Below are 72,089 nucleotides of genomic sequence, written 5' to 3' on the forward strand. Positions count from 1 at the left end.
AAATCTTTTTTAAGTGATTGATAACCTATTGCAAGTCACTACACAATACAGACATAAGTATTTAGCCCAACTGCCCAACATTTGTGGGATCTGCACACTTGAAAATCCACAAAGACTTGACTCAAGCAAATACAATACACTACAACCATAGGCGGAATAGGACCATGCATCAGCTCTTAAAAGTAACTGAAACAAACAATCTCAAAAAGTAGTTAAACTAATCAACTAATGTGTGGGCAAGTCCAATTGAGGGTCAAATATTCATTGATCATAAAGTCCAAAGGTGAGTAGTGACCGCAATTTAAAGGTGTAGAACATGGAGTAACTCAAGGATAAAAATAACTACAAAATGAACAAATAATAGGTACGTACTTGACCTTCTAGAGTGGAGTGACAACATTTTTTTTGAGTGACAAAAATAAGATTAGTAAAGGGACAAAATAAGCGAGTAATGTAAACTCTGAAGGACTTGTTTTTAAAAAATATATAAAAATGACAGGGAAAAAGAGGATTAATATTAATAATTAATAAAAGAAAAAAATGGTGTCGTGCATGTGAAAAAAACGGTTACAATACCTTAAGGATGGAAGGCAAGTAAATATGTATACGCGCAGGGCCGGCTCAACCCAAAGCAAGGCCTTAGGCGGAAGCTCTAACTTGAGGTTTTTTTCAAACAAATATTTTAATAGAGGTCACGTAAATGTAGAAAAAACAATACTGCCTGAACTAAATTAGATTATGTAATTAGAGCATGTCGAATGATGTATGCAACAATATGATTGTCTAGAGTAGTTATGAGGTAAGTCGGATATGAGCTAGAGGACTTCCTTTTCTTTTGTTCCAGTGGATACATAACTAAATCAACACAATGGGTAGTTTTAGAAGGCCACCAAGTAGTAATGCATATGCGAGTTATAAGAAGGTCATTCCTTCATTTCCAATTCAAAATATACTGGCATCAAATGAGTCACATAAAATCTTACCTCCTTCGTGAGTGTTATTGTTGTCTCCATGTTGAATCCATCATTCATTCACAGTAGCTGCTAAACAAAACCATAAGCTTAGTAAATAGTGGTAAAAAAGAATTACAGTTCAGTAAACCATATAAATATCAAAATCACACATAATCAATTGTCAATGTAATGTGAAACTTACGAAAAATAAGCTAAGGCTCAATATTCAAAATGTCTCACCAACTTTGAGTAATGTGAAACTTAGATACTGTCTACTTGTCGGATCAATAAGCCAAATACTCCATTCAATCTCTTTTTGCAGGATCTAAATGCCTCTGAACTATGTAGAAGAATTGTAAGCATCACTATTATAGTTGGAAAAAACATTTATTGTTAACTCTAACAGAACTCTATTGCATGAACTTCCGATTCTTAACAATGTATAGTATCAACTTTAGTAGAAATAATAAATCATTGACTTTTGGGAATCGGTATAGGGCATTTCTCAACCTTTTGTAGCAACAACGTTGTAAACTTTTGACCAATTCATATTTCATAATATTGCCCGTTGCTTACTTTTTGGTTTTGGACTCATGTCTGCACCCACTTAAATATATGAGTTTTATGATAGTGCGTGGCAAAATGTCAAACTATGAATACATCCATTTTTTCTGTTAAAACAAAAGTTTTAGTAGGCTGTTATCTACTTCCTAATAATTGCTCATCGGTAAAAGGTGTAAGAACTAAGGACAATATATCCCCATTCATTTAACACACTTTCTTAACCAATTTCTAGCATTATATACTCAATTATACATAATTCCAGACCCATTATATATAGCAAATGAAATGGAAGAAGTTCAAGAGTTAGAAAGGAAAAGGCAAATCCTTAGGGTAAACAATGATATCAAATTATAAAACGCCGTTCTGTATAATATACTACTTCACATGTTTTCCATTTCAAGTTGCTAGAAATTTCCCTGTGAGGTTAGCTTCCTACCTGAAATTTCAAATAAGCAAGAACTCCAGGGAAAACAAAAACTTACTATATTTTATTCTAATGCTTGAAAAATTAAGTGTACTTCTAAGGCTAAAGGCACTGTGGTTGGTGATATTTCAAAGCTCAATTTGCACCTGTGTTTTGACCTGCCTCTGACGTTACGTCACAATTTCCATTATCTGCTCTATAGACTTTCCCATGGCATCAAGATTAATTACAATATATATCAAGCCAACAACAAAATTCACAGCACACAAACTAAAACCAAACAAATAACATAGATAATCATCCATCTAAATGAGGTAGTGAATTCATCGAAGAATAAATAAATGAGGTAATGATGGTTTCTAAGCTTGACAACATGACTCCCACTATGAACAACAAAATCCCAGTAATATGTCTCATGTACCCAGTCTTCTGACACTGACACCGCCCAACTCTCCGGTGGAGAACAAAAAATGTTAACCTATACATGGCTTCATTTTTTTAAGCTCTCTTAACAAATTCCGATATTAGGTAAGAACAACCCTTTTGGTTAGCCTTAGTTTCATACATCACCACAATTTTGTACGTGCACACCATTAATACAATAAGATGCAATTATAACCTCAAACTATGAGCATAGTTTAATAGGATGGCCTGAATATTTATCATTTTCCAAAAGCTAGGCAAGATTTCTTATGGTTCACACATATTTAAGATTAAAAACTCTCAACCAATTAAACTATGACGTTGCCTTCTGAAATGAGAAAGCAACTCACTTAAGGGATAACCAAAAAAAAAAGGGCTCCAAATAAAAGAGAGTTGTTACGTTGATCAAATATACTGGAAACTTTTACTCAGTCCTGGTTATACAAACCCAATAGAAACACTTCCCTTAAGACAAAAAATCAATTTTCTATTCAAAATATGCCTTCTTGCTTCGTATTATTTTCTTCTCCGTGAGCACATGCCTAAGAAGAGGAGTAATATTGATATTCCAACCTCGTCTTAGTACCACAGCCAAGCGTTAACAATAGAATTCCTCAAGCAGATACATTAGACATGGACAACAACGAGCATGTTCAAATACGTGACTTGTTAAAAGCAAAATCAATAAGCCAATGTTATAATTCAAACTCTATTAATAGCTTGGATGATCAAATAATATAGGTCAAGGCATTACACAATAAAGCATAAAATTAATATTTAAGTTTGATAAATTAGTAGCTCACCTTGGCCAAATATCGCAGTACTCATTCCTGCTGAAGCTTCTACAGTGGCCAACTGATCCACCAAGTTCTCTTTGAAGATCCATTTGACACAACATGAGTTATAAACAAAATGGCTTAAAAAATACTTCAATTCTACAAAAATAAAAAAAGCTTCACCTGATGCCAAGTCTAAGACTAAATCAATTTACTTTACGTGAAAAAGATTCTACTAGTCATAGTTCACTATCCCCATTACCTTATATATATACTAATTCAATGAAATATCTGCGCACATAGATAGTAAAACATCATTTGAACCTATTAATCATTGCTTAGTAGAATTAATAGTTTCTCAAAGAATCAAACATGCAACAAATTAAATCAATTAGGTGGAACAAAAAATTTTAGAACTTTAAAATATATACAAATTCATAACTGAAGTAAGTTAAGTGAACGAATACACAAAGCCAAGAAATTCCAATTAAAAAACATACCAATTATTTTTCAATGGAAAGTGAAATATATTGACTTGAGCGGATACCGAATATGCACCGAATATGCAGGATGGCTAGATAGAATTTCGCAAGGCATTAAAAAAGGGCTATGGAGAATGGAGAGAGAGTGATTGAACAGAAAGGGGTTGGCGGGTTTTGGTTGAAGATGAAACGATTGTTGGATTAAGGTCAGTTTCTTTTTTTGGAAATAAGGAGTCGTCAAGAGAATCTTTTATTTTATGTCCACCGTAATAGCGCCCTTAAGATTTTATTTCCTACTTGAATTTGAATTGAAGAGCCTATAGGAGTATCTTTCCTTTTTTGTCTCCTATTTTCTCGTAATTAGTAATGACACGTGAACACTACAATCGAATTAGCATACCTATTTTGTCGGTATAATTTCCTAAACTTTGGCCTGTATTTTCGCAAGTCGTAATTAGCTTTGGTTCCCTTTTCTATCGTAATTACTTATGGACACGTGGACACTCTCAAAACTCTCCCTCAATTGATGAGGGGAGAGCTATAATATATACTAGCTTGTAGGCCCGTGCATACGTACCTGCTCTTTTGAAAACATTTAGATTTTTTTTAGAAAATTGGGACTACTGTTTTAGTCGTTAACCCATTTTAATTTTCTAACAAATTATTTTTAATGAAGTTTTAATTAAGTTTTAAAAACTCATTTTTTCAATTGGGAGAGACATTCTGTTTTAATAGGAGAAGAATTCCCATTTTAATTAAAATTGCTAGAATTTGTTTTAATAGGAGAATAATTCCCGTTATAATATAAGAGTAATTCTCATTGTTAAAAAAGATTTCCGTTTTCAAATAGAAGAGAAATTTATGTTTTAATAGGAGATGACGTGGAATTTTAATAGATCTTGAAAAATACCCCTTGTGAAAGTTTTAATATTAAGATATAGATATAAAGATTAGATTTTGGACTCGGGCATACGCCCGGGATCTATTAAATATTTTGTGTGCTGAAAAGGCTTTACAAAATGTCTCACACAAATTTTCGAGTAAGAATATATTTTATTGAAAATAAACCGAAATACGTTAATGACCAGCAATTATGGTGCATAAGTACTTGGAAACTAAGGGATCAAATTGAGATAGCCTATTCACTTTCCAAGTATTTATGCACTATAATCGCTTCTCATTAATGCATTTCGGTTTATTTTCAATAAAAATATATTATGATTCAAAAATTTGCCGCCGTAATTTTCAAATAGAATTATCTTAAACTCGATCTAGCTTGTATAATAGTTTTATTAGTTTTATAGTGATTTAGCGGTAAATTTTCGAATCAGAATATATTTTTATTGAAAATAAACCGAAATGCGTTAATGAGCAGCGATTATGGTGCATAAGTACTTGGAAACTAAGGGATCAAATTGAGATAGTCTCTTCACTTTGTGGTTTAGAATATTAATCTGTAATTTTCAAATGAAATTATCTTAAACTCGATCTAGCTTGTATAATAGTTTTATTAGATTTATGGTGATTTAGTGGTAAATCATCACCGTTCGGTTTACGTACTAATATGTACAAATCACTAAAACAGATTGATTGTTTCCATATCCTCAAAGAATATAGTACTCCCACTTGAAAAGATTTATCACATAAACGTGTCCTACGAATGGGTGCCGTTATATTAAATTATTCTAAAAAATATTAGCAACTATGCATAGCTATGAGATATGAAAATTATATTAATTACTCATTTAAATTTCTTGCACCACTCTCTATAAAAATGAAGCATCAAACCTTGATAAAACTCATCGACTTCTTTTTATTGTTAGGTTTAATAATAGAAGTTTGATTGAAGTTTTGTGAGAATGCCCAATTTGGCAAAGATAATATTGAAGCTACTTGAATAGCAAGGCATTCCCAATCACAATAAAAGAATTATAATAAACACTACTTGAAATGCAAAACTATATTTGTCGAGATATTTATTCCCACTATATATAATACAAATATGTTTTAGGGTTATTAGTTCAATGCATTTGCATCAAGTTTCTGATTTTTCATTAATTATTCTTTGAGGTTAGTTTAATGTATTACGTTGTATCCAGTTTCCAATTTCTCATTAATTATTCTTTGAGGTTAGTTCAATGCAGTTTCATTAAGTTTCCGATTTTCTATTAATTATCATTTGAGGTTAATTCAGTGTAATTGCATCCACTTTATGATTTCCCGTTAGTTATTCATTAAAAGGTTAATTCTGTATAGTTGCATCTAGTTTTCGATGTTTTGTTAATTAGTGTTCGAGATTAGTTCATTGCATTTGCATCCAGGTTCCAATCTCTCGTTAATTACTCTTTGAGGTTAGTTCAATATATTTGCATCCAGTTTCTGATTTCCCATTAATTGTTTTTCTAAGTTAGTTCGATAGTTTACAATTTCTATACAGTTTGCATACATATAAGAGTCTGTTTTTATAAACTCACTTTTGTTTTGGGTTCCTAATTACTCGTAATTACTCATGTGAGGAGGCTAAAAAAGTGAATATTTATGCTTTGAGGTCAGTGCGATGCAGTTACATCCGACTTCCGATTTCTAGTTAACTATTTTTTGAGGTTATTTCAATGCATTTGCATCCAATTTTGGATTTCCCGTTAGTTAATCTCTGATTTTAGTTTAACGCAGTTGCATCCAATTTTTAGTTTTCCGTTAATTATTCTTTGAGGTTAGTTCAATACAGTTGCATCCAATTTTCGATTTTATGTTAATTGTTCTTTGAGGTTAGTTCAATGTATTTGCATCAAGTTTCCGATTTCCCGTTAATTATTTTTTGAGGTTAGTTCAATGCAGTTACATCAAATTTATAATTTCCCATTAATTATTCATTTAGGTTAGTTCAGTATAGTTTCATCCATTTTTTTAATGTTTCGTTAATTAGTCTATGAGATTAGTTTATTGCATTTGGATCCAGTTTCCGATTTCCCATTAATAACTCTTTAAGGTTAGTTCAATACATCTGCATCTAGTTTTTAATTATTTATGCTTTTAGGTTAGTTCAATACAATTATATCCGGTTTCTGATTTCCCGTTAACTATTTTTTGAGGTTTTTTCAATGCATTTGCATTTAGTTTCCGATTTCCCACCAATTATTCTATGAGGTTAGTTCAATGCAGTTGCATTCAGTTTTTGATTTTCTGTTAATTATTTTTTGAGTTAAGTTCAATGCATTTGCATCCAGTTTCTGGTTTCCCATTAATTATTATTTGAGATTTCTTTGATGTATTTGCATATCGTTTCCGATTTTCCATTAAATATTTTTCAAGGATTTGCATCTAATTTCTAATTTTCCGTTAGTTACTCTCTGTCGTTAGTTTAATGCAATTTGCATAAAGTTTCTAATTTCCCGTTAATTACTCTTTGAGCTTAGTTATGTATTTGAATCCAGTTTCCGATTTCCTTATAATTATCCAATGTGGTGTATAATATCAACTTCTACTGATCCATCTGTAATGTCCTTGCAAACAGGACATAAAAAGTAAATTATGCTTAATTTACTATGTGCATGGGATCATCGAAGATTATCCAGTTCCTGATTTCCCATTAATTATTATTTAAATTATGCATGACTCACTATGTGGAATCTTCAAAGATTATCTACGAACGGGTGTTGTTATATTAATTATTCTGAAAAATATTTGCAAATATGCAGAACTATTATATATTAATATTATGTTAATCACTCAACCAAATTTCTTATAACGTGAAAACCTCACTCTCAATTAAAAAAAAAACTCACCTCTGATAAAACCCTTCAACTTTATTTTGTTGTTTAATAATATAAGTTTGATTGAAGTTTTGTGAGATTGCTTAATAAAGCGAAATTCATATATATTGAAGCTACTTGAATAGTAAGGAGTTCCCAATCATACGGAAAGAGATAAGATAAATACCATTTTAAATACAAAACTATACTTATCGAGATATTTCTACAACATATAATCCAACTATGTTTTGAGGTTAGTTCAATGCATTTGCATTCAGTTTCTGATTTGATGTTATTTATATTTTGAGGTTAGTTCAATGCAGTTGCATCCAATTTCCAATTCCCGTTATTTATTTTTTGAGATCAGTTCAATGCAGTTGCATCTAGTTTCTGATTTCTCGTTAATTATTTTTTTCGGTTAGTTTAATACATTTGCATCCAATTTCCAATTTCTTGTTGTTAATTGTTATATTATTTGAGGTCATTTCAATGCATTTGCATCCAGTTTCTGATTTCCCGTTAATTATTCTATGAGATTAGTTTAATGCATTTGCATCCAGTTTTTGATTTCCCATTTATTATTTAATAACGTTGCATTTTCATCTAGTTTTCGATTTCCCGTTAATTATTGTTTGAGGTTAGTTCAATGAGTTTGCATTCAGTTTCCGATTTCCCGTTAATTATTTCTTGAGGTTTTACATCCAGTTTATTTTTTTAGATTAGTTCAGTGCAGTTGCATCTGGTTTTCGATTTCCCGATTTCCCGTTAATTATTTTTTAAGATTAGTTCCACGCATTTGTATTATATTTCCAATTTATAATTAATTTTTCTTTGAAGTTAGTTCAATGTAGCTGCATCTAGTTTCTGATTTTTCGTTAATTTAATCTTTGAGGGTTAGCCTAATGCATTTGCATCCAGTTTCTGATTTTCCGACAATTATTTTTTGATGTTAGTTTGATATATTTGCATCCAAGTTTTAATTTTCTGTTAATTATTCTTTGAAGTTAGTTTAATGCAGTTCTATCCATATTCCAATTTTCTATTAATTACTTTTTAAGATTAGTTTAATACTTGCATTTGCATCCAGTTTCCGATTTCCCGTTAAATATTATTTGAGGTTAGTTTGATGCATTTGCATCCAGTTTTCAGTTCCCCATTAATTGTTTTTTTTACATTAGTTTCAATCAATATTATATATATTTTAAAATATTTGTCATTATTGCTTTGCTGTTATTTTTTTTTTTAATTTTCTATTATATATTTTGTGATGTTATTTTTGTATAATTGTTTTTAACTATATTTTGAAGTAGTGTTAAGGATATATTAGAAATAAGTAGGTGTTTTATCATAGACACTAAAATTGTATGATTTGTAATAGGGAATTAGTTTCTACAAATCACCTATTTTTTTGCAATTTTTTTTAATTTGATCAAATATATAAAATTGGAACACTAAAAGTGTTTGAATCGTAATAGGAAATTACTTTCTACAAATCACCTATTTTTTTAGCAATTTTTTTTATTTGATTAAATATATAAGAATTGGAAATACACTCAAACTTTTTAAAGACAAGAACTAGAAATACACTCAAACTGTCCAAAGAGGTTCAATATACGTGGGATTATAGGCTATTAAAAAAATACTATATTTCATATTAAAGTGCCACATAGGATAGGGAAAAAGCTAACTCTCATATTAGAGTGCCACATAGGAGAGAGAAAATCCTCCTTTAAAGGTCTCTGCTTTAGTATATAGATAGTATATTACACACAGATGACTACACATGGTTGATGACATCACTTTATTATTTTCCCTTCTTCTATTTCCCAAGAGGATTAAGTAAAGTTTTGCCATTGTACTTTTAGTCAATTTTCAGTCACCTCCTTTGAACTAAATTATCGTCCATAAAAACTTGGTACCTTAAGTCTACTTTCAATTTACGTATTTTCCGACAATTCTAATCACCCAAGTCTTAAATTGTTCAACTTCCAAATCTCAAATTGTCCAATTTCCGTACCTCTCATCTATAATTTGTAATTCCGTCAGGCGGGAGGGGGATGCAGCCTTCCCTAGATTTTGTCAAAAAAAAAATATATATATAGTCTATGAACTTTCTACTTGCTGATGCTCTAAATAGTATACTGTCATATAGCTATAGGCTAGCTAATCTCTCTCTTTTTTTGCTCATATTTGATTATTTAATTACTAGTATGACCTCCCTCTTAACTCTCATGACATTTGTAATAATGAGAACAAAACAGAATTTTTAAGCTCTAAATCCAAGGAGGCAACACATTGTCCAAAGTCTAAAGGGTCCGGTTCTAGGGACTTAAGTTTTTTTGACTCAAAGTTTTCTCAATTTTTTGACCGCCAGATTAACATCATCTAATCTAATCCGGTTCTAGGGACTTAAGTTTTTTTGACTCAAAGTTTTCTCAATTTTTTGACCGCCAGATTAACATCATCTAATCTAATCTAATGGTTCTCAATTGCACAAGTAAAACAATTCTATTCCCTCTCTTGTGATGTCATTCGGGACTCACTCAATTTACTTCGTTCGCCAAACAGAGTTCTCCACTTTTTCTTCTCCTTCTCTCTTTTGCTCACTCCGCTCCCATTACAGCACCATGCAACCAACCAACCACTCTCACTATTCTTTCTCTCACAACACCTTACTATCACTCTTTACTGACTTCCAAATCATTACCCATAATGATGGTTATATTTTAATTTTAAAGATGTTATGGTTTCAACGAAATTAAATATATTGTGGGAAATGATAATAAGTCACAATTAGTTGTCAATTGAAGAAAATGAGCTTCATTGTTTCAATGATTTTCTTCCTCTTAAGTCTTAAGTGATAACAACAAAAAAACAATATAAGAATTGCAAAAGTTGTTGAGTTTTTGTACAAGAGAGATAATGGTAATGACCTTTTAATTGGTTTCATGAAAATGAATCAGCTTTAATTTTCAACTATTCTCTGTAAAAAATCGAAGCGTTACATTATTGGGAACCAAGTAGCAACAATGGTGATTGGTGAGGGGGTGTTGTGGAGCGGATGGGAGAGAAAGAAGAAAGGGGTGAAGAACATGATTACTGGAACAAGTCGGACAAACAAGAAAAACTGAAGTAAAATTGGTGAGTCCCACATGACGTCAACAAATAGAGTTTAATAAGGAACCGTTAGATGATGTTAATTTGGGCAGTCAAAAATTTGAGTAAACTTTGAGTCAAAAACACTTGAGTCCCTAGAACCGGACCCAAGTCTAAATGCACATACAGTGGGCTAGCTTTAGATTGCAATCATGTAGTCATGTAGTGATTAATTTGAAATGCTCAAGTAAATAAGTTTTTCACCAATTAATTAAATAATTATACCAATTTAAATACTTAAACGGTTGAAGTTCACTGAATTATGAAAAACACGACCATGCAAGTTGAGATTTTAAAGCTGAAATGTTATGACATGTGCACAACATGTTAGTAAATTGACTATATAGATATATCCCAATGTAATGTCACACTATCATATGAATTTTCGTTGGCACTAGGTTATGCATGCCAAATTTAAAGATTACGATGTTTTTTTTAATATACGTAGTACCTCCCCTCTCGTCTAAATGCACAAATTGTGGGCTAGCTTTAGGTTGTAGTCATGTAGTCAAGCAGTGATTAATTTGAAATGCTCAAGTAAATAAGTTTCTCACCAACTAATTAAATAATTAATTATACCAATTTAAATACTTAAACTATTGAAGTTCACTGAATTATGAAAAACACGACCATGCAAGTTGAGATTTTAAAGCTGAAATATTATGACATGTGCACAATGTGTTAGTAAATTGACCATATAGATATATCCCAATGTAATGTCACACTATCTGTAAGTACCCTTCGTTCTCAAGCATATCACTACAACACACGTGTCCACAATCCAGGTCGTATCTTCACAGCTCGTACATCACCAGCTCATACCACGCCACCATGAGGTAACAACGACCCAGATTCAAGTTGTCCCAATCATCGGTTACAACCATATATGGAAGCAAATGATCTAGCGCGATCTTGGAGCTCTGTCAACGCACCAATCAAGAAGACATTTACTTTGTAACATCAAGAGTAATGACGAATCATCAAGATAGCACAAAATATGGATCTACACTTGACAATGGCCTGGAGCAAATAAGGAAGGTTAGCTCAAACATCTATAAGCAGAGATAGATGAACTACGTAAGGCTTGATTCAAGTTTGACCCTAGGAACTTAATATGTAGGCAACTCTTATCCCAAGAAAGAGTGTAGCCATTCCTAACCATCCACAACATCAGGTCGTAAACCCAAAATACCACTCCTCTACATTGGCGCCGTCTACCGGTTCGTTCCCTTGAGAAAAAGCTCACACACTATCTTCTCAAGCCCATGAAGCTGGTTAGAAAACCACCATGGAAGCACAACTACAAGCTCTAGTAGATCAAGTCAAGTTCCTCCACGAGTCATTCACCACACTCCAGCAAGAGAACCAAATCATGCGCGAGCAAACCACTTCCAACACCAACAATGTGACTCTAGACGCCATCGACCACAATGCGGTCACAACCCTCACAATAACCACTAATCAACGCCTCTATGACCTGACCCAACGACTTGACAAAATAGGTGAAAAAGCCATCGCAGCCTAGATCGTTCAAAAGATGTTACAGTCATACAAAACATCACCATTCACCACCAAAATCAGGGACAAGCAGCCTCCCTCAGAGTTTATACAATCAAAGTTCCTGTTGTACGACAGTAACTCATGTCCAGGCCAGCACATAGCTTGCTTCAGCTAGATCCTTGCACTCTACAGCACTCCAGACTATGACTACCTGAAGTGCAAACTCTTTCCAGCCAGCTTGAAAGATGGAGCATTAGACTGGTTCTACATGCTCACTCCTGATTCAATCAACAACTTCAACAAGCTGGTCGAAACCTTCGTAGCAGAGTTCGTCTACAATAGGAAGAAACAGGCCGACTTGGACTCCTTGTTCCAACTGAAGCAAGCACACGGCGAGAGGATTCATGTTTTCCTAGGACATTTCAAGAAGGAACTCCTATCAATGGAACCAGGCCTCAAGGACAGCTTCGCAACTTCTGCGTTCACCAACACACTCCTAGACGACTCCAATCTAGTCGGGTCTCTCATGTGCAACAAGCCAGAACGCCTAGACGACTTGTACCACAGAGTCGACAAGTACATAAAGTACGAAGAATGGATGGCCCAGCGTAAAGGCAAAGAAGTCATCGTAGTAAGCGACAAGCGGGGACCCAAAAAAAGCAATTAGTACTCACGCAACAATAACAAGGGCAACAACTCCCACAAGCCCTCATGCACCAAAAGAAAATTCTCCAACTTCTCCAGGACACCAAGTAATATCCTGGAGAAGATATATACAACACCTTACTTTAAGCCAAACATCAACAAGGTGATATCAATACCAGGACGTCCATACTGCCACTTCCACAAACTCCACCACCATGACACAGATGAGTGTTGGAGTCTTAAACAATACCTCCAAGACTTAGTCGAAGAGGGAAAGCTAAAAGAGTTGCTTCCAGAAAGCGACCTCAAGCATAAACTGAATGCCAACTGATAACCCATAAAAAGATGTAGTTTACCTACGAAATGAACGATGAACTCAAAACGTAAGTAAACTAAACTAATTTTACGGGAAGCTATCAAGTTTTCTACTCTCAAATCTATTGAAATAGAGTGGAGTAACAAGTTCGTTCCACTCCTAGTTCTTTAGCATGTGATGTTTTCTAGTTAACTAATCGGTCTTAAGTCTAATGAGAGTTTTACGAGGGGGAATTATACTACGATGCAACTACCCACAAGATACAAACTATAATTGATTCAACTACGGAAATACTACATTGATTCTATAATAAGGAATTAGGGGGGATTGATTCCACCTTAACCCAACTTAACTCACTAACGACGAATCATCGTAATCCGAATTGAACTGCTACGCAGAACAATTGGTTCTTCCTAATCCCTAATTACACATGACATTTCTACCAATTCATAACTAGCATGTGAACGATTAAACCCATTCTCATGGCGAATTAATCGTTTCTAGAGTGGAATAGAAATTACGACGACTCTACGATAATCGAAATCAAGCTTTCATCAAGGCTTCTCAACCCCCTCTAATGGAGGTTTAGCCGAGAATCATTCTGCAATCATTTCCATGTGAATCTAACCTAAACATAATATCAAGATTCGAAATTTACTAATCTAAATTAAACAATAATTAAAATCTAATTAAGAACTATGAAATGGTAACCAACAATAATTAAAACTAGATCTAATAGATTGAAATAACAAAAATCGAAATGACAAGAATAATAACTATTTTATTTATCTAATGAATGATATTCAATGATTTAAGAAATTAATCTAAAACAAGAAATGAAATTCTAAAACTAAGTTCTAAAACTCATTAATGGAGGGTAACTAATCTAATTCTAATTTAGGTCTAACTATCTACCATTAACAAAGAGCTAAGCTTTTGTTTTTATACTTTCATATCCAAAAATCGTGCATGGGCTTGGAGCCATGTTTTGGGCCAGAGAATCAGGCCCAAAACCAAATTTCTTTAGTCCAAAATGGGCTCTTCAGCTGCAGTTGGCTTTGACAGTTGTTTTGTCTACTTCTGCTCCTCTGATTGGGTCAAGGCTTAGACCATTGGAAAGCTCTTTCCGAGCCGGTCGTTTTGACATAAGGTAGGCCCAATTCCGAGGTCTGAGTCCAAAGATATGGTCTTCGGAAGTTCTGCTGACTTTGTGTGTTGTTTCTGCCCGCGTTGACTTTGACTTTTCAGCTTTGACCGGGCTTTAGAAAGGCTTTGTCTTCTTGAATCTTGGCCTTTAATCACAGAACCCCTTAGCAACCAACCATTGCTCTTTTATCTCGCTAAAGTGGCACATTTCTGCACATAATGAACTTTGAAGCCTGGAATGCATAAAAACACGTAATCAGTATTAACTCTTACTTATTATTCACATAATTGGTCTAAAAGTATGATTATTAAGGGGTTAAAACTGCAGTTTTGGGCTCTTATCACCAACCGTAACAGAAGCAAGAGCCAGAGCCATGAACGACCTGCTCACACAAGGAGCAGAAGCAGAACAGCCCAACGATCTAAATCTCCAGGTCGGTCGAGGCACAACAGAAGACAACACTCCTCCAATCACGACGAGGAAAAAGTAATCCACATGATTACAGACACCCCCAACAACAAAACCTCAGGTCGTGAGAAACGCAAGCGTGTAGGAGTGCTGCAAGAAATCTACTACCTCTCCCACAAAGTTGAAGTAATCACTCCTACCAGCTCTCAATCTACGACCTCCATATCATTTACTGAAGGATACCTTGACAAGGTGTGCCTACCCCACAATGATGCCCTGGTAGTGCACGTCAAGATCAACGGATGGACAGTCAAATGGGTCCTAATCGATCCAGGCAACTCCTATGACATCCTCTTCTACCAAACATACAAGAATATGTACCTGCAAAACTCGGTGATGATAGAGTTAAATGGACCACTCTACGGGTTCAACGGAGACCGCACAAATGCCATTGGAGACGTCATCTTACTAGTCTCCATTAGAGAAAAAGAGGACATGGTCAAGACCTCCACACGCTTCAGTGTGATTGATGTCAAGTCGTCCTACACTGCCATCTGAGAACGCAGGTAGATTCACAAGATCCAAGCAGTTCCATCAACCTTGCACCAAGTCCTGCGGCCGAGGCATTATGGAGCATAGAAGCAACCAACTAGAAGCTCATCTATGCAATCAAGTCACCGTAACAACCATGGCCAAAACTCAGGTCGTCCAAACAAAAGAAATCCCAAAGCCACAAGATCATCAAACTTCCAGCACTCCAACATCAATAACAGACAAGCTCAAAGATAAACAAGCACAAATCGAACCAGGAGAAAAAGTCAATTTGGGCACAAATGATGACCCAATTTTTTTTTTATGTAGGGGCTGATTTAGACCCCAAGTTCAAGGAGCAACTTGTCAAATTTCTATCTCTCAATAAAGATGTTTTTGCTTGGTCATATATCGATATGCTAGGAATCGACCCTCAAGTTGTTTGCCACAAATTAAATGTAGATCCAACTGTAAAGCCTATCAAAGAACGACCTAGGAAACTAGCACTCAAATTTCAAAAAGCCATCAATGAAGAGATATCAAAGCTAAAAAATGTAGGATTCATCAGGGAGGCCGAGTACCCAACCTGGTTAGCAAACATTGTAGCCGTTCCTAAGAAAAATAGCTAGGTATGACTCTGCATAGACTTCACCAACGTCAACAAGCATTGCCTAAAGGATAGCTTCCCCCTACCAAGGATTGACATACTGGTAGATCAAACTTGCAGACATGAACTTCTATCATTTATGGACGCATATAGTGGATACAATTAGATACCACTTGCAGGGGAAGACCAAGAGAAGACGTCCTTAATAACCGAACAAGGAACATTATGCTATAATGTCCTACCATTCGTCTTGAAGAACGCCGGTGCGACCTACCAAAAACTTGTCACAAAGATGTTCAAAGACTTGCTGGGCGACACACTATGGAAGTCTACATAGACAACATGGTAATCAAAAGCGAAAAGGCTGGCAATCACATTTCTCACCTGCAAGAAGCCTTCGAAAGATTACACCAAAACAAGATGAAGCTCAACCTTGCAAAATGCGTATTTGGGGTAGCCTCAGAGAAATTTCTAGGATACCTCGTGTCACAAAGACGCATTGAAGAAAACCCAGAGCAAATATGAGCTCTCCTTGAGATGCCAGAACCAACTACCAAACCATAAATTCATAAGCTATCTGGCATGGTTTCAGCCCTCAACAGATTCATCTCACATGCATCTAACAAATGCAGACCGTTCCTGGAAATACTCAAGAAAGGCGCAACATTCACATAGACAAACAAATGCCACAAAGCATTCAACGACCTGAAGGCTTACCTATCAACTCCGCCCGTCCTGTCCAAACCAAATGAAGGAGAAACACTGGGGCTTTACCTTGCAACTACCGACTTTGCCATCAGCTAGGTCCTCTTTCGCGAAAGTAAGGGAATCGAAAAGCCAATCTACTTCACCAGCAAAACTTTAGCAGATGCAGAGTAACATTACTCTCTAATTGAGAAAATAGTGTTATCTCTGTTATACTCTGCTTGCAAGTTTTGACCTTACTTCCAAGCTCACAGCATTAAGGTCATAACAGATATACCCATCAAGCAGGTTTTAAGTTCTAACAACAAAATAGCCCGCATGGCCAAATGGGCTGAAGAACTCGGCGAGCATCATATCGACTTTGTTCCCAGAACGTCTCGCAAAGGTCAGGTCGTTATTGATTTCCTTGCCGACTTCCCCGTCGAAGATGTCAACTGGGAACCCAAGCCCATCATTTCACTCCATCAACCAATCACCCCAGACATATGGCACCTCTACATAGATGGAGCTTGCAACAACAGTGGTACAACAGTGGTAGTGGACTGGGGGATGTGTTAACTTCACCAGAAGGAACCCAGGTACAAAAGTCAATCAAGATCGATTTCGCAACATCCAATAACAAAGCGGAATATGAAGCGTTAATCACAGGCCTCTGCATGGCACCACAACTACAAGTCCAAAAGCTCAAAGCTTACAGTGACTCACAACTAATCGTCAAGTAGATCACCAAAGAGTATGTCACAAATGGAGCAAACCTAGCCAAGTACGCTCAAGTCATGAATGACATCATCAGCTCATTCAAAACATTCTCTTTGGAACACATTCCCCGAGAGGATAACAGACATGCAGACAACCTGACTTTTTTAGCCTAAAAACCCAAGAGGCATGTCCCAGCACAGTCTACATCAACATCCTGGAGAGGCCCGCCTACCAACAAGAAAGTGTCAACAGCCTCACGGACTTCCAGCCCTCATCCAATGAAGACATCAATCAATTTTGGATAGGCCCATTTCTGAAATTTATCTTACATGGCGAACTGCCAGCAGAGGCAAAGAAAGCTCATGCCATACGATTTCGAGCTCCCAAATACACCGTGATCAATGGACGATTGTTTTATAAATCTACAGGAGGACCTCACCTAAGGTGCATAACTCCACGCGAAAGCCAACTCATCTTTGACGAAATTCACAAAGGCGAATGCGGCAACCATGCAGAAGCAAGATCTCTGGCTCATAAAGCAATCGCCCAAGGGTATTACTGGCCAGGCATGCACATCGAGGCAAAGAAGTATGTTCTTAAATGCCACCAATGTCAAACATTTGGCCACAACCATCTAAGTCCAGTACGAGAATTGATCAACATAGCTAGCCCATGGCTTTTTCATATGTAGGGGCTAGACATCATGGGACCATTCATCCCACAAAAGAAAACGGGACTCAAATACGTCCTGACAGCCACAGATTACTTCACCAAATGGGTTGAGGCAATCCCACTTGTTCAAGTCATCAACTTCATATGGACCAATATTATCACAACATTTGGTCTACCCCACACCCTCGTCATGGACAACAAAACCTAATTTGTTGGCACACAAGTCAAGGCATTCCTGCAAAAATGGCGCATCACTCAAGCATTTTCTACACTTAGATATGCATAAAGCAATGGCCAAGCAGAGGCTATAAACAAATCCATCAAAGAAAATCTCCAAAAGAAGTTAGAGAGCAAGAAAAACCAATGGCCAGAACAACTCGAGAACATCTTATAGGCATACAGAACAACAAATCAAGCCAGTACCAACGAGTTTCCTTTCATACTTTGCTTCGAAATAGAAGCAGTCATTCCATCAGAACTTACAATCACAACCACACATTCTGACATCATCGAATAAGGAGAAACTGACAACATCTTAGCCAAAGAAGTCGACCTCCCAGAGGAGCGAAAGGAAATAGCTGCAATATCCCTAGGTTGGTACCACCAAACAATCCAACGATCTTACAAAAAGAAGGTCGTCCCAAGATCTTTCCATGCTGGCGACCTAGTCCACAAAAGAACCTTAGCACCGGCCAAGCTTGACCTAACTTGGGAAGGACCATACATAGTTCACAAAGTCATTGGAAATGGAGATTACTAGATCAAAACTTAGCTAGGTGATATGCTTCCCCGACCTTGGAATACAGCTCTATTCAAGCATTTTTACCAATAATATATCTCCAGTTGTATCAATCAATTGAATGAAATTTCATCAACATTTTGCGGATAAATGTTATCCTTGCATTACATAAATATCACGCATCTTGCACTCACTAACCGAACTGAGACATCAAAGTATCAGGTCGTACACCAACGCCAGGGTTAAGCACGACTCAACTACAACTACCATGCAGTGGTCAATTATCAATCAAATCCAATCCACGGTCCCCAAAAGGACCACACATCAACTTAACACCAATGCCAGGGTTAAGCTTGATTCAACTGTAATTGTCAAGCAAAGGCCAATTGTAAGTCAAACAAAATTCCAGGGACCCCTAAAAGGACCCCAAGTCAACTTAATGCCTTTGAAAACGTTAAGTTTGGCTCAACTATAATTGCCACTCAATGACTAATTATCTATAAAAAAATCAATAAGAAGTTTCCCTTAAAGAAACGACTCAATCAATACACATACCTAAGGACACGAGAAAACCTAGGTGCCAACTACGCGCATCTATCAGGTTATACACAAACACTTATGACCTACAAGCATAAGACGATCTAGCAAGGCGTCATATGACCTACAACCATTTACTACTATGCAGCACAGGTCTTCAAATAATAAATCACAAAGCAGGAGAAGCAATCACATTCATACAACATTCAAATGCAATCTCAATTCAAGACAAGTAAGTAATTTAAATATTTTTACTTAATACAAATTATGTTAGATACTAGAGGCCCCCAGATTATCCTGGGAAAATGACCTCAGCATCCCCATAAAAATATGAGTTATCAGTATCAGAAGGAAATATAGTTAAAAAATTCATCAATCATCATTCAAAATCACAAGAATACATAATCAAGCGACACAGGGAAGATTCTCCACATTCAAAGGGTCCAGTGGGCAGCCCTCTTCACCAACAGGGCCACTAGTTGGATTACCACTCGCATTCAGTATATCTGTGGTAGTATCTTTAATGGACTGAGCAGCCAGAGCAGCACCCAGGTCAGATGGTAGATCAGGTCGTCTACAAGCATCTACAACAACACTTGTATATGAAAATTTTAGAAACTAGTAAGGATCTCTGACAGGATTTAATTGAAAGTTTGAATCTCTGATAAAATGTGAAAGAATTAAGCATTACTTGATACCAAATGTAGGATCCAATTACAGGTACAAAAATCACAAAACCCTGCCATGCAACTTGCGACATTATTGCAATAATTCCCATCAGTTGTATAATTGAGAAAGCAATGGAACCTTTTTGGCTGGGAATGTTCAAATCCAGTACACTTTATGATCTATGGAATCCTGATGGAGGGATAATATATTAGCTCTTGAAATCCTCAAACATGAATCAATAGGAACTATAACAAGGAAACCATTAAAGAGAAATAACAGACAATAAGACAATAAGAATCCATCTGCTTGGGGTAGCATAACATATAATAAGACTACACACCTTTAGTACGAGATTCCCAACGTTCAATGGCAAAACAGTCCAAGGCACCACCATCCTCCCTCCTCCTTTATCCGGGCTTGGGACCGGCAGTGCAAACCAATTATATTGATTTGCACAGGCAGAGTTAAAAATGGGTTAGTATGTTCTTCAACCTGCTAAGCAAACAAGCACACATATACTGCAATCAAAATTATTAAATATATAAATAAAGTATTTCATAAACACCATCCACATATTAAAGTTATTAATCAATCTCCGAAAGAGTATGAACATAGAAAAGTCACTATGACATCCATATTAAACAAAAGGCATTCAAGAAGGGATGCATAAACAGATACAGAGAGAAAAACAACAAAGACATATACTCAAACAGCTGATGGGTTTTATAACTTAGTTAAACTACTCAAGACCACACAAAATTCAGGAATGGGGATCAGACAAATTCATAATCTGAAAATAAAAGTAAAATAAAATAAAAGGTAAAACTAAAAAATAAATAACGTGCACAACTACAAGTTAGAAATCTACCCATTTGCAAAAAAGACCACCAAATCACTATATTTAATTGAGATAGCACGAGTGAAGACTGAAAAATAATCCCCAAACCAGGAAAAGAACATATACAAAACCATATCATTACTAAAATCATGAATTCCAACACTCACCAGACTTACAGAACACTCGATATATGAAAATAAAAAACAAATTTTTCCATAGAAGAGTACGTACAAGATATCAAAATATCAAGATATATAAAAATCATACATTTGGTTATAACTGAAGCAACTAGCACCGAAATTAGTGTTAGTTATGCATTAAACACCTAGCAGTGTGAAAAAGCGAAAAAGTATAAACTAGATTATGAAAATTATCAAACCCTAAAAGGAAAAGGAGAAGGAAGGGAAAACTACAGGATAGAGGTGGCATGGCGGCAGAAGTGTTGATTAGGTTTAGAGAGAGAAAGGGGATGAAAAGTATAAAAGAGACCCAGAAAGGGGAAAAGAGAGAAGAGCGCGATTCTTTTATTTTTTTCCCCTCTGGCCCAAAAGTATAATTTGGCCTCTCAAAATACTAATTTTGGTAAGTATTTTTTAATTCACTAATTATTATCTTAACCTTCACGATTTTCTGTCAAAACAAAACTTTAAAAATACGTTACAAATTAATTCTCGATTCAGGGATAATTAACATAACACTTTATAGACAATTTTAACACCCAGAAAAAGTCAATAATGTAGTTACACCGAATAAACGTTAGAAACAAAAAAAAAATGTGTGTTACAAATATCCTGTTTTGGTGTAGTGCCAATTGTATCAATCAATTGAATGAAATTTCATCAACATTTTGCGTATAAATGTTATCCTTGCATTGCATAAATACCACGCATCTTGCACGCGCTAGCCGAACTAAGACATCAAAGTATCAGGTCGTACACCAACGCCAGGGTTAAGCACGACTCAACTACAACTACCACGGAGTGGTCAATTATCAATCAAATCCAATCCACGGTCCCCCAAAAGGACCACACATCAACTTAACACCAATGACAGGGTTAAGCTTGATTCACTATAATTGCCAAGCAAAGGCCAATTATTAGTCAAATACAATTCCAGGGACCCCCAAAAGGACCCCAAGTCAACTTAATGCCTTTGAAAAGGTTAAGTTTGGCTCAACTATAATTGCCACTCAACGACTAATTATCTGTCAAAAATCAATAAGGAGTTTTCCCAAAAGAAATGACTCAATTGATACACATACCTAAGAACGCGAGAAAACCTAGGTGCCAACTACGCATCTATCAGGTCGTACACAAACACTTACGACCTACAAGCATAAGAAAATCTAGCAAGGCATCATATGACCTACAACCATCTACTACTATGCAGCACAGGTCATCAAATAATAAATCACAAAGCACGAGAAGCAATCACATTCACACAACATTCAAACACAATCTCAATTCAAGACAAGTAAGTAATTTAAATATTTTTACTTAATACAAATTCGGTTAGATACTAGAGGCCCCCAGATTATCCTGGGAAAATGACCTCAGCATCCCCATAAAAAATATGAGTTATCAGTATCAGAAGGAAATATAGTTAAAAAATTCATCCATCATCATTCAAAATCACAAGAATACATAATCAGGCGACACAGGGAAGATTCTCCACATTCAAAGGGTCCAGTAGGCAGCCCTCTCCACCAACAGGGCCACTAGTTGGATCACCACTCGCATTCAGCACATCTGTGGTAGTATCTTCAGTGGGCTGAGCAGCCAGAGCAGCACCTAGGTTAGATGGTAGATCAGGTCATCTACTAGCATCTACAACAGCACTTTCCACAGCTACTGTTGTAGCCCCACTTTCTACCGACCTCTTGAAGGTTTTGTACTTACGTTCTAGTTCCATATAATCATCCACTAGAACATAGACATCCCCACTCTCTACTAAATTGACCAGGTCGTTATATTTAGCTTGAGCTCATTCAACAACGTCCTGCGCTCATTTGCTCTCAGCAATCCATTGCTGAACCTCCACTCTTGAAGCATCAAGTGATGGTTGCAACAAGGCCACCTTCCTAGCCAAATCCCCGACCTGCAACCTCAGCCCCGACACTTCAGCCCTTTCCACCTCTTGCACAGCCAGCAGCTTGTCATAGGCATCCTTGGCAGCATCTAGCTCCTTCTTGTACAGGTTGGAGATAGTTGCCATCTCCCTCAGCTTCCTGTACATGGCCAAGACCTGACAACCAACAAAGAAAAGTAAAAAAAAGTAATAAGTCAAAGCACAACTCAAAAGTTCAGATCGGAAGGACACTTACAAAGCAGATGGATCAATCTATATCTTTCAGGTTCGCCTCCAAATCCTTCCCAGTCTCCAGCTGGTGCCTATCTCCATCCAAGGCAATACTCTCCAGCAGCCCCCCAGCAACTAGTAAAGACTTAAAACTGTAGTCCCTATTCTTCACTAGCTTTGTCAACCCACTCACTGGGTTGTAGTAGGTGACCATCCTATCCAGGACGACAGACTCATCAGCCTTATCACTTGGGGACACACTCCTCAACCCCTTACATTTTTGGGCTACTAGCTCAGCCTCTCCAGCCTTTTTCTTACCTCGGACATCAGCCACACCCACATCAACAACCAACTCCTTCAGATTCCCCCATACCAATTCATTCCTCGAACTCAGTTTAGGTCATCTTCGCCCCCTCCGACTCAATCACCTTAGAGCGCCTATTCAGATTAGGCCTCCTAAACTAAGCGGGAGCATCACCACCTCCACCAGCACTCCCACATGAGCTGCCTTATCAACTTCACCTCCCTCTGGTCGTCTAGAAGCAGAATGACTACCAGAATCTCCTCCAGCCGTTCTCACTCTAGAAATAGGTGCTCGCTTCTGACTCTCCCTTTCCATCTCAATATCCGAACTGGAATTAGAGATATCAAGTACAAGCTTGTGAGCTCTCTTTTTCTACTCATCTTTCTTCTTGTTGATCTTCGCACCACCTCGTCTTTTGAAAGTAATGTGCAATCTCCTCCAACAAGGACGATTTCTCTTCCCAGCTCAGCCTCGCAAACTTTTCAATAGCCCCTGTTGCCGTACGACCCCAAATTACGACCTCTGAAAAACAAACAAATATCAGAAAGTCATCATATCAAACTCATAAACAAAACAAACGACCTACGCAAATAGATAACCTACAACTTGAAAACGATCCACATCAAATAATGACTGACCATCAGTCCTCACACTACGGTTCTCCACCTCACAACCAGGAGGACAATAACTCCCATCAATCAACAAAGGCCTACACCACCACTCCTCCTTACTCACACTAACTATCACCGGTGATTTACCCCTCATCTCTTGGAAACCAAACTTCATAGCAGAGGATATTTTCACAGTAAAGTGTTCCAACACGTCAGACAAACAAATATTGTAACCCCTCTGTCTCAACAGATCCAGAACATGCAACACCCTCTAACTATTTCCCACAAATTGCAAAAGTGCCTTTCTACAATAGTTCAAAACGTCCAAGGTCAGACGTGAGAATGGCAACCTCAACCCTGCCTTCAGTTGGCCATACGTAATTACAACCCCACCATCCCGAGGCACATAATCTGAACCAAAAACGTTCTGCTCACCACTCAGGTGGTATATCATCAGATAAGAGCTATCAATCCCAAACTCCCTTCTCAAGTCCCCAAAGTTATCTAACACCGACCTAGACACCACCACCTCAGTCATTGCCTCCAATGAAGAGGACGATGACACTTCACCTCCAATACGTGCCCTAACACCCTCATCTCTACTCACCCTTCTCTCTCTCCACTATTCAAACTCCACTTTACCACTCAAACTATCATTAGTAATCGACATTACAAAAGCAAAAGAAGCAAAAGATCAAAATTTTGAAGTTAAAAAAAATAGACACACCTGAGGACGAAAGGTTGGAGAAGTTTTTTTTTCTTTTTTCTTTCACTCTGTTTTTCTTCCTTTGTTGATAGAGTGAAGAAATAAAGAAACTTCACACTCAAAAACCCTTTAGCTACACAAATCTCAAAACTAGACAAAACATTTTGCCTTCCCCAAAATGTAATCATAACCTCGCCCACAAACCGCCGCGATTTTGGGCCCATGGATCAGCCCAAAAGTTCCCACACATTTTCCAAACCTTTCAAACCAAACCAACTGTACGACACGTATTAAAAGCTTTATTCCATTTTTGTCTTTTCACACCACAGCTATCCAAGAAATAAATAAAATAAAGGGGGATGTGTAAGTACCCTCCGTTCTCAAGCATATCACTATAACACACGTGTCCGAAATCCAGGTCATATCTTCACAGCTCTTACATCACCAGCTCGTACCACGCCACCATGAGGTAACAACGACCCAGACTCAGGTCGTCCTAATTATCAATTGCAACCATATATGGAAGCAAATGATCTAGCGCGATCCTGGAACTCAGTTAATGCACCAATAAAGGAGACATTTACTTTGTAGCATCAAGAGTAATGACGAATCATCAAGATAACACAAAATATGGATCTACACTTGACAACGGCCTGGAGCAAATAAGAAAGGTCAACTCAAACATCTATAAGTAGAGAGAGATAAACTACGTAAGGCTTCATTCAAGTTTGACCCTAGGAACTTAATACCTAGGCAACTCTTATCCCAAGAATGAGTGCAACCATTCCCAACCATTCACAACATCAGGTCGTAGACCCAAAATACCACTCCTTTACACTATCATATGAATTGTCGCTTGCACTAGGTTATGCATGCCAAATTTAAAGATCATGATTTTTTTTTAATATACATAGTACCCCCCCCCCCCCCACCGTTTTGAATTTGTAGATCCGCCCCTACCCAAATTAAAGATAATTTGTTTAGAGTACATGAATATACATGCCTAATGATCATGATTTCCTAACTACCTTACAGTAATGATGCTTTGATTGGACTACACATAGATGACTACAGATGGTTGATAGCACCACTTTATTTTCTTTTCTTCTATTTCTCAGGAGGATTAAGTAAACATTTTGCCCATTGTACTTTTTGTCAATTTTCTCTAACCTCCATTGTACTAAATTATCAACCATGAAAACCTTGTATCTTAAGTTTACTTTCAATTTACCCATTTTTCATTGACTTCGACATAATTCTATCACCTAAGTATTAAAGTGTTCAATTTCCAAATCTCAAATTATGGGCATATGCATATAGTATATTACCTATGCCCCTTTGTACTTGTTGATGCTCTAAATAGTATAAGTTAGGTAATCTATCCTTTTGTTTGACCATATTTGATTTTTTAATTACTAGTAGGATCTCCCCCTCAACTCTCATGACATTTGTAATTTGTAATGAGAACAAAACCAATTGTGCTCTTGGGGTAATCTCAGCAAGTGCCGCCTTAATGCCTCCCCAAATAGAAGACATTTTATAGTACTCGATGAAATCATCACGCTTGTTTATGTATTTATTCTACATAAATGTTGCAAAATCATCAGACTCACTCAGGAACTTTCAAGCAAGTTTTATCAACATTGCCTTATTGATGTCTTTCAATCTCCTAATTCCAAGTCCACCTTCAGAAAAGGGCTTGCAGACTTTGTCCCAGCTGACAGTTGCTGCTCACTTTTTGGATGCATCACCAGTTCAAAGAAAATTCCTGATACATGTCTCGGCTTCTTTGATCATAAGGGATGGCCATTTGTATATGTCCATATTATATGTGGGAATGTTATTGATAATAGACTTGACCAAAATGCATCGTCCTTGAAAGGACATCATACGACCTTTCCAGCTAGACAACTTTTTCTTTATCTTATCCAAAACATGATAAATAATAGACTTCGTAACTTTTCCTTGGTTCAAAGGGACACCAAGATATTTTTCTGGTAAGAGGCTTTCAGAAATATTTAGTTCTTGAAGCGTTCTAACCTTTTTGAGATGAGAGAAGGCACCAAAGAAAATCTTGAATTTTACTTTGTTCATGAATTGACCTGAGGAAGCTTGATACCTCTCGAGGAGTGAATTAAGGTGACATATACCTCTAATATGGTCATTTGCAAAAATGATAATGTCATCCACAAAGAGCAAGTGACTAGGTGCAGGACATCCTCTCGGAAACACCATAGGTTTTAAAATGTTATTTACAGTAAGGTTGGTTAAGCCTCTGCTCAGAACATCTTCAGTTATTGCAAACTAGAGAGGAGAAAGTGGGTCGCCCTATTTCAAACCTTTCTCCATGTTGAAAAAACCCACATGCCTTCCATTTACCATAATTGAAATCTGTGCCGAGTGAAAGATAGAGTGAAGACACTGCATCCATCCTTGTGAGAAACCTAGGGCAGATAAAACTTTGAAGAGAAAGTCCCAAGACATGGTGTCATAGGCTTGAGAGACATCGATCTTCATAGCAACATTACCTCCATATCTTTTGAATTAAAGATCATTCAAAGTGGGTCACCCTGTGATAAGAGCCCAAAATTGTAGTTTTAACCACTTAATAATATTACATTTAGACCAATTATGTTTATAATAAATAAGAGTTAGTACTGTTTACGTACTTTTATATATTTCAAGTCTTAAAGTCAACTATGTGAAGAAATATGTCACTTTTGCAAGAGAAAGGAGCAAAAATCGGCTGCTAAGAAGTTTTATGGTTAAAGCCCAAGTTTCAAGGAGAAAAAGCCTTTTTAAAGCCTAATTAAAGCTGAAAAGTCAAAGTCAACGCGGGTAGAAATAGAGCATAAAAGTCAACAGAACTTCCACAGACGATATCTTTAGACTAAGACCTCAGAATTGGGCCTATTATATGTCAAAACGACCTTCTAGGAAAGAGCTTTCTAATAGTTTAGGCATTGATCCAATAGGAGTAGTAAAAGTGGACGAGAAGGTTATTGCAATAATTTCCAGTAGAAAAATCCTTTTTGGACTTAAGTAATTAGGTTTTGGGCTTGATTTACTGGCCCAAAACATAGCTCCAAAGCCCATGCACAAAATTGTAAACCTAGCCCTCTCCTATATAAAGAGGACTAAGGCAAAACCCTAACTTTCTCCTACCTCTTCTCTTTAGTCTAATCTAGTTTATATTTTATTAGCGTAGCCACCATTAATATAATTTAAGTTATTTTTAATACAAGTATTCATTTAATTATGTCTTCTTCTTCTCATTATTTATTCCATGGTAGTCTAATGAACCATAGCTAAATCTCTATTAGAGGGGTTTGATTGAAGCTTTGATTAAGACTTGATGTGTTAGTATAGAATAGTTGTATTTAAGAAAATAAACCTAGACTAGAGGGTAGTTCATTCACCATGAGAATAGGTTTCAACTTCCTCTCATGCTAATTATTAGATGGCTAGAGATACCATAAATAATAAGGGATAAAAAGACCTAACCTTTATGTTGAACCTCGTGTGAAAATATAAAAATTAGGGTTGCAACAAACTCTATATTAACATGTTAGAGAATAATCAAGGTGGATTTCAAATCTCCCTAATTCCTTCTTTATATTCACAACTTAGTATTTAATTTCCATAGTTTAATTTAGAATATATTTAATATTAGTTCTCACCATATTAGTTCTATTTTAAATCATTACTCTCATGATGTTTAATTGTTCATCATTAGTGGAATTAGTTATTATCTAAGCAATTAGGAGTGGAACGAATTCTTACTCTAGTTTTATTACATGATAATTGAGAGTAGAACTTTGATATAAAAAGACATACAAATTATAGTTTACTTCTTCCTAGTATAATTAGCTAAGTAGGAGTAAAAGTGTAATTTTCATTCTATCACCCTGTTTCAAACCTCTCTCCATATTGAAAAAACTCACAGGCTCTCCATTTATCATAATTGAAATTTGTGCTGAGTGAAAGATAGAGCGAAGACACTACTATACATCCATCCTTATGAGAAACCCAGGGCAGATAAGACTTTGAAGAGAAAGTCCCAAGACATGGTGTCATAGGCTTGAGAGATATCGATCAACATAGAAACATTACCTCCATATCTTTTGAATTCAAGCTCATTCATTCATTACCTCCAAATCTCAAATTGTCTAATTTCCCAATTTCTCTCTTCAATAAATTGCAGCCCACCCCGGACTCTGTAATATATATATATATCCTTGTATATTGCCATAGGGCTATAGGCTAGCTAATTTCTCTTTTTTTTTCCCCATATTTGTTTCTTTAATCACTAGTAGGACCTCCCTCTCAACTCTCATGACATCTTTAATGAGAGCAAAACATAATTTTTAGGCTAGAAAGCCCAAGCCCAAAGAGGCAACACATTGTCCAAAGTTTAAAAGCACACATGGTAAGGTGGCTTTAGCTTGTAGTCATGCAGTGATTAATTTGAAATGCTCAAGAAAATAAGTTTCTCACCAACTAATTAAATAATTATATTTTATAAATAGTTAAATTGTTGCACCCATACACTACTTCACTAGTAAGTAATAATTTATCTCTCTTGAATCAATTCCATATCATAGTTTACAAAAGAATGGGTTCAAAGTTCACTGAATTACGAAAAACATGAGTAGGTTAAGATTTTAAAGCTGAAATATTATGACACGTACACATCATGTTGCTATATTAACTATATAGACATCCTAATGTAATGTGACACTGTCGTATGAATTGCTGGTGGAACTAGGTTATGTGATAAATGTACTTTTGCACACGTAAAAAACCGGTTCTCACACACACTTAAGTACACTCGTTCAAACACCTCGCTCACGTACACGTTGCAATTTATTTCGAGCAAGGGTTTCGTTCCAAACCAAAATGGCTAAAACTCTAGTTAACAACCAACTGGAAATTTCTCATCAAGGGAATCATGTGAGCAGGATTTTTACTTTTGATTTAAACTACTTTCCTAAGTGACTTGATATGCAAGTTAATAAAAGCTAAAAATATAACTAATTACTTGATTTTATGGCAAAAGAGAGAGATAGCTAGAAAGATAAGTGGAGAATTAATCTACTCATGTTCCTAATCAAGAAATTTAATGGAGATTTATATGAAGTAGCAAAAAAGAAGTAGAATTCTAATTTATACTTAGAAAAGATTTTTATTTTCATCTTAGATTTGAAAACATATTACAAGCTTAAGAAAAACATGGAAACTTTTTACTCCGGAACTAAACTAACTAATGGAGCAAAAGTTATTTCTTGTTACTGAAGCCTCTCTTTTAAAAAGCAAGAGATTGCTCTCATTTTCTTTACATCCACATGAATTTCTACCATCCAACTGCATCCTTAAATGAGACACCTTGATTTTTTATGTCACCACATATTTTGCCATGCAACCAAATAAGACTTTGTTTGCCAAAGCTTAATCATTTTTCACCTAATCAAGCAAGACTTTGTGCCAAAGCTTAATTTGCATCCACCTAATCAAGAATTTCATGCTACCAATTCAAGACTTTGATGCCACCTCATCGTGCCACCAATTAGGACTTTTATACATCTAATTAATTTTGTGCCACCTAATCCCATTTGATGACGTTGTGCCAAAGTTATGCACAAAAGTCTTTGATTCATTTCAATGTAGCTTGAGTTATGCTGAAGCTTGACGTGGTAGCTTGATCACCAGATTCTTTGGGTCCGCATAGTGGGTCCCTCATGCTCCGACCAGTGGCGGGTCCAAAAGTTGACTTTTTACAAAGTCCCACCTATGTGTAGAGCTCGTCGCACTGATCATTCTGATGGTTCACTTGTTTCCATTGGAGTCCAGGTTCAGAAGAAATGGGCTTCTGGAGTTTGATACTTTTCGGCACGTTCATCCTTTTTGCTTCCCTGGGCTTTAGTTGGGCTTAACGTGGGCTAAATTTTAAACTTCGTGTAGACACCCTATTCCATGCTTAAATATTGCCTTTTATTCTCATTTTTACATTGATTGCTCAAACCTGCAAAAGCACAAAAATACGATTATTAAACACATAATTAACCAAAATGTTATGTCTCTACGGGGTTTATATTACAATTTTGGGTGCTTATCATTATGCATGAAAAATTTAAAGATCGTGAAAAACATTTTTTTTTCCAATATACATAGTGTACAACACGACCACCTCCCACAACCCCTCGCCATTTTGAATTCCTGGATCAGCCCCTTTCCAAATTCAAGATATTTTGTTCATAGTACATGACTAATGATCATGATTATCTTACTATACCTTACGGTAATGATTCATTGATTAGACTACACAGGGTTGATGACACCACTTTATTTTATTTTCTTCTATTCCCAAGAGGATTAGGAAAAGTTTTGCCCATTGTACTTTTAGTCAATTTCCAATCACCTCCCTTGTACTAAATTATCGAGTATAAAAGTCTTGTACCTTAAGTCTACTTTCAATTTACCTATTTTCGATTGATTCTGGCACAATTCTATCACCCAAGTCTTAAATTGTTCAATTTCTAAATTTGAAATTGTCCAATTTCCCAGTTTATGTATTCTATTCCGCCCTAGATTTTGTCAATATATATGGGGAGGGATAAAACCACTCCAGAGCCACTCTATCGACTTAAAAATTGAATTAAGACCACATTTTTTGTGGATATGATCTTCTCACAATGGATAACATGCCCACAAATTTTCATTCTATTTGGATATGTCCAACTTTGCAAAAACTAATGTTCAATTTTGAACATTTATCTAACGGTTCAGAATTTTCAGATTTCATAATAATATTTGATTAGGTTAGACATATTTGAATGAGCTGAAATTTGGTGGGCATGTTATTCATGGTGGGGAGATCATATCTACAAAATATCAGCCCTTAATTCTGCTTGTAGGATGAGATATGGCTTTGTATATCTTGGGAGTGGCTCTATCCCTCCCCTATATTTACCAGGATTCCAATCCATGAAATAATTTGATATATGGACAACGTCATCATGGTAAAGGTCGTAATGGCAGAGGAATCATTATCACAAGGCGTAGAGGGGCAGGTCATAAGCGTCTATACTGTAAAATTGATTTTCGATAGAATGAAAAAGACATATCTGGTAGAATCATAACCATAGAATACGACCCTAATCGAAATGCATATATTTGTCTCATACACTATGGGGATGGTGAGAAGAGATATATTTTACTTCCAAAAGGGGCTATAATTGGAGATACCATTGTTTTTGGACAAAATTGAAGTTCCTATCTCAGTGGGAAATGCCCTACCTTTGAGTGTGGTTTGAACTAGTGATTTACGGAATTGGAAGTAACCAATTAGGTTTACTACGACACCTATAAATCGATCACTGATCCAATTTAAGTACCTCTACGGGATAGACCTCAATAAAAAATTGAAGAGTAACGACATCAAGTGATTGAGTTAAGTAGTTCCTCATATAAAATTATTGACTTTAGAGATATAGTAATATGGAGAAGACAAAATTGTTTGAAGCACAGATAGAGCCGGAAGTGCTGTTTGTTTCAAAAAGGGGAGGACGGATTATTCACATTTCATTTGATGGTCAGAGGCGAATTGAAATTAAAGTTAAGTAGTGCTAATTCAAGCCTAGGATGTAGAAGATCATAACATGAGTGATTCGGCAGCTTTGGATTCCTATATATCCACTCATGTGGTACTTCATCATACGATTCATATGAGATCCATATATCTAGATATCATAATATACATCTAGAAAGTCGTATGCTTTGGAAGGAGCATGTGTAAAGTTTGGGAAGGGGTTTTGATTGATCAAAAAGAATAATCTACTTCAACCTATATGCCCTTAGGCACGGTCATACATAACATATTTAATAAAATAATATTTAAATAAATATATGATGATATGATAGGCAAACGGCAAGAATTGAACCCGCGCATGGTGGATTCACAATCCACTACCTTGATCCACTTGGCTACATCCACCTTTCTATTTTATATTGTCTTTATTAAAAATAAAAAGTATTAAGAACATATTTAGATTGTATTATATATTATTTTGTAAGAAAATAATACATAACATATGATAATCAAGAATTTACCAAAGATCTATTCTATTTTCTTATTTTTACTAAAAAAATAAAAATGCAGGAGTAATATCCAAATTCTTAACAAAACAAAAATTTGGGTATTACTCTTGCAACTTCAACAACTCATATACACTAAAACTTGTGTACACTAAGACCTAACTCTTAGCCATTTGTGGATGGAACTTCAACAACAGCTAAGTCTATAGGGAAGTTGTGAGCATTACGTTCATGCACAACTTCCATACCAAGGTTAGCGCGGTTGATGATATTTTCCCAAGTGTTAATTGCACGACCATGACTATCAACAACATATTGGTTGAATTTAAAACCATTTAGGTTGAAAGCCATGGTGCTTTGACTGCTGATACCTAAAGTAGTAAACCAAATACCTACTACATGCCAAGTAGGTAAGAAGTGTAAAGAATGAGAATTGTTGAAACTAGCATATTGGAAGATCAATCGGCCAAAATAACCATGAGAAGCTACAATATTATAAGTTTCTTCCTCTTGACTGAATCTGTAACCTTCATTAGCATATTCATTTTCTGTGGTTTCCCTAATCAAACTAGAGGTTACCAAGGAACCATGCATATCACTGAATATATAGGGAGCTGCCGAATACACCAGCTACGCCTAACATTTGAAATGGGTGCATAAAGATGTTGTGCTCAGCCTGGAATACAATCATGAAATTGAAAGTACCAGAGATTCCTATAGGCATACCATCAGAGAAGCTTCCTTGACCAATTAGGTAGATCAAGAAAATAGTGGTAGTAGCTGCCACAGGTGAATATGCAACAACAATCCAAGTGGGCATACCTAAACAAAAACTAAGTTCCCACTCACGACCCATGCATGTAACAAGCTACACCAAGTAAGAAGTGTAGAAGAATCAATTCATAAGGACCGCCATTATATAACCATTCATCAACGGATGTTGCCTCCCATATTAGATAAAAGTGCAACCCTATAGCTGTAGAAGTAGGAATAATAGCACCATAAATGATATTGTTTCCATAAAGTAGAGATCCAGAAATGGGTTCACGAATACCATCAATATCTACTGGAGGAGCAACAATGAAGGAAATAATAAATACATAAGTTGTGGTCAATAAAGTTGGGATCATCAAAACACTGAACCATCCAATGTAAAGACGATTTTGAATGCTTGTTACCCAGTTACAAAAGCGACCCCATAGGCTTTGGCTTTCGCGTCTCTCTAAAATTGCAGTCATGGTAAAATCTTGGTTTATTCAATCATTCGGGACTCCCAAACACACAAATTATCTACAAATGTAAATAGATAATTGAAGGCTTGTTAGTCAAAAGTATAACACAACTTATATGCTTGTGTCAACCAATATCATATCAACACCAATATATATAGGGAACACAATTTTCCACGTCTCTTTTTGCCACTTCCCAGGATTGTTATGTCATCTGACCCAAATGCTCCTATCCTTTAAACTCACTAAAACCAATTGTCTATTCCACCAACTTTTGCCTCTTTGTGGGGTTGAAAAGGTAACGTTATACCCCCTTTCCAAGACCATCTACTGGTAGGAAAAGAAAAACTAACAAAAGAGAGAGCTTTATGAAAGATCTCCTCAAGAAGTGGCTGGTTTCGCACCCTATGAGAAGAGGATTACTGAACTTCGAAGAAACAAGGTCTCTCTTGGGAATTCGTTTGAAAAGTTCATATGGCTCTTCAATCCCATCATTTTGAACATAACCAATCAGTAGAGAATTCCAAGAAACTACATCCTTTTCATTCATCATATCAAAAATCTTTCTTGCATAATCTATTGAACCAACTCAATTGGCAGTACATGGTGATCATAAAATTGCTTAAGACCGACTAATACTGATAAGTATTTCTTTAATAATGGATTGATGAATAGTAAATTAGAGTTGCTTGAATAGTAGAGAAAGAACTGAAAAATAGTAGATAAATACTCTCTAAATCATGTGAGAAAAAGGAGAGTAGTCGTGTTCGCCAAACTCTAATTCGTACACTACTTGGATGCGAATCTAGATTGCAAATATATTTCACTAATAAGAGTCAGAACAGTAGATATGAGGTGAAAACAGTAGATTTAAAGAATGAATAAAGGAATTAGAAGGGGTTTAATCCACCATGCGATTTGATTAACTATTAGTTTGTATCAAATTGCTTGTATTGATCCCTAGTGAAGACCAAGTCCTCTCAGATTGAGGTTTCTCTAGAAAGAGAGTATAGCTCCACCACAAATCTCTTTGGTGGTGGCTCTATGCTATAATTCTCCATTATGAGCTTTATCTCTAGTTACTCATAATGAAGAACTTGAAGTTCTTAATTGCAAAACAATAAATCATAAAGATTAATCATCCTCACATGGCTTCATAAACCTCCTCTAATGGAGGTTTAGCCTAGTGTCATAGGAATCATGCTATTTAAATAATAATAATAATACATAATGTACGGAGAATTGAATTAAATATTAAATAACTAAGTTTTTTATTCATAGGTTCTAATGGAGGCTACAATGCTAACCCTTCATAAAAGTAAAACTAAATAAAACTAAACCAAAATAATTATTAACTAAAGAGGGGAAGGATTTTTAATGTTTAACCTTAACCCTCTTTATATAGGAGAGGGTTAGGGTTATATTTTCGTGTATGGGCAAAAAATGGGGACTTATGGCCTTTAAAGTGAGTCCAAAGTCCATTAGGTTAAGTCTAAAAAGGCCACAACTATTAGAATTTACTTTTGTACCCTTTTTGTCTACTTTTATAGCTCTAATCGGGGCAAGGATGGGTCTATTGGAAAGCTGATTCCGATTTGGTCATTTTAACATAAATTAGGCCCAATTCCTAGGCCCGAGTCCAAAGATATTACCTGTTAAAGTTATATTGACTTTTCTGTCCTTTTTGTACCCGGATTGACTTTGACTTCCCAGCTTTGACTGGGCTTGAAAAAGGCTTTTCTCCATGATTCTTGGGCATTAAATGTAGAACTTCCTTGACAATCATCTTTACTAATTTACCATGCAAAAGTGGTACTTTTAGTCACCTAATCAACTTCAAGTCTTGAAATACACAAAAATACGTAAACATTATTAACTATTATTTATTATAAACATAATTGGCCTAAATAGAGTACTATTAAGGGGTTTACGCTACATTTTTAGGTGCTTATCAAATACCACCAATCCATGAACTTGAATCCCATCTCTAAGCTTACTCAACTTAGTACACGCTTCACATCCAAGGTTGTAGAATTAACTTTAACACTTTTTTCTCTTCTCAAATCAATAAATAATCGAAATCATCTTCCCATTCCCTTGATTTCAAAATTCCAATCATGAGCATTTCACAGTACAATTTCTCAACCTCATATAACATTCTCATGGCCGCCCGAACAAAATTAGTAATCACGGAAACATAAGATACAACATTCCATGTAGGCATTTGCAAAAAACAAGTCATAAGCTTCTAAAACTCAAGAATCACTCCAAATATAACCATTAACCATTGTAATTAGATTTCTCTAACTTATTCTTACGTTATCAATTATTTATTTCTTACTCTCACATGTATATTCATGCAATATATAGAGTACGGAATCGTTTCACTCTTATCTCTATAAACTTAAACGAATTCAACTAATCAAATACAAGGAAACAATGGTGAGAGCAATATTTATGGATGTGAATTTATACTACGAAACTAAATATATGAATTTAACTTATAATAATTTAATTAAAACAATTGAATATGACTTAAATAAAATATGGAGAAGAATAGAGAGAGATTGAAATCCACTTTTTAACTTCTTAACATGCTAGTATAGATTTGTATAGAAAATCCTAGTCTAGATATTCTCACACAAGGTTAAAATATAAATACTAGACCTTTAATGATCCCTAATTACTTTATACTATCTCTATGCATAAATTAATTAGCATGAGAGAAAGATTGTTCCTATTCTCATGGCAAACTCACTATTCTCTTTTTTTTTTTAAAAAATTAAGTTAGGATTAGGCAGGCCCCCACCTATATTGATTCAACTATTTCATACATAAATTTGTCCACTTTCATCATCATTTACAATATATTGTAATCTATGATCTAATGGAGGGACAAACTGTACAACAAAATTAGATGCGTCATGAAGTGAAGCTAGATAGTCCGCAACTCGGTTCACTTCTCTATAGGTATGAGAGAAGGAGATGAAAGTGAACTTAGACCTTTTCATGTCTATATCTTTAATCACATCAAGGCAGAACCAAAGAGGTTTCTCCACCTTGTTGATGGCATTCATAGCTCGCAATGAGTCAGACTCAACCTCCACTTCCTTGTATCCCTCTTCTATACATCTGTGTAAGCATATGTATATAGCTTTGATTTCCTGAAAAAGCACAGAAGCCATGCCGCCACTGCCACTAAATCCAGCTAGCACCTGTTCATCTTTGTCTCTTATTACCCCGCCTTGACCACCTTCAGTACTGGCTTTAACTCGATTACCAATTGGAGGGATCCAAACACATTCTATTTGCCTTTGCATCTTGTATCTGGCATCAATATTAAGTCTATGAAAAAGATTTCTAGCTCTAGCCAAATCATTGAATTGACTTCCGATTTTAAGACTTGCAAATAGTTCCTTGTATCCCTTACCATTTTCTCAAAAATCCTATGTGTTTGACTTATTGATTTTTTGGAATCTATGAGCATTCCTTTCCTTCCAGATGTAGGCAACTGATGCACGGGAAAACACCTTGTATACCTCTTCCACATCTACCTCTTGGCATATACGAAGGATCAATGGCCACTCTCTATTTGCTGTTCCATTATCTTTGATAATGTCGAGAAGGTGCTTGACTCGAGAGATGACTTCCTTGGAATACGAGCATTCAAAAAATAGGTGTCTTGAAAATTCTTGGCTGTTGTTTCATAAGCAGCAAAATGAATAATGTAGAATTTTCCTTTTCACAAGTCTGTCTTGGGTAGGGAGACTGTGTGAGAACAGTTGTCATGTCGTGAAGGAGTGTCTAGGTAAAACCCACTTACCCAAGACCAACTGTTGCCATTTTTTCCTTTCCTTCGCTGGTGTAAGAGCCTCATATGCACTGTGTGAAGTAAACTGCTCCCTCGGATGAGGAGTCCACACTACTTGATCTTGTGTGAGGTGTTTATTGATATCCACTGTTCTAATAGCCTCCTTTAAGGTTTGTGATTGCAACAGGTTCACTTCGTCATTCCACTCCCCATTGGAAATTATTTCACATACCTTTGCATTCAGCTGAAAATCCCATTCTGCCTTTGCTTCAGCGTCTTCAATCAGTGGTGATCTTGAGCACCATATGTCATGCCATAACAGCGTTTCTTCCCCTTTAGCAATGGAGTATTTGATAAATTTCTTGGCTGTGGTTCTATTGTTCAAAATACTTCTCCACGTCCAGGAACAGTCTCTTGGTACTTTCATAGTCCAAAAGTAGTTGGTTTTGATGTGTTGTTTCCAAATCCAATCTACCTAGATGGTATCTTCTTTAGTGACTAATTAGAAAATCAGCCCACAATGTGCACAAACATTCCATCTGTGAACATTCATGACTCCCAACCCACCTTCTTCCTTTAGTTGGCAGACTGTACTCCAGCTCGCCTGATGAAGCCCTTTTCTAGTATTTGTACATGTCCATAGGAATTGTACACAAATCCTTTCCACTTGCTCTAGCTTTCTTGGGAAGAATGAAGGTTCTTGCCCAATATGTGTGGAAAGATAACAGGATAGACTTTATTAACTGTAATCTACCCGCATGAGATAATAGTCTTGATTTCCAGTTGGTAATCTTGTGAGTGACCTTTTCTACCAAAGGTTGACATTCCTTGATACCCAGTTAAGCAGAGATGAGAGGAAGTCCTAGATATTTCATTGGAGGTTTAATCCGGTTAACCTCTAATATGGTGGCCAAAGCATTTGCTTCTTGATCATTTAGTCCCCCCACTAGAAGAGATGTCTTGTGTTTGTTGACCTGTAACCCAGTGGCACTTCCAAAGATATCCAGACATTCTTTCATAGCTTGTATAGATGCAGTCTCTCCCTTGCAGTATTTAAGAACATCATCAGCAAAAGCAAGATAAGATAGCTTCACCTTCTTACATTTGGAATGATACTGAATAGATCTATCATTGAGTTTTTGCTTGATCACACAACTGAGAATCTCCATTACAAGAACAAAGAGATATGGAGATAAAGGATCTCATTGTCTGACTCCTCTACCTCCATTAAAATATCCTTCCGGTGCACCATTAATCATGACAGAATAAAAAGGAGATGAAATGCACATGTCAATCCACTGATACATATTATCTGGAAATCCGAAAGTCCTAATCATTGCCTTGATAGACTCCCAACTGACTATATCATATGACTTCCGGATGTCCAACTTAATGGTACCTCTAGGTGTGCCATGCTTCTTGTCATATCCTTGGAGAAGCTCATGAGATAGAAGAATATTGTCTTGAATGGATCTACCAGGGATGAAAGCAGATTGATTAGTCTACACTAAATCATCAATAACTAACTTAATCCTATTTGCAATAACCTTAGAAATACATTTGTAGATGGTATTACACAAGGCTATTGGTCTAAAGTCTTCAACTTTTGTGGGGTTGTTGACTTTAGGAATAAGACATAAGAAAGTAGCATTAACTCCTCTAAGGAATTTGCAGTATTTGAAAGCATTAAGAATAGTAAGAGAGAAGTCATGACCAACTACTGCCCAACATTTCTTAAAAAGAAATAGGGTAAACCCATCTAGCCCTAGAGCTGTGTTTTCTTTCATCTCAAAGAGAGCATTTTTGACTTCATCTACAGTAACCTCCTCTTCCAGAATAGTCTTCATATAGCCAGATATGCTATTTTGGACTTGCAACTGGTTGAAAAAATCCTCGCCACTTATCTCCTCTGCTTCAGAGCCCAGAATAGCAGTGTAATAATCGATGATAGTTTTGTTCACCTCTGCTTGTCCTGTGATAGCATTCCCTTGAGGATTCTGGATAGCCCATACCACTGTTCTGGCCTTCTTTTCTTTTAAAGATTTAAAAAAGAAAGTTGTACACATATCACCTTCTAACATCCATTCATTGTCTTGCTTTCTTTTGATTTCAGAGATTTCAATACTTGCAAGTTCACCATACCTCTGGAGAGCTTCATATTCCTTCTGTCCTAGGTAAGGATCCAATAGATTTGATTGAATCTGTCTTTGTATGTCATATATAGTCTCTCTGGCCTGTTGGACTCTTCCATGGATGTCTGAGAAATTATTCCTTGCCCACGACTTTATTCTCTCCTTCAGCAGCTTTAGTTTTTGCATTAGAACATACATAGGATTGGAGAGAATATTAATCTTCCACACTTCCTGAAAGATGGCATGAAATTGCGGCTGTTCAAGCCAAAAGTTCTTGAATCTAAAAGGTGTCGCCTTCCTCTCTAAGTCATTCCAAAAGAGTAGAATAGGCGAGTGGTGAGAGACTCCATGGGGCAAAAATTTTGCCTTGGAGTTTGCATATTTATCTTCCCAAAGACTATTAACCATACATCTATCAATTTTGGTCATGATTCTACCTTTGACCTCCACCTTGTTGCTCTAGGTATAAAAAAACCCATTGAACCTCAGGCCGGATAATTCTATTTTGTGCAGACATTCCAAAAATTCCTCTACTTCTCTTGGGTGCATAGGCCTCCCACCCATTCTTTCTTCAGCTTTTGTGATGTTGTTAAAGTCTCCTGTTGTACACCAAGGTAAGTTCACTAAACTTTTTATGTTGATTAAGTCTCTCCATAAGTTCAGTCTGAGATTTTTGGTATTTCTGGCATACACTGCTGTTCAAAGGAACTCTTCATTAGTAGGTTTGAATCTCCCCTTGTAGTGAATGTACTGATCAGATTCTGATAGCTTATTAATTTCCATTAAGTAAGGATCCCAACATATCCAAATACGTCCAGAAGGATCCTTATTGTACTTATTCTTATGCTCCCATAAATGATAACAAGTGTTTCTAATGAGTTCATATTTATCTTGCCTGACTTTGGTTTCAAGTAGACAAAAAACACTAAGCTTCTTCTCTACTCTGACCTTGTTTATTTCTCTCGCTTTCACAACCTCATTTGCACCTCTCACATTCCAGAAGCACATAGATGTAATCATCGATGATTCCTATTTTTGGAGCCTCTAGGTCTGCCCCTACTCTTCTTGCCACTATTGGTACTCTTTGGAATTGAGTCCTTTTGTTTCTCATAACCTCTCACTCCACACTGTTTTCCTGATCTTGTTGTAACCCTAGTTGGTATTACCACACTCGACATAACAGGTTCAGCTGGTACCCCATCATCTACCTAAACATGATCATGAAATTGCTCAGTCTCGACTTCAAAGGTGTCTGAGTCCTCAGTGTCTTGTACATCTGTCAAGAGATAGTATCTTCCTAATTCTAGATTGTACAATATACTATCTTCTACTTCCATGACCGAATTGAGAGGTTCATGAATGCTTATGGCTTGGTCTTACCTTTCCCTTCTATTTTCCTGTTGGGCATCATACACAATCATAGAGGTTTCCATGGTACCATTCCCTGTTGCTGCAGAACTAGCTTTAGGTGCATTCTGAGTAGCCTCGACTTGCATTTCCTGATACTCCGAGTCCTGTTGCTACCTATTGCTTGTTTATGGTATTGAACTGTTAGTGGCTATGTAGTTTTTTGTCTCCAATCCTATTCTCTATTCATTCTCTTTAGCCTCCTTTTTTGGCTCTTAGACAATCTTGCTCTTTCCATCGGATTTTCCTGTACTGCTGGCTCTTTGCCTCTGTCATTTTCCTTGGTTACATTCTCTGCATTAGCTTGTGGCACTGGATCTTTTTCTTTTGCTGCATTCCTACATTTAGAAACTAAATGCCCTACATACTTGCAATGATTGCATAACTTAGGAATAGTGCCAAATTGGATTTTCTACCAGAATTCTATCCCTAGTTCAAGCACCTCCACAAATATTTGGTCCGGGATTGGAGAAGCTAAGTTTATATCAACCAAGACACTGGCATAGTATCCATTACTTCTTTCCAGCGAATTCAGGTCAACTCAAATCGGACATCCAAGACCTCTTCCCATACTCATGAGTATTTCCACTTCCCAGTACTAAAAAGGCAAGCCTGGGAATTTAACCCATACAAACGCAGATGTTTGTCTGTGAGTTTCAATATTAAAGTTTGGTGTCCACTTAGTAAATCTTACAAGTTGGCCTTGCAAGTACCAAGACCACCAAAGAAGATCATATTGTAGTCTTCCTCATTATAGAATCGAAACAAAACATATCCTTTCCCCAAAGTTGAGAGATTGAAGGTTGCAGATAATCCCCAATCAGTGCTGACTACCGATCTGATGGTTTCTGATAAACGTAAAAAGAATAGTTTTACTAATGAATAAAGCGATGAAACTCTAAACATAAGTAAAACTAAACGATAGTTTACATGCCTAATTTATCAAAGATTTCTACTCTCAATCCTATTGAGATATAGTGGAGTAGATGATTCGTTCCACTCCTAGTTCTTCCGCATGGTAATGTTCTCTACGTATAAATAATCTTAACTAAAGTCTAGTGAGAGATTTACGAATTATAAACTAGACTATGATGCAACTACCCACAAGATGCAACTAATCAACTAAATAAACAGCTATGGAAATACTACGTCGATTCTATGATAAGGAATTAGGGGGGGATTGATTCCACCTTAACTCAACTTAACATACTAATGACGAATCGTCGTAATCCGAATTGAACTGCTATGCAGAACAATTGGTTCTTCCTAATCCCTAATTACACATGGCATTTCTACCAATTCATAACTAGCATGTGAACGATTAAACCCATTCTCATGGTGAACTAATCGTTTCTAGAGTGAAATAGAAATTACGAGTATCCTACGCTAACACAAATCAAGCTTTCATCAAGGCTTCTCAACCCCCTCTAATGGAGGTTTAGCCGAGAAACATTACACAATCATTTCCGATTAAATTAAAACTAAACATACTATAAAGAATTGAAATTTACTAATCTAAATTAAACAATAATTAAAATCTAATTAATAATTAAGAAATGATATCAACAAGAATTTAAACTAAATCTATAAATGTAATGATAGAAAACGAATTGAATAATAATAAACTATTTTATTAATCTAATCAAATGAATAACAATATTTTAAAGGTTTAATCTAAAACAAGGAATGAAAATGAAACTAAACTTAATTAAAAACAATTAAAACTAGATCTAGAAGCTATTCTAATGGCTACTTTCTATTCTAAGCTACTTTTATTTTCTAACCTAACTATCTATATCTTTACAAAAAGTCAAGCTTTAGTTTTTATACTTTCAGATCCAAAAATCGTGCATGGGCTTGGAGCCATGTTTTGGGCCGAAAAATCGGGCCCAAAACCCAATTCTTTCAGTCCGAAAAGGGCTCTTCAGCTGGATTTGGCTTCAATAGACTTTTCATCCACTTCTGATCTTCTGATTGGGTCAAGGCTTGGACCATTGGAAAACTCTTTCCGAGCTGGTCGTTTTGACATAAGGTAGGCCCAATTCTGAGGTCTGAGTCCAAAGATATGGTCTTCGGAAATTCTGCTGACTTGTGCATTGTTTATACCCGTGTTGACTTTTCAGCTTTTGACCGGGCTTTACAAAGGCTTTGTCTCCTTGAATCTTGGCCTTTATTCACAGAACTTCTTAGCAACCGACCTTTGCTCATTTATCTCACTAAAGTGGCACATTTCTACACATAATGGACTTTGAAGCCTGAAATGCATAAAAACACGTAATCAGTATTAACTCTTACTTATTATTCACATAATTGGTCTAAAAGTACGATTGTTAAGGGGTTAAAACTACAGTTTTGGGTTTCCATGTTCAGAGTTATAGCATCCAGCCTAGTGATTAAAGCAAACTTACAAGCTTCAATGCATTTTTCTACCGCAACCAGGGGAATTTTAATAGCCAATTTATCCCCTTTACGCGTAGGAATTGGCAGAGCTGAGATGTCCACAATTTGTTTCATCTTTCCTCTAGCTATAGCAGCGTATGAATCCTTGTTAGACATAACAATGTTTCTGAGCTCTCCTTGTCTTGATGTTTCCACTCCAACAACATCTGGGAACCTTGCGTGATGTCTATCACTACTGAATCCAAATAGAACCGAAGCCATCAATCGCAGAAGGAACTTAATCCAAATGGTGTACTTGCTTGTGTCGTCTGTGAACTCACACTGTATACAGTGTAGGATTTTACCAACAGAAGAAAGAAACTGTTCACTTCTACTATTGAACTCTCACTGTTGGCAATGGAGGATTTTACCAATAGTGGAAAGAAAAGGCGATAATACTAGATAAGAAAACTTGACGAAAGGTTTTATTTCCTATTCTTGGTAAGAAAAAAGAGCACAGGATCAAAAAATCGACTTAAGTTATCTCACTACTTGTCGCTCCTAAAACTGTCCCCATTGAACTATAGTACTTTGATCAGTATTATTCTAAACTAAATATTCTCTATTTTAGGTTAAACTCTTCTTACCTCTAAGTCAAGAAAAACCTAAACTTGAAACCCTAAACAACAAATCTATACTAACAAATCAAGTCCTCTCAAAGCTTCATTCAAACTCCCTCTAATGAGAGTTTCGCTTTGATTCATGGGACTATCATGAACAAAAGAATGAAAATAAGACATAATAGAAAGAGAAGCAATTAAATTGAATAATAACATTAACTTAAAGATATTTTAATGGAGGTTTTATAGATGCTACAATTATAAATCCTAATTACTTAAACTATACTAAACTAAAGAAAGGGGAGAGAGAGAACTAAATTATTCTAACTAATGGGAGAGAGAGAGAGAGAACCCTAACTTACAACTAAACTAAATAGGGGAGTAGCCAAGTTTTGTTTAGCCTTAACCCTCTTTATATATCAGAGGGTTAGATTTATAATTTCGTGCATGAGCTTTGGAGCTGTGTTTTGGGCCACTAAATCAAGCCCAAAACCTAATTACTTAAGTCCAAAAAGGGTTTCTTTGTGGGAATTTATTACAACACCCCTTTTGTCTACTTTTACTGCTCTGATTGGATCATGGCTTGGACCATTAGAAATCTCTTTTCGATTCGGTCGTTTTGGCATATAATAGACCCAATTCCGAGGTTTGAGTCCAAAGATATGGCCTATGGAAGTTCTGTTGACTTTTATCCTCTTTTTCTACTCGCGTTGACTTTAACTTTTCAGCTTTGACTAGGCTTTAAAAAGGTTTTTTCTCCTTGAAACTTGGGATTTAATCATATAATTTCTCTAGCAAACAATTTGACTCCTTTCTCTTACAAAAGTGAAGTATTTTTTCACATAATTGATTCCAAGACCTGAAATACATAAAACACGTAAATAATACTAACTTTATTTATTATAAACATAATTGGCCTAAATATAATACTATTAAGGGTTTGAAACTATAGTTTTGGGCTCTTATCAAACCACCCCCTAACAGCATTTTGCTTGTCCTCAAGCAAATATGTGAAATTAAAATAAGTGACCAAAGATGTATTCCTAACTACTCTTGTTTCGCTGAGTGCAACTGCATTGACCATAAGTAATAAGGCCTTAAACCACTAAGAATTCCCTAGTGGACAAGTTATAGCCTCGTGAGAGTTTTCTAAAGAAGGTACTCACAAACTTCATTTATATTACAACGACTAAGAAATAAAAGTAATTGTCCCCTAATTTATCTTAGATATCTATACATCTAACTAGCATTTAAACAAGGAGCATCAATTTAACTCCTATATTAATACATGCATAATAATCAAATCATTTTAAGATAAACAACTATACAATGAACTATGTTATGAAATGCAGTGGCAGGTCTTTTTCTGAAACTTTTAGGTAGCGTGCTTAAGTAGGTTCTCACAAGGAATGTGTCAAGACACATAACACTCTAATTTTTCCACTCAAGTTTGCTAACTCCAGTGTGCAGTAAGCACACATTTCCTCACAATCTCAATGACAATCCAAGGAAGTCGAGGTCGATCAAACACATTTACCACTTACTATCACATTAACCTATTCCTAATTGAGCTAGATATCTTTATTAGGTGATACGGGGCATAGGTGTTGATTAAAGAAGGAAGGAAATGAATATTCAAAAAGACAAATATGAGAAAATAGGGTCTTCATATTATGTAACTAAAGGAAACCTCGTTCTTATTTTGCTTCTACACTTTGTTTCCATCCTTAGCCTTTTTATTTTGGCTTTTTGACTCCTTTTATTCCATTTTTTTAGAGTTTTTATTTTATTTCTATTTCTATTTATATTTTTCTTTTCTTTTCTTTGGATGTAAACTTTCTTTTCTTTTTCTTTTCTGAAGCAACTAAATAATCTTTGTTTACACATGTTTTTCTCTTCTCTTTTCTTCACTCATTCTATTTCTCAAACTTATCCAGATAGATAGGATGATTTTATTTTTTATTTTGTTTTATTGGGTAAAGGATTTGTGGTTTGTAGAAAGGCTAATGAAAGGCTCAGTGGGGTGACTAGCGGATAATAAATTTCATATAGATATGAATTTCTGGCTATATCGATCCAAAGAGGGCCTAAATTCTCACTTAGGATATGGTATGGTGATTAAGCAAGTGGATGTGTGATTTCTTTACACGGAATTGACTTCTCCCTTGTGTCATCACTTAGATATTAATTCATATGGGCTTTTTGGCTAGATGCTCACAGGGTATGTATTAAGTACTCTAACCTAAGTCTTAGAAAAATATTGCCAAGTACAATCATAGATGCTTATGCAAGATGTTCATGAATTAAAGATGCAATGACTATTACCTATATATTAATTTAAATTTCAAAAATTAAATCCTAATTCAAGTACTATGTAAGATTTCTAGACTAATATCATCATAGAGAAGGGAACAATACCATTATCTCAAAGTGCATAGCATAAACTATATTTTTTATTTTTTTTTTCTACTTTTTATAAGACAAATAATACATAATATATAATCTAATATGTGTTTAAACATTTACAACGTGTTTCTATACCACCCCCTAACATAATCATGCTTTGTCCCCAAAGTATGGAATGAAAATAAAGGATAGAGAGTGCCATAGAAACGTGCTTGTAAATAGGAGCACCTAAAAAAGAAGGTTAATCTATACTAATATAAAAAAAATAAAAGCATACGCAACTCCTATATGAGTTCTACCCAATATGGGGATAACATGAAATAATAAATAGTGTTTGGGACATAAGCGGACTCTAAAAGAAATAAAATAATACCATACCTTCACAAATCAAGCATGCGCCTATCGTGTATCTTATCTGATTAGCTTCCGAAATTCCGTGAAATAGTGAATTTCATGAAATTAAGGTACCTAATTACATTATGAATCCCAATAAAATCAACAAGGCCTATGGATTCTATATTTCGATATTTATGCATGCAATTTTAATACATTAACGTATAATGTGCTAAAATTAAATATACCACCCCCAAACAATTTAGGAGAAGGGGGTTTATGAAATAATTCAATAGCACAATTAAATTATATAACTAACTAATTTTTATGATTTTTAACATTTTATAAAGAAAAGTGTATAATTTACATCCTAAAAGTGCTTAATTTGTGCAAATATTTCTATCTCACCCCCAAACAATCGAACGCTTTGTCCTCAAAGTGTAAAGAGATAAGGAAAGAATTTACCATAGAAATGTGGCAAAAATTGGCAGTACCTGTAACAGAAATATTATAAAGAAGATATGATAACATGAAACACAATTAAACTGTTATGTACTAACTAACATGGACTTTACTAGAGTAAACATGACAGGCAAAAGGTGGCAAAAAGATTTGAAATGAAATACCAAAATACGCCACCCCCAAACAAAATTTGAAAACTCTTTTTAAGTTTGAAAATTTTTGTGGCCTATACTCCAGAAAGGTGGTATGTTACAAAAACTTAGGTCTTTTAAAGTCAGATTTCCGAGACTTACTAATACACATATACATGTCGCTTACCATATATCAACAACCGAAAAAATTGGGGGTCTTTCCATAAACAACTATCACAAAAAGCACCCCCAAACAGAATCAAGCACTAAGATGTTGTACGACGTAGCTTAGTGGAATGAGAGCGAAACCTGGTAGACCTAGAACGTAACCGAGCATGCATCTTCTTCTTCTTCTTCTTTGAATGAAAGGGTGTCCAAGTGAATGATCGTGAGAAAATGGATGGTTGTGGAAAATACGTTGGATATGGATAAGGTTTAGATGGATGGAATGGAAAAAATGAGAATGTGGGTTTAGCACAAAACTCATTCATGGTGTAAGTATGAATTGTCTCAAATCTGAAAATGAAGGTGTCAGGTGGCTTGTACTTGGGTATTATTTCCATATTAGGAGGGTATAGAAAATCATGAATCACAGGAGAAACAAGAAGGTCAAGTACAAACTTAAGGTTCTTTTGAAAAGGTGGAAGGTGGGGAATATTGGTGATAGAAGATGAATAAGTGACATGAGGATGTGAGGTGGGTGAATGGTGCTCAACTAGTGTTCTCAGTTCTAGATCATCAGAGGCCTTGAGATATGCAAGACATTCCTCAATAGGTGGCTCAGAAGAATCAATGGGATAGAGGTTGAAAAATTCTTCTTCCGTCATAGCATCGAGGGATGAATGGATGTCAATAGGAGGGGACTCATGAGGTGGTGAAGAAGGGCGCAAGAGAGTCAAAGGAAATCTCCCTCGATTTCATCTACGTCTAGGGAGTCAAAATTGTGATCTTTGTCTTCTTCCATAAGAAGGGTATCTACTAGTGTGGGGACGAAAGCGTCGGCTGCACTAATGTGAGATACAAAACTCTCAATGGACTTCACTTCTCCTTCTACAGGCAAACCTAGTTGTCCCTGCTTTTGTCTAAACATGTTAACTTCCACAGAAAGATTTCCAAAAGAAAGAGTCATTGAGCCATCCCGACAATTGATTTGGGCATTGGCGGTTGCCAAGAAAGGACGCCCTAAAATGATGGGAATGTAATCATAAGCAACTTCTATGTCGAGAATAACAAAGTCGGCTGGATAGTAAAAGTCTTGAACTTTAATGAGAATGTTTTCAACTACACCCTTGGGGTACTTAATAGTTAGATCGGCTAACGGCAAAGTCATTTTGGTTGGTTGAAGTTTTGTTAGACCTAGTTGTTTATATAAATAAAAAGGGAGTAAGTTAACACTTGCCCCCAGGTCTAATAGAGCAGTTGTTATGAAGTAATCTCCCAAGATGCATTGTACAATAGGACAACCAGGGTCCTTGTACTTAATAATTCCGTTATATTAAGATAAAGAGGAATATTGTTTAGTTAAGATGGCTTCGTTGGATATGTTGGTTTTCCTCTTCTTAGTGCACAACTCTTTTAGAAACTTAGCATGTCCAGGTAGACTTTTTATAGCATCTAGAAAAGGTAGGTTTATAGTCAAATTTTTAAACACTTCTCTAATCTTATCAAAATTCTCATCATTTTTAAACACAACTAGTCTCTGGGGATGCGGTGATTTATCTCTTTATTTAGCATAAGGGTCAAAAGTATTATTAATCTTTGCTTTATCTTTATCCGTTTTCCATCTAGGTGTCCATATTGGAACCTTTACAGGTGTAGGATCATCAATTTCTATGGTGGTTTTTAGTAAGATTGTACCTTTTGGTTGTGGTTGGACTAGAACTTCTACAGTTGTATTCGGTATGGTTTCATTTTGTTATTTGCAACTACTCTACCACTTTGTTAAACAAATGGTAGTGACTGCCTGTAGGTCCCTTTGGTTTATATCACCATTATATTGACTATTGTTCACTTCGAAGGCAGTGTTTGTTGATGTAGGATAGGGCACTGCTTGACCTGGAAGCACACCTGTTTGGTTATTATTTTGGTTAGGAGACATGTCAATAACCTTTTGGCACAAAGATTGCATCATTTGAAATGTTTGTTACATATTTTGATTCTGATTTTGCAGCAAGGTTACTACTACTTTGTTTGTAGATGGTTTGACAGGTTAAGTGGCCATAGGAGGAGTGACCAGAACTAAGGTTTGTTGCATGGTCATGTCTTGATGTTGATAGTTTTGGGTCATGGGAACTAAACCTCTATTATGGTCACCATTGTTTCCTTGTCCTTGATGCGGAATAAACTGGTTAAAGTTTGTAGTGGGCCTAACGTTTTGATTATTAAAACCTGAATGTATAACTTGTTGTTGTGGATTATAATTATTGTTTTGCCTCCATTGTGTGTTAGGTTTGTTATTAAAAGCGTAGACATTTTCTGGATGTGGTGGTGGTTGTTCATAGACAAGAGGACAATAAAAGTCAGAATGATCAAGACTAAAATAGACATTACAACGAGTAGAGTTTATGTTCATGACTGAAGTAGGTTGTTGTTGAACAGAGATGGCATCTATCTTTTTAGTAAGGGCATCGATAATTGTTCTAAGCTCGGGATCAGGTTTAACCTCAAACATACTAGCAGCCTTAGCTATTGAAGAAGAAGGAGTGGAGTGGGAAGAGTTGTTACCTCTTGATAAGAGCCCAAAATTGTATTTTTAACCCCTTAACAATAATACTTTTAGACCAATTATGCGAGTAATAAATAAGAGTTAATGCTAATTGCATACTTTTATGCATTTCAGGTATTGAAGTCAATTATGTGCAGAAATGTGCCACTTTGGCGATATAAAGGAGCAAGGGTTGGTTGCTAAGAAGTTCTGTGATTAAAGGCCAAGACAGGCAGAAACAACACACAAAAGTCAGTAGAACTTCCAAATACCATATCTTTGGACTCAATCCTCGGAATTGGACGTACCTTATGTTAAAACGACCGGTTCGGAAAGAGCTTTCCAATGGTCTAAATCTTGACCCAATCAAAGAAGCAAAAATAGACAAAAAGTCTGTTGAAGTTAAAGCCTGCTGAAAAGGACCCTGTGGACTGAAGAAATTGGGCTTTGGGCTCGATTTTCCGGCCCAAAACATGGACCCTCAGCCCATGCACGAAAATGTGGATCTGGTCTCTTCCATTTCCACACACAAGACTTAGCTCTTAAGTATCAATCAGCTTAGGATAGAAAGTAGTCATTAGAGTAACCATTAAAGCTTAGTTCTAGATCTAGTTTTTGAATTAATTAATTAGTTGTTATTCATGTTTTAATTTTAGTATTGAATGATTGTTATTTAGTTGTTAGATCAATAAAATATTTAGTTCTTGATAATCTAATTTCGTTTTCCATTAATTATTAGTTTCAATTCTTAGATTTACTTATTTGTCATTATTAGTTTAAATCAATTATTGCATGAGTAATTCCATTTGAGTTTAAATAAGCAAAGCTCCAATCTTTTTATGATGTCTAGTGTTAATTCATATGGAAATGATAGTTTGATGAATTAAGGCTAAACCTCCATTAGAGGGGTTTGATGAAACATTGATGAAAACTTGATTGTGTAGTGTAGAATCGTTGTAAGAGTCTATTCCACTCTAGAAGGCCGTTGATTCGCCATGAGAATGGGTGGACGTCCTCACATGCTAGTTATGAATTGGTACAGATGCCATGTATAATTAGGTATTAGAACGACCAATTCTTACCGTAAGAACATAAGAATTGGATTACAAAAATCTATGCTAGTCTATTAGGTGGATTCAATTCCCCCCTAATTCTTATTCTAGATTCAAACCTTAGTATCCCGTAGGATTTCGTAGTTGAATCATTATAGTTAGTATCTTGTTCTTAGAATTCCCTTCGTAAAACTCTCGTTAGACTTTGGATAGTTTCGCAATTATAGAAAACTTGAATGCTAAAGAACTAGAAGTGGAACGAATCTTCTATTCCAACTCTACTTCAATAGTATCGAGAGTAGAAATCTTTGATAATCACGAGTATAGTTCAGTTTTAGTTTTACTTGCGTTTAGAGTTTCATCGCTTTATTCATTAGTAAAATTATTCAATTTTATCGTCTTATCAAATGGCGTCGTTGCCATCTTAGTTCCCTTTAGTATTATTTTCTTTAGAATTGATAGTTTTCCAAAGTCCCATAACCCACCCACCCTTATTTGATTCTCACTGTGGTTGTCCGTTTCAGCACTGAAAAATTTACCTCAAAAAATTACATGGAGCGCCACCCGCACCCAAGCGCCTGGAACTCCACTTTTTGGTTGAGCGCGACCCGCGCCCTGCCAAGGCAAAACACAAGTACTTGGACCTTGAATTTTACCCTGAGCGGGACCCGCACCCTACCAAGGCTAAATTGGAGCGCAACCTGTGCCCAAACGCTTGGAACTCCAGCTTGAACCTGAGCGCTACCTGCGCCCTACCTAGGCTTATTCTGAGCACGACCTGCGCCCTCTGCAGAAACTGCCCGATTTCCACAAGTTTGTTTCAAACTTCCATTTCTTCAAGTTATTCGGTGTTTCTAACTTCTTCAATACACTGAGATTGCATATACAAGACGCTATTCATACGCATAGCAAAGAGGCATTCAGGTACTCCTTCTTCCACTCCTCGCCTCTTCTGTCAAAGGAGTTTCAATTCTAGTATAATCAGGCTTGCTTATCGTAAACGTCAATATATATGCCTATCTAGAAATTTATAGTCGGAGTTTTGTTTGCATGTTAATTGTCCTATAATATACTTGTAAAACCAATATGGCATATCAATTGTAGACGAACAATCATGTGATTCTTATGCAAACCCTTCACCATGTTCATGCTATGGTAGTCCTTACCATTGGGCTTCTCATTGCCCATCATATCAAGAGCAATCATGTAATTATTATGAAAACCCTTCACCATGTTCATGTTGGGTAGTCCTGACCATTGGGCTTCTCATTGCCCATCATATCAAGAGTTTGAGCCTACTATATGATATAATAATAATTATGAACCTCAATTTTCAAATTTGTATAGTGACCCATACAATCAAGAGTTTTCTAGTCATCCAAACCATACAGGGAGTCAACCAGTGTCGTCTACTTCTAGTTTCATTATGAGTGTGTACAACGAACCAAACACTTTTCCGTGCACAATTTGTTCAGATCCAGACCACACCGCCTATTCATGTCACATATTTATTCAGCCTCAACCTAGCCCATCACAGTACGAGATCAACCAGAGTCACTCCAACACCAATAACTATGACTATCATACACCATACCAGCCAGACACTTCCACCATGCCAGAAATCACCCACCCATCTAGTTCTCCACCCTTCCCAGACCAAATTTCTCAAACTATGCTTCAGAATCTAACTATGCTTCAGAACATAGCCCAGATGATTTCCATGATCTCCTCACCTAACAAAGAACTTTCAACTTTGCTAGAGATCGACACACAATTAAAACAACCTATTCCCATAACCACACCATTCGACCTAGTTAAGACCACTCCACCTGGATAAGGAAATTCTTGAAGACGACTCTTTAGGACATGTGTTGGATGACCACTCCAAATTGAGAGATGCCACCGAGGAACCTCCCATTAATCCATCTAAAGATGAATATAAGGAGGACGCATTAGAAGGTATTTATAAAGATGTGATGGAGGAAGAATTTGATAACTATTGGCATTCTCTTATTATGGACCCTCCTGTTGAGCATGTCCAAGCCTTTAAGGTTGCTAACCGCACTCGGCTGGATGATTCCTTGACACATTCGAATGATGTCATTGAGGATACTTATAGTGTTTTAGAGGACGAGGGTGAGGAAATAGAGATTAACAATTCTAATATAAGGCATGAACAAGGTCATGTGTAGGAATTAAAGGAAGTAACTTCTTTATCGCAATGTGAATCTCAATTTAGTTTGGCAGCTGAGGAAATAACAATGGAAGGAATTGATGAATTTCTTAAAGATAAAGCCAGGAACCACAACTTTATGGATTCAACTAAGCTAGATGAAGACTTCAATGATTTCTTAAGAGCGTGTGAGGATCCACCAACTGATGAACCACCATCCACCCACCATCCACCTGAGTTACCACCTCCTATAATCCAACCACCTACCACAACTAAGCCATACATTCACCCACCATTTCAAAGGAACCTCGATTTTGGCCTAAAGCCAATTGCCTCAGAGACCCTCTATAATTTTTTCAACCCTCACGGTGAGGAGTGTTTGCCTAGAACATAATCCCATGAGTACACCATTCATGTAGTTGAGAGCCAAGCTTTGACCGAGTGTAGTAAGAAACCTACTTTGTCTTATTTTTTCTCATTTGAGCCTCATGAAAGACATCAAGATCCATACTTCATTACTTTCTCACCTAAAGTATCGCTAATTCATCTTTTGGGTCATTCCAACTTTTTAACGCAGCTACAACATGATGGTTTGCATATGTTCTTTGATGGGTTGCATAAGTTTTCTTTCATTCTTCTACATGATTGCTTCCAATTATACAACTTCATTCTATTTGGAGGTGCATTTAGTATCATGTTTTTATGGCTAGACCCCCAACTCTTTCAACTATTATTTTATAGTTGACCATGCATCATCTATTTTGTGCCACCCTAGTTTTATAGTTGACCATGCATCATCTATTTTGTGCCACCCCAGTTTCTTGCTTGTTTAAAGGTGTGCACAGTCTAGGGGAATCTAACATAAAACGACCCCATATTAAGCCTAGGGGAATCTGACTTTAAAAGACCCACGTTTAAAACAAATTTTCTAAACTATGTTCTATAAAATTTGTTTGGGGGTGGGGTGTTTGGTTTTTCCATTCTTGATCACTCAATTTCCTATTCTTATCCCTTCCTCATCTCGTAGCTAGATTTCTTGTTGTTTGTTGTTTTGATGTTGTTTTTATTTTATTTTTTTTAGTAGATTGGATGTTAAGTTGTTAAATTCAGTAGTTAAATTTGAATTTGGTAGTTAAATGTTGTTTGAATTTCAATTTTAATATAATGTGGTTATTTTCAAATTGTGCGTTGTGTTATCGTTAATCCCACCTTCCCGAATTGTTTGGGGGTGGTATTATTTATTCTAGCATGATTTTTATATGATCCTCATTTTTCGAAGTTGTTTTGGAGTGATTGTTGAGAATATTGCCGAAATGGGCATACTTATGATTAGATGTTGTGATAGGATGAAATCTAAAAGAGTTTAAAAGTTACTATCCTAAATTCAACCTAAAAGATATTGGGTTTGTTTTGGAATAGAGAATATGGGTTGTTTCTGTTTTCGGTTTTGGAAATTTGTGTTTCTGGCAATTGCCTTAAAGCTTTTTGGCAACTTCCCGATTCGTTTTGGAAACTTAAAACCTATATAAACTTCCTTCATTTTACACTCACAACCCACACTACACCTCACATTCATCTCTCACCTTTCACTCCAAACTTTTCCTTTTTTTTTCTTCTCACTTCTACATTTCAACACCTCGGAGCGCACCCGCGCCCTAGTGGAGCACCACCTGCGCCTTAGGCACTATCAGTCAAAAAAATTCCCTGAACGCAACCCACGCCTTACCAAGCCCAAACCTAAGTGCGACCTACGCCCAAAACACTGGAATTTCAGTTTTCATCCTGAGCGCGACCCATGCCCATCCCAGGCAAAAAGTGAGCGCTCCCTGCGCCCAAGTGCTTGGAACTCGAAATTAACCAAGGCGCACTAGCGCCCTACCCAGGCATAGGTCGAGCGCCCTGACCCCCCTGGGCAAGAAAAATTCCAATTTTTTAGGGTTGTTCGGGATCGTGGTACAAACTGTTCCAAATGTAGTAGTTTGGTGATGACATCCCCTCGTATCATACCGGAACAGTGTTTTGAAGACTTGTTCCAAAGTGACACCTATGGGCGTGGTTTCGCAAACTGACCATTCTAGCAGGCTGGGAGCTGCTATTGGTAAGTCCTGATGAACTTTATTCTCCTGCACTTACATCTTATTTTTATGATAATTGTAAGTTCTTTGATAGACCAGATGGAGAACAAGTGTTTTCCATCACCATCGGGGATGAACCGATGGAAATTTCCATGTTCGTGCTAGCCTTTGTGCTTGGACTTGCTATGCCCGCAGAAATGCAAGACTCATGGGCCTATTTGGTAGATAATATGTACATGTATAACTATGAAGATTTGCATGAGTATTATGGGGGAGTGGTATTTCGTATAATGGACCAAGGGCGTTACAACATAGCCCTGGGTAGCCTGTCTCTAAATGTAGGCACCACTATGTTATTCATCCTGATGAATATTTTAGGGGGATTAGCGTTTTACCTCTGCAAATAGTATCATTTGGTGACGCGTTTTTCTTTGCTTTAGCTGAGGGACATCACTGATATAACATTCCCCGAGTATTAGTGGCTAGTCTTAAGAGAGCCCAAAGCATACGACAGAAGTATCTTCTTATGCCTGTTTTGGTTTGCCGCATCATGCTCAGTTGTCTACCTAAATTCTATACCCAGTTCACGGATTGGACAAGGGGTTGAAGTCATGAGACCCACCAATTGGGTGGTTCGCTCATTTCGAGTAATGACTTGGCCAGGATGGCAGGTGCAACCTCATTTGGTTGATCCTTACACCCCATCAGACATAGTAACACTAGACAGGTTAGCACAAGTTGACGACACACATCGACAGGCTTGGTAATTTATCATGGCATGGCAGGATGCGAAGGAACCTCCTCTCTTTGGAGAAGGAAATGAGGAAAATGCTTAAACGGGAGTTAAGGTTAGTTTTTATTTCAGTTAGTGTCTGCTTATGTCCCAAACAAATTATTTCTCATTAACCCCATAACGGGTGGAACTCTTATAGAGTTGCGTTAGTTTTTATTTTCTATATTAGTATGTTTAACCTTGTTTTGCAGATGTTCCAGAATTTCACGCGTTTCCATGGTATTTCTCTACCCTATTTATTTCAATACTTTGAGGACAAAGCATGCTTCTTGTTTGGGGGGGGGGGGGCATAGAAACACGTGTAATTAAGACTTCTGTTAGGATATAGATATGTATAATATGCACTTGTTTTCTAGTTTAAAAAAAATCAAAAATTTTAAAAATATAAATAAAAAGTTATACACTTAGGAATATTGGTATTGTTTTCTTTCTCTATGCTCTCAATAATCTAGAAGTCTCACATAGGTTTTGCATATAAATAGTTTTTAGAAACTTAGGCTAATATGTAGGTAATAATCCTTACATCTATCTATAAATATGTTATATGAGTATCTATGATTGTTGGTAGTAAGTTTCTGAAATCTAAGCTAGAGTACTTATTATACAAATCATGTGAGAATATAGCGTAAAGCCTTATATGAGTGAACATTTGAGAAATGACACAAGGGGAAAGTAAAATCCATATAGAGAAATCACACGTCCACTTGCTTGATTACTATACCATATCCTAAGCAAGAATTTAGGCCCACTTTGGATCGATATAGCCAGAAATTCAAACCTATGAATTATTTTCCTCTAGTCGCCCCTCTGAGCATTTCTTTAGCCTTTTATAAACTGCAAATCCTTTACCCTATTACAAAACAAAACAAAATAAAAAATCAACCTACCCATTCATTGAATAAGTCTAAGAATAGAGATGAAAAATAGAAAAGAGAAAGACCTTTGAAATCAAGAATTTGTTAGTCGCTTTAGATAAGAAAAGGAAGTTTCAATCCAAATAAAAAAAGTAAATAAATAAAAGAAAATAAAGAGTTAGAACTCCAAAAATAGAAACAAAGGAGTCAAAAGCCAAAGAAAAAGAAAAATATGGCTAAGAATGGAAACAAAGTGTAGAAGCAAAAGTAAAGAACAAGGTTTCTCTAGTTACATAATATGAAGACTCTATTATCTCAGACTTGTCCTTTTTGAATATCCATTTCCTTCCTTCTTAGACCATCTCCTAATCCCTGCAACACCTAATAAAGACCTCTAGCTCAATTAGGAATAGGTTAGTGTGATAGTAAGTGGCAGATGTGTTTGATCGACTCCGGCATCCTTGTGTGTCATTGAGATTGTAAGGTAAAGTGTACCCACTGCATACTGGAGTAGCGAAACTTGAGCGGAAAAATCAGAGTGGTTTTTGTCTTGACATTTATGTAAGGACCTACTTAAGGACGCTATTCCAAGTTTTCATAAACGGACCTGCTAGTACATCTCATAGTATTACTCATTGTATATATGTTTTTTCGTAGATGATTGATTATTATGCATATATTAGCTTAGGTTTCAACTTGATTATTTTGTATTCATTGCTAGTGAGATGTATAGATAATTGAGACATAGATAAGGAAACAATAGTTTTATTTCTAAGTCGTTGTAGTATAGATGAAGTTTGTGAGTACCTTCACTGGAAAACTCTCACAAGGCTATAACTCGTCTACTAGGGAATTCCTAGTGGTTTAAGGCCTTGTTGCATATGGTCAATGCAATCGCACTCGGTGAAACGAGATTAGTTAGAACTCCATTTTTTGTCACTTATGCTAATTTCTCATATTTGCTTGAGGACAAGCGAAATGATGTTTGGAGGTGGTTTGATAAGAGCCCAAAACTGTAATTTTAACCCCTTAACAATAATACTTTTAGACCAATTATGCGAGTAATAAATAAGAGTTAATGCTAATTACGTGCTTTTATGTATTTCAGACATTGAAGTCAATTATGTGCAGAAATGTGCCACTTTGGCGATATAAAGGAGCAAGGGTTGGTTGCGAAGAAGTTCTGTGATTAAAGACCAAGACGGGAAGAAACAGCACACAAAAGTCAGTAGAACTTCCAAAGACCGTTTCTTTGGACTCAGGCCTCAGAATTGGGCGTACCTTATGTCAAAAAGATCGGCTCGGAAAGAGATTTCCAATGGTCTAAACCTTGACCCAATCAGAGGAGCAGAAGTGGATAAAAAGTCTATTGAAGTCAAAGCCAGCTGGAAAGGACCCTGTGGACTGAAGAAATTGGGCTTTGGCTCGATTTTCTGGCCCAAAACATGGACCCTCAGCCCATGCACGAAAATGTGGATCTGGTCTCTTCCATTTCCACACACAAGACTTAGCTCTTAAGTATCAATCAGCTTAGGATAGAAAGTAGCCATTAGAGTAGTCATTAAAGCTTAGTTCTTGATCTAGTTTTTCAATTAATTAATTAGTTGTTATTCTTGTTTTAATTTCAATATTGAATGATTGTTATTTAGTTGTTAGATCAATAAAATATTTAGTTCTTGATAATCTAATTTTGTTTTCCATTAATTATTAGTTTCAATTCTTAGATTTACTTATTTGTCATTATTAGTTTAAATCAATTATTGCATGAGTAGTTCAAATTAAGTTTAAATAAGCAAAGTTCCAATCTTGTTATGATGTCTAGTGTTAATTCATATGGAAATGATAGTTTGATGAATCAAGGTTAAACCTCCATTAGAGGGGTTTTATGAAACCTTGATGAAAACTTGATTGTGTAGTGTAGAATCGTTGTAAGAGTCTATTCCACTCTAGAAGTTCGTTGATTCTCCATGAGAATGGGTGGACGTCCTCACATGCTAGTTATGAATTGGTACAGATGCCATGTAAAATTAGGGATTAGAACGACCAATTCATACCGTAAGAACGTAAGAATTGGATTACAAAAATATATGCTAGTCTGTTAAGTTGGATTCAAGGTGGATTCAATTCCCCCCTAATTCTTATTCTAGATTTAAACATTAGTATTCTGTAGCATTTCATAGTTGAATCATTATAGTTAGTATCTTGTTCTTAGAATTTCCTTCGTAAAACTCTCGTTAGACTTTGGATAGTTTCGCAATTATAGAAAACTTGAATGCTAAAGAACTAGGAGTGGAACAAATCTTCTATTCTAACTCTACTTCAATAATATCGAGAGTAAAAATCTTTGATAATCACGAGTATAGTTCAGTTTTAGTTTTACTTGAGTTTAAAGTTTCATCGCTTTATTCATTAGTAAAATTATTCAATTTTATCGTCTTATCACCTCCCCAATTGTTATTTCTCTTAGATTGATCTTCTAAGAATTTATAAGCTTCCAAGGCTCCTTTACTAAGAAAACAACCGCCATTCATGATATCTAGAACCTCTTTATGATGATGTGAAAGGCCCTTGAAAAATGCGTGGACAAGCGTGTATTTTGCAAGGTTATGATGCGAGCATTCAATGAGAAGATCAGTGAAACGATTCCAGGCCTCTAAAAAGGATTCATGAGGATTCTGGCAAAAGAAATAAATCTTTTGAAGTATTTCATCTGTCTTCAGTGGTGGGTAAAACTGTTCCATGAACAATTGAACAAGTTTAGCCCATGAGTCCATGGAGTTTGGCATTTGGGTAGTTAACCAAGACGCCACCTTGTCGGTTAGGGTGAATGGAAACACCCTAAGTTTAACTTGATCTGGATTTACACTAGGATAATAGAATGTAGTGAGAACTTGTTCTATCCTATGCATGTGTTGATAAGGTTTCTTGTGGTCTAAACCATGGAAAACTGGTAACAAGTTAAATATATTCAGGAGAATTCAAAAATCCCCCATTGGGTCTGCAAGAACGATGCACGACTTAGGTCTATCGGTCAGGGCTTTGTAAAAATCAGAGAGAGGAATCTCTGGTTCTTAAGCCATTGTTGCAGGTGTGGTGTGTGATATTCTAGATAGGCGTGTGCGTTGACATTTACGATATATAACGTTAGATGGTTTTTCCTTACCAGACCTTAATCTCATGCAAGGCTAAGTATAATATGAAAGAACAAGAACAGTAGTCAAACAAGAGCCTGATTATACTAGAATTAAACTCCTATAACAGAAGAAACGATGAGTGAAAGAAGGAAAAACTAAATGCCTCCTTGCTACGCTTATGAATAGCGTCTTCAATATGAATCTCAATGTCCTATAGAAGCTTGGAATACTTAATACACAATAATTTCCAATGAAAAGAGGTTATGTAACTAACCTGTGTATATCGAGCTTTCTTCAGAGGGGTGCAGGTGCGATCAATTATAAGGCAACAAGGGCGCATGCGCACTCTGTCAATTTTTTTTAGAAATAGGCTTGCACGCGGTTTCTTAATGGGATGGGCCTATAAATTAGAAAGAAAATATGAAATTAGCTTACTGAAAGGAAAGGTGTGTGCGCACTCAGATATAGAGTAAATAGGGCGCGGACGCGCTCCAAGTTCAATTTCGAAAAATTTCTAGTTGACTTCCAGGAGCAAAAAATCTGTTTTTCAAGAAATAGAACACACAATCAGATTCGAAAAATAGGGTGGGTGGGTGAATTGGGCTATTGTAGAATTGAAAAACTAAAATAATTTAATTCTAAAGACAACTAAGATAGCAGCGGCACCATTTGATATAACGTAAAAACACAACTAGATTTCTCTAACTTATTCTTACGTTATCAATTATTTATTTCCTACTCTCACATGTATAGTCATGCAATTTATAGAGTACGAAATCGTTCCATTCTTAACTCTCTAAACTTAAACGAATTCAACTAATCAAATACAAGGAAACAATGGTGAGAACAATATTTATGGATGTGAATTTATACTACGAAACTAAATATATGAATTTAACTTATACTAATTTAATTAAAACAATTGAATGTGACTTGAATAAAATATGGAGAAGAATATAGAGAGATTGAAATCCACTATTTAATTTCTTAATATGCTAGCATAGATTTGTATAGAAAATCCTAGTCTAGATATTCTCACACAAGGTTAAAATATAAATACTATACCTTTAATGATCCCTAATTACTTTATACTATCTCTTGTCATAAACTAATTAGCATGAGAGAAAGTTTGTTCCAATTATCATGGCAAACTTACTATTCTCTAGTTTATGTTAAACTCTTCTTATCCCTAAGTCTAGAAAAACCTAAACTTGAAACCCTAAACAAAAAATCTATACTAACAAATCAAGTTCTCTCAAAGCTTCATTCAAACTCCCTCTAATGGGAGTTTAGCCTTGATTCATGGGATTACAATGAACAAAAGAATGAAAAGAAGACATAATAGAAAGTGAAGCAATTGAATTGAATAATAATAATAACTTGAAGGTATTTTAATAGAGGTTTTATGGAGACTACAATTATAAATCCTAATTACTTAAACAATACTAAACTAAAGAAAGAGGAGAGAGAGCTAAATTATTCTAACTTATGAGAGAGAGAGAGAGAGAGAGAGAGAGAGATAACCCTAATTTACAACTAAACTAAAGAGAGGGGTAGCCAAGTTTTGTTTAGCCTTATTCCTCTTTATATAGGAGAAGATTAGGTTTACAATTTCGTACATGGGCTTTGGAGCTATGTTTTAGGCCACTAAATCAAGCCCAAAACCTAATTACTTAAGTTCAAAAAGGGTTTCTCTTTAGGAATTTACTGCAACACCCTTTTTGTCCACTTTTGCTACTCTGATTGAGTTAAGGCTTAGACCATTAGAAAGATCTTTCCTAGTTTGTCGTTTTGACATATAATAGGCTTAATTCCGAGGTCTGAGTCTGAAAATATGGCCTATGGAAGTTCTGTTGACTTTTCTGCTCTTTTTCTACCTGCGTTAACTGTAACTTTTCAACTTTGATTAGGCTTTAAAAAGGTTTTTTCTCCTTGAAACTTGGGCTTTAATCATATAATTTCTCTAACAAGCAATTTGACTCCTTTCTCTTGCAAAAGTGACGTATTTCTTCACATAATTGATTCCAAGACCTAAAATACACAAAAACACGTAAACATTACTAACTCATATTTATTATAAACATAATTAGCATAAATATAATACTATGAAGGGGTTGAAACTACAGTTTTATGCTCTTATCACCAAACCATATCACATAAAGAACGGACTATAGCATTGGTCGTGCGCATTGTATCAACCTTAACCCAATCAGTGAAACGTATACATAATTCAGGGAAAAAGAATGTCATTATATGTGTAACTTTGACTGGCATAAGAAGGTACTGATGTCTAACAGTCTGTGCTCGTGCAAGACCATCTAGTATGGTTTTGGATATATCGTAATACCAACGCCCTTCGGCTAAAGCAAAGAAAGCATTGCATGTGCGAGAATCCACGGATTTGAAGTGCCAATCTCCTAGGACATTAAGCTTAAGGAAAAGCATAGCAAGGCCCGTATTGAGGGCCATCCTTCCTAAGAATATGTTATCTTGGCCTTGGTGTACTAGTTGAAATATGCCAGCACCATATGTCTCGTGGAAGTTTACCCAGTCATAATGATTGTCATTATCAGCTATATAATCAATATGGGTGTGTTGCAAAGTGGTTGGAATTCCTAATGAAAAAGCAATTAAGTACTTAGTCAATTCAAAAGATCCGTTATCTAACATGACCATGAGGGCTTGTTTTCCATGGGAGCGGTCAAAGAAGGTAACATGCTCAAAAAAATATTTAGTAAGTGCAGGAGAATAAGTTTGATCATGTCTTACCAGTAGGTGATAAGAGCTCAAAACTGTAGTTTTAACTCTTTAACAATATTGTTGTTAGACCAATTATATGATTAATAATATAGGTTTATAACTAATTACGTGTTTTTGAGTATTTCAGGCTTTGAAGTGGAATAAATGTAAATTCGTTACTAATTAGGCGCTAAAATGAGCTAAAGGGATTGCTATGAAAGTTCTATGAAGAAAGCCCAAGTTTCATGGAGAAAAAGCCCTTAAAAAGCCCAAGTCAAAGCTGTTAAGTGAAAGTCAAACCGGATTAAAAAGCTGAAGAAAAGTCAACAGAACTTCAAAAGGTCATATCTTTGGACTCAGACCTCGGATTTGGGCCCATTTTATATCAAAATGATCGGCTCAGAAAGCTCTTTTCAATGGTTCAGACCTTGACTCTATTAAAGAAGTATAAATTGGTGAAAATGTGCACTACAGTAATACAACCAGAATGGAAAGTCTTGCATTCAACAAATTGGGTTTTGGGCTCGATTTTTCGGCCCAAAATATGACTCCTCAGCCATGCACGAAATTGGGGATCTACCTCTTCTATATAAAGAGACAAAAGCTTAGCTCTTAAGCTATCTAGATCTAAATCTAGTTCTAGTTCATAAAATTGAGTTTTTGTAATATAGAATTAGTTTTAATTCATTAAATTAGTTTATATAGATTAATTTAGTTAGTTGTCAATTTTATTAGTTGCTAGAACAAATTTTAAATCTTAGAATAAAATACTTAGTTTATATTTCAATCTTTAATTTCGAATTTAATCTTGCATTCATAGATTTAGTTGTTTTAAATTGATAATTAGTATTTATAATCTTAGTTCAAAATTAGTTTAAATTTCAATTGTAATCCATTTTTGAATCGTAGATTATTGTTAATTTAGATTAAAAAAGTTTAATTAGTTATTCAATAATGACTTGTTTTTACTGTTCTTGGTTTAGAAATGATAGTCTAATGAATTCTAGCTAAACCTGCATTAGAGGGGTTTGATGAAGCTTGGATGAAGACTTGATGTGTTAGTTAAAATTATTGCATTTAAGAGTTCACTCTAGTAGGTTAGCTGATTCACCATGAGTTCACATGCTAATTATTAGTTGGCAGAGATTGCCATGAATAATTAGGGATCACAATTAATCTTAATTGGTTATGATTGCAATAATCTACACTAGCATATTAGGAATTTATTTAAGTGAAATCAAATCCCCCCTAATCTCTTCTCCATATTCTTCTTTATATTTTATTCAATTCATATTCAATTGCTTAGTTAAATTAGTATAAGTTAAATTCATATATTTAGTTTCATAGTATAAATTCACCTCTATAAATATGACTCTCACCATTGTTTTCTTGTGTTGATTAATGTATTTCTTTATGTCTTGGTAGTTTAGGAGTGGGACAATTCTGTACTCTATATATTGCATAAATCTATATGTGAGAGTAGGAAATAAATAATTGATACCGTAAGAATAAGGTTAGAGTAATCTAATTTAGTTTTTACGGGTTATCAAATGGCGCCGCTGCCGTCTTAAACTCTTTCAGGACAAGAATTCAATTGCTTGAATCCAAGGGGCAATCCCCCATTCTCTACCCACCCACCCTTTTAATTTTTCTTTCTTGTTTCTCATATTTTTGTTACTGTTCATGCTTGAAATTCACTATTTTAATCCGCCCTCCCTTTTGTCTTGCACAAAGTGCGCCCGCGCTCCCTTAAGATTATGGAATCACAGTGACGAATACTGCGGTAAAAGTATTTTTAAATTTTCAAAAATTCTAAATATTTTTAGGTATAATATCTAAGGTGTTATTGATTTACTGGAATATTTTCAGGATTTTCCTAATTGTTTTACCTTGTGAACAAATACGATCTTTACAGCGCTGCATTTCAGTTTTCAAACCGTAAGTTCTTCAAAAACAGACGAGTAAGGTTACTTAGGCAGTTCCAAAAATTCTAAACATTTTACAGGAGTATCTATCCTAATTCAGGAGATTTCAGTAAAAATTTGACGAGTTTTTTATTTGTTTTGACCTCCTAACTAGTGGAGTGTTTCTAGTGTATTTCTGCAGTTTTGCAACACTTAATTTCTGGAACAATAGCCAATAAGGAGGATTTGTAGAACTCTAATTTCTCTAAAAGTTTTACAGAAACACGCATGGTCTGTCAGAAGTCTCCAATAAAATTTTGGCGATTTTTGGCTCTATTTTTATTAGCTAACCATTTGGTTGTTTATATTATGTCCGAAAACTGTTTCGTAAATTTTTCAGGGCAGTAGAAGGATTTTCATAGCTCCGATTGTTCTGAAATTTTACAGGATACTTACTGGACGTCTTAGCAACCTACTATAAAAAATTTAAATTTTTTGGATAGCGTGACCAGCGCCCATACAAGGCAAAGTTTGAGCGCGACATGCGCTCAAAACACTGTAACTCGAGTTCCACCTGAGCGCGACCCGCATCCGTCACAGGCAAATTCTGAGCGCCCCCCGCACTCAACTCACTGAAAATTGCCTCAGGAACGGGCGCGACCTGCGCCCTTCACAGGCAAATTCTGAGCGCACCCCGCGCCCTCTTCTGGAGCAACCCGATTTTCACAGGTCAGTCAAAACTTCCATTTCTTCAAGTTATTCGGTGTTTCTAACTTCTTCAATACATTGAGATTGCGTATACAATACGCTATTCATACGCATAGCAAGGAGGCATTCGGGTACTCCTTCTTCCACTCCTCGCCTCTTCTGTCAAAGGAGTTTCAATTCTAGTATAATCAGGCTTGTTTATCGTAAACATCAATGTACATGCCTATCTAGAAATTTATAGTTAGAGTTTTGGTTGCATATTAATTCTCCTATAATATATTTGTAAAACCAATATGGTATATCAATATGTAGACCAACAATCATATGATTATTATGCAAACCCTTCACCATGTTCATGCTGTGGTAGTCCTTACCATTGGGTTTCTCATTGCCCATCATATCAAAAGTAATAATTATGAACCTCAATTTTCAAATTTTTATAGTGACCCATACAATCATGAGTTTTTTAGTCATTAAAACTATACAGGGAGTCAACCAGTGTTGTATAATTCTAGTTTCGTAATGAGTGTGTATAACGAACCAAACACTTTTTCTTGCACAATTTGTTTAGATCCAGACCACAGTGCCCATTCATGTCCCATATTTATTTAACCTCAATCTATCCCATCATAATACCAGATCAACCAGAGTCACTCAAACGCCAATAACTATGAGTATCAAACACCATACCAACAAGACATATCCACCATGCCAGAAATCACCCACCCATCTAGTTCGCCACCCTTCCCAGACCAAATTTCCCAAACTATGCTTCAGAACATAGCCCAGATGATTTCCATGATCTCCTCGCCTAACAAAGAACTTTCAACCTTGCTAGAGATCGACACACAACTAGAACAACCTATTCCCATAACCACACCATTCGACCTAGTTAAGACCTACCCTGAATTTCATGAATCATTACCTTCCCATGACCCTCCCATTAACCATTATGTCGACTCCACACCCCACCTGGTAGAGGAAATTCTTGAAGACGACTCTTTAGGACATGTTTTGGATGACCACTCAAATTCGATAGATGCCTCCAAGAAATGTCCCACTGATCCATCTGAAGATGAATATAATGATGACACATTAGAAGATATTTATAAAAGATATGACAGAGGAAGAATTTGATAACTATTGGCATTCTCTTAATATGGACCCTCCGGTTGAGCATGTCCAAGCATTTGTGTTTGCTAACCGCACTCGGCTGGATGATTCTTTAACATATTCGAATAATGCCATTAAGGATACTTATAGTGTTTTAAAGGAATAGGATGAGGAAATAGAGATTAACAATTCTAATATAAGGCATGAACAAGGTCATGTGTAGGAATTAAAGGAAGTAACTTCTTTATCACAATGTGAATCTCAATTTAGTTTGGCAGCTGAGGAAATAACAATGGAAGAAATAGATGAATTTCTTAAAGATAAAGCCACGAACCACAACTTTATGGATTCAACTAAGCTAGATGAAGACTTCAATGATTTCTTAAGAGCCAGTGAGGATCCACCAACTGATGAACCACCAACCAACCACCATCCACCTGAGTTACCACCTCCTATAATCCAACCACCTACTGATAACCGTAAAAATAATAGAATCCTAAATATTAATGCTACAAGAACACTAATACGTAATCCTACCGTTCTTACGTTTAAATCAATTCTTCTTACTCTCAAAACATATTCATGCAATATAATGAGTAAGGAATTCGTTCCACTCTTAATTCTCAAGACTTAAACAAATTCAATTGATCCAACACAAGGAACAATGGTGAGAGTTATGTGTTTGGTGTTTAAACTAAAACTAATTATAAATTTAAGACAACTAAATCTAAAGATTCTAACTTTATAAAATTTAACAAACAATAATTAAAATCTAACATCAATAACTACGAAATGACTAACAACCAAGAAATGAAATTAGATCTAAGCAATAGATAAATGACAAAATCGAATTTGATCAATAATAAACTACTTGATTTATCTAATGAAGCAATAACAATATTTTAATACTTTAAATTAAAACAAGGGAAATGAAAACTAATAAAAATGGAGATTCAAAACTAGATCTAGATCTAAAAACTAATCTAGATCTATCTTTTTCTAACCCTAAACTCCATTAACATTAGCTTCCTAACCTAACTGCCATTAACAAAGAATGAAGCTTTTGTTTTTATACATCCAGATCCAAAATCGTGCATGGGCTTGGAGCCATGTTTTGGGCCGAGAATCGGGCCCAAACCCAATTCTTTCGGTCCAAAAAGGCCTCTTCAGCTGCAGTTGGCTTCCACAGACTTTTCGTCCACTTCTGCTCCTCTGATTGGGTCAAGGCTTGGACCATTGCGAAGCTCTTTCCGAGTTGGTCGTTTTGACATAAGGTAGGCCTCAATCCGAGGTCTGAGTCCAAAGATATGGCATTCGAAGTTCTCACGACTTTTGCTCCTTTATCTCGCTAAAAGTGGCACATTTTTGCACATAATGGACTTTGAAGCCCGAAATGCATAAAACACGTAATCAGTATTAACTCTTACTTATTATTCACATAATTGGTCTAACAAGATGATTATTAAGGGGTTAAAACTACAGTTTTTGGGCTCTTATCAAACCACCCCAAACAAAGATTTTGCTTGTCCTCAAGCAAAGATGAGAAATTAGAATAAGTGACCAAAATGGAGTTCTAACTACTCGCTTTTGCTGAGTCGATTGCATTGACCATATGCAACAAGGCCTTAAACCACTAGGAATTCCCTAGTGGACGAAGTTATAGCCTCGTGAGAGTTTTCCAATGAAGGTACTCACAAACTTCATCTATACTACAACGACTAAGAAAATAAAACTATTGTTTCCTTATTCATGCTCAACTATCTATACATCTCTCTAGCAATTACATAAGAATAACCCAAATGAACCCTAAGCTAATATATGCATAAAAATCAATCATCTAAAATAAACATATAACAATGAGTAATACTATGAAATGTAATAGCGTGTCCGTTTTCAAAACTTCGAATAGCATCCTTAAGTAGGTCCTCACATAAATGTCAAGACAAAACCACTCTGATTTTTCCACTCAAGTTTTCATACTCCGGTGTCGCAAGTGGGCACACTTTACCTTACAATCTCAATGACAACAAGAAAGCCGGGTCGATCAAACACATCTGCCCACTTACTATCACACTAACCTATTCCTAATTGAGCTAGAGGTCTTTATTAGGTGTTCATGGGGATTAGGAGATGGTTTAAGAAGGAAGGAAATGGATATTCTAGAGGACAAGTCCGAGATAATAGAGTCTTCATATTATGTAACTAGAGAAAACCTTGTTATTTACTTTTGCTTCTACACTTTGTTTCCATCCTTAGCCATATTTTTCTTTTCTTTGGCCTTTGACTCCCTTTTATTCTATTTTTTTTGGAGTTTTTTATTTATTTTTTTTTTTTTTTTTTTTTTTTTTTTTTTTTTTTTTTTTTTTTTTTTTTTTTTTTTTTTTTTTTTTTTTTTTTTTTTCTCTTTGGATGGAAACTTCTTTTCTTTATTTTCTGAAGCAACTAACTAATTTTTGTTTACACAGGTTTTTCTCTTCTTCTTTCTTCCTCATTCTATTCTCAGACTTATTCTAAATTGGGTAGGTTGATTTTTTATTTTGTTTTGTTTTTGTAACAGGGTAAAGGAATTGTGGTTTATGGAAGGCTAAAGAAAGGCTCGAGAGGGGCTTACTAGCGGAAAATAATTCATAGGTTTGAATTTACGGCTATATCGATCCAAAGAGGGCCTAAATTCTCGCTTAGGATATGGTTTAGTGATCAAGCAAGTGGACGTGTGATTTCTCTATCCGATTTTACTTCTCCCTTGTGTCATTTCTCAAATGTTTATTTCATATAAGGCTTTAGGCTATATTCTCACAGGATTTGTAGAATAAGTACTCTAGCCTAGATTTGAAAACTTATCGCTAACAATCATAGATACTCATATAATAAATTTATAGATAGATGCAAAGATTATTACCTACATATTAACCTAAGTTTCTAACAATTATTCGATGCAACACTCACGTGAGACTTCTAGATTGTTAAGAGCATGGAGAAAGAAAACAATACCAATATTCCTAAGTGTATAGCATACTTTTTATTTATATTTTTTTGAATTTTTGAAATTTTAACTAGAAAACAAGTGCACATTATACATATCTATATCCTAACAGATGTCTTAATTACACATGTTTCTATGCCCCCAACAAAAGCATGCTTTGTCCTCAAAGCATTTAAATAAAGAGGGTAGAAAAATACCATGGAAATGCGTGAAATTCGGAACATCCGCAAAACAAGGTGAGAACATACTAATATAGGAAATAAAAAAACAAACTGACGCAACTCTATAAGAGTTCCACCCATTATGAGGTTAACAGAATGAAATTGCTTGGGACATAAGCATATACTACTTAACTAAAAACTTACCTGCACCCCAGCATTTACTCGCCATCCTCCTCTTCTATATGAGGTTCTTTCGCATCCAGAAGATGCCGCCATCCTAACTGCAAGATCCGCTCGCGGAACGATGCTCCATAGGTATAGGTTCCCATCAAGTCTTCAAATGACTGTTCAGGAATCACTACAGGTGGTGTCATCTCAAAACTACTCTGTAGAACAACTGCGAAAACCTGGAAGAAAACTAAGAAAATCGAAATTTCCTGTGCTTACTGGAGAGGGCGCTGCCAGATATAGCCTGAAGTCGCTCTTTTGAATTTTGAATTATAGAGTTTGGCGAGGTCGCGCTCTTTTAAGCGCTTGCCGTGAGATTTTTCGATTTCCAGGTGTTTGAGCTGGTTCGGCGCTCTACTTGAAGCGTGGCCGCTCTAGGTGCAGAAAGTGAGTTTCTAAGAAAAACAAGAAAAAAGGTTGGAGTGAAAAGGGAAAGATGATTGTGGGGTGTAGTGTGGGTTGTGAGTGTAGTATGATGGAAGTTTAAATAGGTTCTGGGTTTCCAAAACGAATCGGCAAGTTGCCAAATTGTTTTAAGGCAATTTCCGGAAATAGAAAACTGCCAAACCCGAAAACGGAAACTAACCATAGTTTTGATTTCCTAACAACCCTGGTATCTTTTAAACTTGGTTTAGAACAGTAACTTCTAAACTCTCCTACATATCATGCTACCACTACAACTAATCATAGGTATGCCAATTACGACAATATTCTCAACCTTCACTCCAAAACAAACTCTAAAATGGAGGATCTTCTACAAATCATGATATAATAAATAATACCACCCCCAAACAATTCGGGAAGGTGGGATTAACAATAAAATCCATGCACAATTTGAAAAGAACCACATTATATTAAAATTGAAATTCAAACAACATTTAACTACCAAATTCAAAGTTAACTACGGAATTTAACAACGTAATATCCTATCTACTAAAAAAATAATAAAAAACAACATCAAAACAACAAACAAGAAGAAATCTAGCTACTCTTCAAGGGAGCGAGGTGGGGGTAAGAATAGGAATTTGAGTGATCAAGAATGGAAAAACCAAACACCCCACCCCCAAACAAATTTTTTGAAAACAGGGTTTGTAAAAATTTATTTTTTTAAAACGTGGGTCTTTTAAAGTCAGATTCCCTAGACTTAAAGTGATATATATGTATTTACATGCAGTTTCCCATATATCAATAATCTAAACAATTGTGGATCTTTCCATAAATAGTTAACATGGAATGCACCACCAAACAGAATCAAGCTCCAAAACTTTCTACGACGCAACTTAGTTGAATAAGAAGGTGTCCAAGTGAATGATCGTGAGTAAATGAATGGTTTTGGAAAATACTTGGAATGTGGATAAGTGTGAGAAGGAAAAAATGGGAAAAATGGAAAAAATGAAAAAGTGTCAGGTGGCTTATCCTTGGGTGTTACTTCTTCACCAGTTGGTTTTAGATAGTTATGAAGCATAGGAGAAACGCCAAGGTCAAGTACAAACTTAATGGTTCTTTGAAAAGGTAGAGGCGAGGAACATTAAGTGATGGAAGGTGAATGAGTGACATGAGGATGTGAGGTGGGTGAATGGTGTTCAACTAGTGTTCTTAAGTCTATATCATCAGAGGCCTTGAGATATGCAAGACATTCCTCAATAGGTGGGTAAGAAGAATCACTGGGATAAAGGGCAAAAATTCTTCTTCCGTCCATGGCGTCAAGAGATGAATGGATGTCAATAGGAGAGAACTTCATGAGGCGGCAAAAAGAAGGGGTTGCAAAAAAGAGTCGAAGGAAATCCTCCTTGATGTTATCTACGTCTAGGGAGTAGAAATTGTGATCCTTGTCTTCTTCCATAAGAGGGGTATCTACTAGTGTGGGGACTAAAGTGTCAGCCACACTAATGTAAGGTACAACACTCTCAATGGACTTCACTTCCCTTTCTACAGGCAAACCTAGTTGTCCTTGTTTTTGTCTAAACATGTTAACTTCTACAGAAAGATTTCCAAAAGAAAG

The 72,089-nt window shown here is 36.0% G+C and overlaps 3 protein-coding genes and 1 non-coding gene across 4 annotated transcripts; 1 reads left to right on the plus strand and 3 right to left on the minus strand.

Moving 5' to 3' along the window:
* Positions 1 to 36,613: 36,613 nt before the first annotated feature.
* On the minus strand, positions 36,614 to 37,105 carry LOC147497142 (uncharacterized). The gene has a single exon (XM_086562774.1). The coding sequence runs from the start codon at positions 37,103 to 37,105 to the stop codon at positions 36,614 to 36,616; it is 492 nt and encodes a 163-aa protein (XP_086418900.1).
* Positions 37,106 to 37,570: 465 nt separating this feature from the next.
* Positions 37,571 to 38,023, minus strand: LOC147497143 (uncharacterized). Its single transcript, XM_086562775.1, has one exon. The coding sequence runs from the start codon at positions 38,021 to 38,023 to the stop codon at positions 37,571 to 37,573; it is 453 nt and encodes a 150-aa protein (XP_086418901.1).
* A 412-nt stretch (positions 38,024 to 38,435) lies between these two features.
* Positions 38,436 to 38,765, minus strand: LOC147497144 (uncharacterized). The gene has a single exon (XM_086562776.1). It carries the CDS (start codon positions 38,763 to 38,765, stop codon positions 38,436 to 38,438), a length of 330 nt encoding a protein of 109 aa, XP_086418902.1.
* A 20,953-nt stretch (positions 38,766 to 59,718) lies between these two features.
* Positions 59,719 to 59,822, plus strand: LOC147497145 (small nucleolar RNA R71). Its single transcript, XR_015197207.1, has one exon. It is a non-coding gene; the product is annotated as a small nucleolar RNA R71 (small nucleolar RNA).
* The last annotated feature ends 12,267 nt before the right edge of the window (positions 59,823 to 72,089 follow it).

The sequence above is a fragment of the Coptis chinensis genome, chromosome 5 (assembly GCF_015680905.1).
Source record: "Coptis chinensis isolate HL-2020 chromosome 5, ASM1568090v1, whole genome shotgun sequence".
In the NCBI taxonomy this organism is placed as follows: Eukaryota; Viridiplantae; Streptophyta; class Magnoliopsida; order Ranunculales; family Ranunculaceae; genus Coptis; species Coptis chinensis.

Bases quoted from the DNA above. Each gene is read 5' to 3' on its own strand.
- LOC147497142 (XM_086562774.1), bottom strand. From the start codon at position 37,105: ATGCAAAGGCAAATAGAATGTGTTTGGATCCCTCCAATTGGTAATCGA.
- LOC147497143 (XM_086562775.1), bottom strand. From the start codon at position 38,023: ATGAAAGTACCAAGAGACTGTTCCTGGACGTGGAGAAGTATTTTGAAC.
- LOC147497144 (XM_086562776.1), bottom strand. From the start codon at position 38,765: ATGGAGATTCTCAGTTGTGTGATCAAGCAAAAACTCAATGATAGATCT.